Genomic DNA, 72089 nt, shown 5'->3' on the forward strand with positions numbered 1-72089 from the left:
CAGACACCAAACTCAAAACTAAACCCAACAACGCCATACCCAACCACCAAAACCCAACACCGGAACCCACCTAACAAACTCAAAACTCAAAACTAAACCCAACAACGCCATACGTAGCCTCCAAAACCAAACCCATATGGAGAACTTGAGAGTAAGAAGGGATAGTAGTCGTGGGAGAGGAAGAGCAAAAATTGAGAGGGACTGAGGAAGTTGAAGAATCGGGTAAGAGGGGGGACAGCAAATGTAAAACATTTTACCAAAAATTTAAGTGTAAAATATTTTACACAAATTTGCCTTGGTTGATTTAGTTGACCAAAAACATTTTACTTTTGACTAAATATTTAACTACAAAACAAACACGGTAAAATGGGAAAATATTTTCCTGAAAATATATTACATCGAAACAAACAGAGCGTAACATGATAATGAATATAATTAGTGTCATGTCAACAAGGTAATAAATCAATTTCCTAATTATTTTTCTATTTTGTGTTTAAAAATTGATACATCCATTTAATAAAAGTAGTGTATAACCCTGTGCATATGCACATGTACATTTTAAAAAATCACAATTATATATATGATTTAGAATCTAATTGGATCTAGACTCTTTGGTTTTTGTACCAAATAATTCACTTGCTACAAAAATTGAAAAATTAGATGGGACACATGATGTAAAATTGAACTCCAATTAAAATTTAATTTAGAATCTAATTGAATTTAGACTCTTTGATTTTTGCACCTAATAATTCACTTAACACTCAAATTTAAAAATTAAATGGGACACGTGGCGTAAAATTAGACTTCATTATATAAATGTATAGCAACCTACCATCACTATTTAAAATTACATGTTGTTCATGAAATTACAGTCTCATATATGGCCCCTTTTTAGGAGCCAATATCTCATCAAAAATATTATCTCAAAAAAAAAAAAAAAAAAAAAAAAAAAAAAAAGCTAGTATATTGCAATGTATTTGGAATGGTGAGTCCATTGGTATTTGGAATCAATGTTTTTTTTAAGGAAAAAAAAAAACTTAAATTGGACATGTGGCGCAAAATTAAATAATAATTAGAATTTAATTTAGAATCTAATTGGATTTTCTCTCAGTTTTGACTTTAATTATATATACAGACTGGTTATTGGCTCGTGCGTTGCACGCTTTTTTTTGGTATGAATTTTTTTTGGTAAATATTATGATTGGAGAACATTTTTTTGGGAAAAAAACTTCTTTCATTTTTATGTAGCGATTTAAAAAAAATACAATGAAGGGTTTTATGATAAATTTTGTTAATTTTATGAAATACATTTATATAAAATAAAACTCATAAAATGCATAAGATATACGTATAGGTATAATTCATGACTACGCATGAAAGTTATTGTATTTTTTTTTTTTTTTATAAATTTCTATTAGCTAGATCACATTTCTTAAATAAACTGAACAAGCATTTCATCACACTGTTATGCATGTAATGATTGGAATGTTGTTAGTTAGTACATAATTGCTTGATAAAAAATATCGAGTAAAAATTATTTTAATTCTATTTAAGAAATCTTTGTGAAATTTTCATTTTCATGTCCATTTTTTTAATCTAATAGATTTAATTTTTCATGTTAGTTAAATTGAATAGTATTGTTTTTATACTTTTTTTAAACTACAATTGATAAATCACAAAATTGGTAAACAACTTATTGAGTATTGCAAAAGATACAAATATGAACATTAACATGAGCATGAACATGAAGGGAGATTTCTATTCGTTTTCTTGAAGAAAAAATGTAATTACAAAAAATTCCAAACTTTATTAGGTAAAGAAGAATTAAGTTATAGACAGAAAAATCAATAAACCAAAAATTTTAGGAGTCTAAGAGGAGCCATTACTAAGTTGAAACAACCCAAAATACTCAAGGACTAAAAAAAAAAAAAAAAACCATCCACTCCACACTTCCATCGCAACTGCTTTAGCTCAAGGAAAACTCTCTCTCTCTCTCTCTCTCTCTCTCTCTCTATTTAGAAATAATTACAATATGTATGCTAACTCTACAACTTGAACCTCTTCTCCCTGACTCCCACAATTTGAACCTTTTCTCCCTTAAACTCTAGATACTTTGTGTATGGGGAGATGCCAATTCAGTTACATGGCCCTCGACACATATATATCATTCAATAAATATAGAACTTCCTTTCAAATTTTTTTTAAAAAAATGTTTATCATAATTAAGGGAAATCCTAATGGGTACTTCACTTGAGCAAATATGAAAAAGGCATATACATACCACAAATGGTAAAGGAGAAAGAAAAAGTTGCTAATCCCTTTTAATATGGCTAATTTCTTTGCCTCAATTAGTCGCCCAAATAGCATACCGATTATTCATACCACAACCACAAATGACAATGCAACATTGGCCACTGGTAATTGCTAATCTGAAAGTTCAGATTTCTTTAATAGCTCTACCTTCGTTTCCTTTGGCCAATATGTCTTTACTAAATCAAAAGCAAACCAAAAAAATCATATAGAAATCACTAAATTAGAGTTTAAAATTATAAGTAAATTTTTCAAAGAAATCTAGGCACAATTGCACAAAAATTTCATGCAACTAAGTCACACTCAAGAATATTGGACCCTTTTTCCTTTGTATAAATAGGGGGTCCCAATGGGATGAGGGGGCTAACAATTTTCTCTCCAAAACATTTATTGTGAGAACATAAAAGTTTTCCATTTTAGACTTTTTGCATTTAAAGAACATGACTTGCCAACTAATCAAACTAGAAATTTTAGTACCTACAGCAATTTCACAATATCAAGAACAAACCCCATTGTATACAATGTCAAATTCTATAGTCTCCTGTTACATCAAATGAGTGTTTAATTTTTCTCGCAAGGTATTAAATAGTAAAGCTTTTGGGCCATTGTCTCAACTACAACTCTCAATCATGTTGGACTTGGGTGACACCTTTCCACAACGTATTATTATGAGATGTAGAAAAAATTTAGAGTGTACACAACGTTTAGTGTGGATGGGAAGAAATTTCAACATATTCCAATTGGTTAGGTAAGTAAGGGACCCATTCCAATTTAATGATCCTCGAATTTTGTATACAAGTAATAATCAAGGAAACTTCCACCTAAAATAAGTCGGACTTTTGGCAAGAGAGAAAATTGATGTCTAGACAAATGACGCTGCCAACCAAAATAGACCATATTCTTAGTTTCTTATCTCAATTTGTTCCATGTACAAGACTTACAGTCAATGCTTCGCGTATAAAAGTTGAACATCTTATCTAAAGTCCATCCTCTAAAAGCTTGAGAAAAAAATTCATTTAAACCAACACAATATATAAATTATAAAAGAATCAAAGAAAAATTGTTAAAAATAATGAAAATTTAATCTATGCTTAAATTCTTATAAGGATGAACACAATAGCAATATACTTTAAAAAAAAAATTAAGATTAAAAAAATCTATGCTTATTTTGTACGTATGATAAAGTCCTATCATAAAATTTTTGAGACTCATGCTGATTAGTGATTAGCAGTTATAAATGAATAATCATCAATATATATATATATATATAAGCATAAATCTTATGCAAAAGTGCATGAGGTCTTGCGAAGTGATGCTCTAATTTGCATTTAGCATTTTTTTACCTCTTTCATTAAGTTTTATTTACTATTACTCAAAAGTTTACATTAACTTATTTTACTGTTATTTCATTAATCTCTCATTAATTGCCTAAGCTTATATCAAACATTTCTCTCTTTTTCATGTCTTTTAGCATAACCATCATTTTAATATTTTTAAAAAAGCAAAAAAATAATAATTAATAACTAATCAGATAAGACATTGGAAAGAGATAGAGAGACACAAAGATATTGTGAATTGTTAAATAAAACTCATTGTTTCACTACATATTACCAAAATAAAGACCTGAGATTGACAAAACATTTGAAAGAGAAAAAAGAGAAATCTAAGGGACTGCCACCTCCATCATATTAGCCTCCCACCACCATCAAGACCCCGAAACCCCTATGGGTATTTTTTTTCTTTTTAAATTAGGGGATTAAATATGATTTAGGTTTGGGTCATTTGGTTGGATAGTTTTGTTTTGGGTATATAAGTAGAGAGATTACTTGGTACGCAATGTAAAGCCATATTCTACTATGTTTTTAAATCATCTATAAGACACATGCATACACATTTGCCCATAACATGTTTTAATGTCGCACTATCAATGAGTGGAAGAGAGTGAGAGAGTTGGACATACTTTTATTTCATAGTATTAAATATATGAACATAACACAAATTAGTTGATTTTCATGGTCCTGTTACTCTTTTGCATTTATTTTTGGTTTCATGACTTAAAAAAAATAAAAAATAAAAAAATAATCTTACCTTGAAAAGGCTATAAATATGTAGTGAAACTACTAAATTAATTTTTAATATCTCAAAATATATATGTTTCTTTACTCTAATTTAGTTTACTCTTTCTTTTTTCTTTTTATAATATATGTACAACACTTTCCAAAACTATCTTATATAAAATATTACAAACTTAACCATGCATCGCATAGGCAATTTGCTAGTTTTTAAGAATATTTGGGTGCTTATAGCGATGAACATTTTTGTTGCTAAAACAATTGTCTGAAAAATTCAGCTATATTTAGTGACAAAAATTTTCATTGCTGAAAGTGTTTTTTATAAATTTAATTACATTTAGCGACAAAAAATTTCGTCCCTAAATGTAGCTAAATGTGATGGAAAAATTCGTCACTAAAGCTACTTATTTGTTTTCATTTTTTTTCCTGTATGTAACATATCATTACATTATTAACTCCTCACATTTGAATAACACATTTATGTCAACTACACATTTATAAGAAAATGACCCATACATTCCAAATGTAAAATTAAAACAAGTATTCTATTCAATCCATCCATACAAATTGTTTCCAACACATACAATAATACAAGATGTTTTATAACATACAATAACATAAAATACTATGGGCTAAAAGAAGATGTCCTCAAACATCTTCAAGTAGTGCCAAAAGAAAATGCCCTAAAAGCCACCAATAAGAAATCTACACAAATGTAAAAATACTACTACATTAAAATTGTAAAGTAAAAACATTAACTATGTTATAAAAAACATCTCTATTGAATATTTGTATATATATATATGTGTGTGTGTGTGTGTGTGTGTGTTCATCCAAGACACAAACTTCAAACCCAATTTGGCTGTCAACCTCACATTGCATAATTCAATTACCACATATTTGCTAGAACTAAATCATTTACTCTATAATTTAATCAAAGTAAACAACAAAAAGCCAATTTGGGCATTAATGCATAAAGCCATAGACTACAGAGACAAATCGAAAATAGTCCCAATTACCAGATCTAACACAATTCAAGAACTTAATCTAAATTCCCACCTAAACATCAATGCAAAGAAAAATTCAAGCTTTATCACAATGATCCATCGAATCTAAGTCAATCAAAATGACACAAAAGTAACAAATTTCATATTTAAAATAGAATCAATTGCCACCCAAAAAAAAAGTGATCCAAAGGACCATAGCACAACCAAAGCATTTTAATACACTACTGCAAGTGATTAAATCAAACCATTATTAAAATTAGCTAAGTAAAACACATGTTGAGTAAAACGCAGGAATTTACAAGCCAACCCACTCAACTAAGGTTTCAAGTAAATTCCACAAAATCCCAACGTACTCGTCATACTTTCAGATTCACTACATAACAAGTCATCCCTTTTGTAAAAATTGTTTGGTCCAAGAAAAGTTATCTAATTAACTTGAAATTAAATAGGGATAAACTCCTTTATGTGTAGTATGTACCATAAAAAATTCAGCACAAAATAAGTTTTCTCTAATTTATTAAAAATCACGTATTGCAGCTGACTTAAATTTCCCCTTGACAAATTTAAGTTTCCAAAAGAAAATTGTTATAGCTTTAAAACTAGCCCAAATGCTTTGAGACTTTATTCACATTAAAACTACATGTTAAACAATATTAAAAACATGGAATGAAACCCTTTATCTCATATAAACAAATACCACAACAACAAATCAAGAAACCAAAACTCATAAATCATAGAGACAAATAATCAAGGAAAATTACCTTGGAATCATGTTGGGAGAAGGCAAAAGTTTTGTAGGGTAGGTTGATAACCAAATATCCCATTTCAAGAAACCAAAAGGCCAAAAGAAAGAAGAGACACTACAAGGTACTTAAATTTGCATGGTTAACACTTCATTACCCATTTGTTTTAAAACAAATTCATAGCACCCAAACTGTCAAAGTATCACATACTCACCTCTAGAGCAAAAGAATTTAAACAAAATTTCAGATTTCACAAACTTTATATACATATATACATACATACATACATACATATATATATATATATATATCTCTCACATAGTCCAACTTTAAATTAAATAATCAACAACAAACAATTAAACCCAACTTCATAACTCATTAAGGTAATATATCAAACACTTTATGTGCAAAAAGCAAAACCTCAAAGCACTTAAACTTTCATGGTTAACACTTCATTACCCATTTGTTTTAAAACAAGTTCATAGCACCCAAACCATCAAAATATCATATACTCACCTCTTCATACCACCAAGATCTCCAAATGCTTCAAGTATTAAAAAAAAATAATAATCAACAAATATAACTCAATCAAAACCTAAGGTCCTAAAGCCTAACTTTACCGTCCTAAAACGAACACCCCTACCCAAACGAGAACCAAGCAAGCATACAAGAAACTTATAGACTTCAACACAACCAAAACATTTTATTTCCCTACCACAAACAATGTGCATTTACCAACTCAATACAAAGCATGTCATTCCCAAAGCATGTCATTACCAAACCATGATAAAATTAGCAAAAGTAAAACACTTGTCAAAGAAAGCACATATGAACTTATAAGATAGATCACACAACAAAAGCTTGTAGTAAATTCTTTATAGTCTCAACATTCTAATCATACTTTCTAATTAAATTTGCAACAGGTCAGCTCTTTTTAAAAATTCATTTGGTCCACTTAGTTTTATCCAAAAAGTTTGAAATTAAATAGGGAGAAGCCATTATATGTCTAGTATGAACCATCAAACATTCAGTTCAAAATAATTTTTCTATAATTTATTAAAAATCATGTAGTGCATCTGACTCATATCTGTATAAAGTCACAAAAGAAAAATACTATAATTTTAACACTATGCCAAAAGCTTTGAGACTTTATTAAACCTTAAAGCTACATGTGTTAGTACATATAAACAACTAAGATTACAACCAATAACCTCATATAACAATCATCACAACACAAATCAAGAAATTCAATCTCATAACTCATATAGACAATTTATCAAACACTTAACAAGCAAAAGATACATGCTCATATTGCTTACACAAATTTATAGTTAACACCACAATCAAAACCACATATGCCAAAGACATTTCAAAATGCAAGAAAACCATTTTTCTAAAATTAACCCAATCTCCCATATAAATCAAAAACCCAAATGATTTCTCAAGAAATCCAACTCACATGGTTGCCAAACAACAAAATTCATTTCATAACTCATATAGGTAATTTGTCAAACACTTGGTAAGCAAAAGACACATGCTCATATTACTTACACAAATTTATAGTTAACACCACAATCACAACAACATATGCCAAAGACATTTCAAAATGCAAAGAAACCCTTTTACTAAAATTAAACCAATCTCTCATATAAATCAAAATCCCAAATGAATTCTCAAGAAACCCAACTCACATGGTTGCCAAAAAACAAAATCCATTTCATAACTCATATAGGCAATTTGTCTAACACTTGGTAAGCAAAAGACACATGCTCATATTTGTTAGGATATATGCGTTTCACATGTTAGGAACATATGTCACTATTTTATGTAATTGGCTAATCCTTTGACAAAACGCACTTTATTTGTAATTGGGTAGATTTAGGATATGTTTAATGCTTCAAGAAATAAGGTTTCAAGTTCAAGTGTTAAAGTCATACAAGTTTGTCCAAGAATCAAGTGTGAATAGTATTGTTCATTAAAGCTCGACAGCTAGCATCTGTCGAGACTTAGAGCTGTCTGAATCCCGTGGCTCAATAGTAGCTCGGGAGATAAGGTATCTGTCGAGGTTTATGAAACTCAGATTTTCAAGTCTGTTTTTCATCCAATCTGTGATTATATGTTTGGGTTTTCTTTTTTCACAACCCTAGACATATATAAGGATTATTTTTAGGGCCGTCAAAGGTGACACAAGTTGCACAAGTGTTGAGCAAAGTTTTGTTCAAGCAAATTGTGACCTGAGACAGAATTTGCACTAGTTCATTTTTCTTGTGAATAAGCTGCTGTCTTTTGTACACTATAGGGTTTTGTAACCAAGCAACTTCATGATTTTCATCGTGTGATGAACTGAAGAAATTTGTAGCTAACAACCTTCTCTAGTTGGTGATTGAAGTCGCGTACTAGGATCCTCATAATTGGTTAGTCACGTACTAGGAGCCGTGCATTGAAAATGAGAGATTATCACTATAGAACAAGTCCAATTGGGTGTTGAGGTAAGGGTTCAACTGTAGGTTGGTAGAAGGTATTGAGATTCCTTTACTTGTAACTGCTTGTTTTGATAATAGTGGATTTTCGAGAGTGATGTTCTTAAAATCACCCAGTAGGGCTTTTGCCATGCAGGTTTTCCCTATTCAAAAACAAATCACGGTGTCAATTTAATTTCCGCTGCATACTTAGTTTAATTGGTGATTTGTTTGTGCTACCATGCATTTTGCATGTTAATTTTGATTAATTAATAAACTTGGCTAATTAATCAATTAATTCATCACAAGGGGCCAATACATTCTTGGCCTATGATTGGGATTTGAAAGGAAGAAAAAGGGTATCAATCAGCCAAGTCTTCCACCAACCCGTATCCACATCTATCAGATCCAAAACTCTAGTTTCACTACCAAGACCTGAAGGGTTTGATACAATTTTTCCACTTGAGTTTCTTGATAACCAGCAATCTGTGTAAACTCTAATGGACTTTCCATCCCCCTCCCTCCATTTAGCACCCAATAAAACTACCCTTCTCGCCTTCAAAATACTCTTCTAGGGAAAAGAACCTGAGGCTTGTTTTGCATAAAAAATGTTACCAGTTGGAAAAAGTTTGACCTAAAAACACAATAGAATAATGAATCAGTATCATGAATAAGTCCTTATACTTGTTTCACCAATATAGCATCATTAGATCTATTTAATTCCTTAAAACCCATACTACCTTCTCGCTTTGGTTGACATAAAGTCTCCCAATTTTTCTAGTGTATTTTCTGCCTTTCATCACGTTGTTTCCACCAAAATTTTCTAATTAGCATCTCAATGTCCCTACATAATCCCAAAGAAATTTTAAAACATCCCATGGCAAAAGTAGGGATGGCCTGTACAATTGCCTTCAACAGCACTTCCTTTTCAGCTTGAGACAAGCTTTTCCTTCCAACCTTGCAATTTTCCCCACACTCTGTCTTTTATATAATTCTGCCTTGCTCTTCTATTTTTTTCAACCACCGCTGGCAACCCTAGGTACTTTTGATATTGTTTAATCTCTAGCACTCCAAGATGATCCTTGATAGAAATTTTCACTATCTCACTTACAGATTTACTAAAGAAGAGTGTAGTGTTGTCTGTATTTATTTGTTGTTCAGAATCTCTTTCATATACTTGCAGAATACTCTGTATAGTTTGGATGTCTCCCATTTGTGCTTTACATTCTTCTCAAGATGAAATTTACTTTTTCACAATCGGCCAACCAATGTATGTATGTAACATCCCATATTCAATAATTAAATAAAATAAATTAAAAAAATCAACAGCAGAGTAAAACAGTAAACGAAACATTGATATAAAAAATATATATTGATTTCCTTGTAAAATTTTCCAATACATGTAAAGATAATAATAAAAATTAAAAATGAATTCATTAATTATTCGAAATATAAATATAACATAAAAGCTAATTATATATATATATATATATATCTTAAAGCAATGGTTACTAAATATTAAAATAAAAATTCTGAATAGTGAGTGATTAGAGATTACCTCTCAGAGAAGGATTGGAGAAGAGTGAGAACTCTCTTAGTCTCAGTCTCCCTAAAAAATTAAAATGCAAAAAAAAAAGGGTACTTTTTGGAGAGAGAGAGTGTGTGTTTGTGTGATTACTGATTTGTGTTCAATGATTACCTCTAGGTGAAGGATTGAAGAAGAGTGAGAACTTTCTCAGCTCAACCTACCTAAAAAATCAAAATTTTGAAAAAAAAAAAATAGAACTCTACTATACTCATTGTTCGGAGATAAGGAAAGAGAGAGAAAGTAGAGGGAGTTACCGGCAGCAGTTGTGGTAGCAAGTGAGGCGTGAGGCGTCTAAGGGAGTTAGGGTGTTTAGAGAGAAAAGAAATATTCATTCTCCACAAAACCTAGCTCAAAACGACGCCGTTTTGTGTTATGTTTTTTTTTTTTTTTTTTTTTTTTTTTTTTTTTAAACCTCTAAGTAAAACGATGCATTTCCGTTTAAAAAATAAAAACCTAATCTTTTAGACTTGTTGATTGTTGTACTCCTCTTATACATGCAATCTTTTAGACTTGGGAGTTCTCCTGGGTTTGATTTGGTGTTAAACAGTGAAGGGTTTGCAGCTTCAGCATCAGCACTGCACCGGCATCGGAAAGGGCTTTGGCCTTCGCTTGCTGGTATTAGCTTAGTCGGTTGGTGCCAGTATCGAGATAGAACTGTCAGCGCCAGTTGTTTGGGTTGGCACTGGTCGGGATCTGCATAAGCATGGGTGCAGATTTGGGTTCAGGTGTAGTGCGACGACTCGATAATTTTTGAAAAAGTAGGGTGCAGGTGCGGTGAGATACGTTTATTAATAAATTATTAAATATATTTTTATTTATATTATATATATATATATATTGCTAAGCATATTTTTTCATATAATAGTAAATATATACCAATTTGTTAGTTTTTAGACCCCTTAAAACATAATTGAATTAACCTAGGTAATTAGTCAAGTTGTTACTTAGTCCAATTTAACAAATCTAGGTTATCACAATTACAAAGATTATATCATACAAAGCAGCGGAAAAATAAATAACATAATGATATGATAACCTAGGAAAACCAAACCGGTAAAAAATCTAGGGAGGATTTAACCTAACTATCTTCAAGGTAAAAAGCAAATCTACTAGAAAGAATTGAAATTCATACAATAAGACTTACAAGCCCCCACGCTTGACTTCTTATTGCTATCAACCAGTAGAACTTACTGACACGACCACGTGCAAACTCTGAATCCATGGACTCCTTTTTTCTTTGGCCTTTGTAAAACACAAACACCTCCGTCTGTGACTTTGAGATCCCACTCAAAGGTTTAGCAACACAAACTCTCCTATTTGTGACTCCAAGACCACCCTTGAAAGTTTAGATCATCAACACCTTTGATGACAAGAGAAGGCAGCAACTTTTACAATATCGGATCTTGAGATTCTTCAAGGAATAGCACTGATAGAAGACATAAGAGAGCATTTTAGGAACAAAACCCTAAATACAAAAGAGGCACACTATTTTCTCTCTGAAAAGCCACTTAAAAACGTGCTTAGGGTTTTCTTTATATACTGGGAGAAGTAGATTAGAAACCCTAATCCTAAATGGGCTTGAACTACTGTTTGGGTTTAATTAAAATTCTGCAGATACAACTTTCGATCGATCGAGCCTGTCTTTTGATCGATCGAACCAGACAGATTATGAAATCTTCTTCCTGCAGCTTGTATGTTCTTGAATCTTGACTTGAATCACATTGAGCATTGTCTAATAAAACTTATAGACTCTAAGATCTATATCTAGACAAGTTTGTGTTTACGATTTGCCAATTGTTCTAAACATTTAGAACCTAACACAATTTAATAGTAATTAATAAAATAATATTTTTTTCTAATTGCTATTATATAGTGTAAGTGATATAAATTAATAAGTTTAATATAGTGATTTAAAGAGAAAATCATAATAAAGGGAATTAGATTAGATATTTAAAAGAAATTCAAATTTGGGTTACTTTGTAAATAAATAATATGTTGGAATAATTATAAATTATAAGCATGAAGCTTCTTGGAAGCTCCACTCTCCACGGACCCCACCAGTACACACGTGCATTGACTCAAAATATAACATTCCAAAGTGTTTTTTCTCCAATTCTCTCACTCTCACACTCTCACTTTGTCAATTTATCGCTCTGGAAGTTTGGAGTCACAAGCGTTGAATAGGGACTAGAGAGTGAGTTTCCATGGCAGCCAGACTTGAACTTAATTGTTATTCTTAACTTAATTCATGGTTTAAGTTGACTATAAATATATATTTCAAACAAATTAAAAAATAAATAAAAGAAATCACTAAATAATCATTACTATATGAAATTAAAAGATTAATCAAAATATAAGACATACAAATAAATCTTTTAAATATTTAATAGTAATATAAAACAATTATATAATTGGAAGTATTAAATATTAATAGCATGATTATATAAAAGAAAAATTAAAAAAATTCTATGTATGCCTTGATTTAAAAAAAAAAATATATATATATATATATATAACGCTTTTATTTTGTATTAACTTAGAAGACTGTCATTTTAATTGATTGAAAAAACAATCTTAAAAGGTATATAGCGCTATAAAAGATGTTTTTATTTTTATTCTTTAAAGAACCTTTTAAGGGGACTTGCTTGGGTGGGGTTTAAACCACCTCGACCCCAATTCTGCACTTGAATGCTGAGGACCTGAGCAGAGAGAATTTGGACTCGAGCAATGCCAGGGACAATAAAAAAGTTCACAAATTGTCATCACTTGTCATGTGATAAGCTGTGAATAATGGAGGTATGAACCCACCATTTTACTTCTATCACTTTACAGCTTGTTATGTGGTAAGTTGGGGAATTTTTTATATTCCTAACATCTTCCTTTGAACCCACCAAGCACCAACAAAGCAGCTGTCCTTTGGTAGTAAACAAATCAACCTTTCCGCGGCATACGTTAACAAAAGTCCTATAGATAAAAGAGAAAAAAACATCGAAGAGAAAAGACAAAGGAGGAAAAAACATGAGTGGGGTTGGGGGTGGTGACTCAGAAGTTACGTGCCAAAAATAAGCGTGTACAATAACGGGAAAGGAAATTTCTTCCTAGTTTATTGAGTGGAAAAGTCTGAAAGTGAATCAATATTATAATGTAATCTACTCTCCGTAATGTATTCACACTGAACAACTCCGACTTCCGCGTTTATGAAATTGCATTCTCTAAAAAGTGAATTTGACTACAAATAGTATTTTCCACAGATCACAGTAGACTATCATTGCTATTCTTATTATAGATTTTTGCTTTTCAATCACTAAAAACACAATCAAATTACTCCTACTTATCAACCATGAATGATGAAACCCAGCTGCAGGAGTAGAATCCTCTTTTCCTGTTAAAATTCAACTCGCAGTGTTTCATTCCCCACTCCCAATCCCGCACCATCCCTTTTCGAATCTTTAGCCTCCCCTTTCTGAGTCATACGGATTTGTTACAATTCTATGGTTTTCTACTTTTGACTGAGTTGACCGCTTGGACAGGTATAATTCAAATACCAGAACGACTTTAGAGACCAGCGTCTTTTCCAATAAGCAATAACACTTTTTTTTTTGGGTATCAGGGGCAATATTCTGTTATGTTTGTTTACTCTATTTCAGAAAGGGACACTACAAACTTTATTTAAAAGCTCTCTTTACAAAGGTATCACGTTCCCTCTCTTTGTGTGTGTTCATTTCTTAAAAATATATGTATACTTAACCTCTGTTAAATTAGTTACTGAAAACTTTAAAAATGAGGGTAGAACATGAGATTGGTTTAAGCCATTTTGTGAAGAGTGTTTAAATTGTATTGTAAGCTATTTAACCAGTATTGCCTGTATTGTTATCTATTGTTATTATATAAACTAGTGTGTAACTCCTTGCGTAGCACGGGTACAATTAAAACAACATGGTTCAAATTATACATAATATTAGCTTGCACATTTTTTAAATCATATATTTCTAAAATATATAACAGTTTCTCATTATATATATATATATATATATCTATGATTTAGAATTTAATTGGATTTAAACTTTTCAATTTTTGTACTCAATAATTCACTTATCACAAAAATTAAAAAATTAGATAGACAAAATTCAAAAATCAAAATCTAATATAACAATTTTTTTTTCATAACAGATAGCTTCAAAGTCTAGTCATCCAAAAATTATTTTAAAACCACGATACCGCCTAATTAAATTGTTAAAGAAAAAAGAAAAACTAAGAGCTTTGTAGTTCAACTTATTGACACTTTCTGATTTTCCAGTTGAAACATCTAAGGTTTTAATTTCTCTCACCCTCAATTATCGATGTATCAAAAAAAATATTGTTATAAAAAGCCTTAATTTTTATGATGCTCATATGGTTAATGGCATCTATAAAATGACTCATTCAATTAACGTTTTTTCCTTGGTTTTATCTTATTTATCCTTTCTATTGTCTCAAAAGGTCTTAAATTGTTAGTTCAAAGAATTAATAGATACAATTTTTATACATTTTTTTTTCATTTATCCTTTATTTTATCTTAATAGATTCACGTTTACTTTATAAATGCAAAACATAGTGTGAATAAAAAGATATTTCTACCCCCTTGATCTGTCATAAACCCCTACAACAATCCCAGTTAACACGCAACACTAGTTTAATGACTTATAATACGTACTTATTGGGTTTTTTTTTTTTTTTGGGGGGGGGGGGGGGGGGGGGATGACTAGACTTTGAAGCTATCTATTATGAAAAAAAATTGTTATATTAGATTTTCAATATAATTTAATTTGAATTGTAATGTCCAATTGGTTTATGGATTTGGAATATGCATTTAATAATATTTTCTACACAATATGAAAATGATTTTCAAACTCAATTCTACATTTCTAAGTTCTACCTCTCTAGTTATTCATTCTAATTTTGACCATTCATAACTTTTTCAACAATAAATAAAAATTATTTGGGTTGATATTTATTGTTAGTATAATTAGCTTGTATCCTTATATGCATGGATATACTTAAAAAAATATACATTAAAATGCATAATATAATTCCGACATATATAATTTAAATACTATTGATATTTAGTCATTTTTATATTTTGTTAATTCTTTAAAAATCTTGTAAGAATATTATTAGGTAGAAAATGTAAATTGTCCATATTAAATTTTTTTTTATTAATTCTTAATTTTTGATATTGCTTTTTTTTTGTTTTTGTTTGTTTGTTTGTTTTTTTTTTTTTTTTTAGTTCATTAATTTTAGATTATTTGGTTTTTGTACTCAATAACTCATTTGGATAAATATTTATGATGTGGTCCCACATTTGATTCCAAAATTAAGAAATAAAACTCTCTAAAAATATTTCTCAAAAAAAAAAAAAAAAACTCTCTAGAAATAAATAATTTAGCTTCAATTGTAGAATTTAATTAAATTTATTCAAAGCTATATATATATATATATATAAATTGCCTAAGTTCAAGGATCAAAATCAACCAAACAGATTGAACGTATTCTAATTTCCATTTAGTACTTCCATTCCATTTATGATTACCTACTTAAGAGGAGGTGTAATGGCCCCATGTTGTTCTGTACTTATAATGTATATCAGAAAAAGGCCTATGGTTTATTAGCCCAAATGGTTCCATCCACCCAAAAAAATTGGCTGGGGGTGTCTGAAAGTATTGCTTTTCCATTTAAAAAAAGAAAAAAGGAAATGTTGTTAAAGTCTTGGGATTGTTCGGCTTTTAGATGATTTATCTGAATGTCATTGATTGCTGAAGTAACCGAATGCGAGTAAATTGGAGTATTGTATAAGGCAATCATCAAGGATTCACAAGCAGCTGAATACAAAAAAATTGGTGCGTGACAGTACGGATTTTAGACAATTGCCAGTACGTGCGCACTTCGAGTCTTTATGACAAGAGAACCAGCATGATGTCTATCTCTTCTCTCAACTCCATTTTGGAGAAGATGAGAATGATTTCCACGGTATTGGGCTTTATGATGATTATGATTGCCCACACTGCAAATAATTTGGGTCCATAGACTTGTCAGAATTAGGATCTTGGATACGGGAAAAGTATATTGGGCTAATAACATGCCTCAAACGCATAGGGTGAAGGGTGGTCCAATGGAAATAGTACTTCTCTCACATTTCACCTCTTGATTACATTCATAATATTTTAATAACAAATTTGAGGTGGTAAGTTGTTATGAATTTAAATTTTAATTTGAACATATCATTGAAAAACCTTTTTGCCTATTAGTAATAGTCATTAATAACCTGTTATTTAAGCTTTATTGTAAAAGTACTGTGGACAAAACATTTTTCTAAACAAATAATTATAGAAGCAAACATTGGCCACTAGTAACTTGAATCATATGGATCCTCTTACGAGCTATTGTCTTCAATAACTTTTTTAAGTGTTCTATTATTTTTAGGCTAATTGGTCTATATTTCTTCACCCACTAGGGGAATATATTAAGGCTATAAACTAGCTTATAAATTTGTACATATGCATGAGTACAATTTAGGATACAAACACACATTTTTACCCAGTAACATATTGTACATATTTATAGGATTACATAAAAGAGTAATAAATTTGATTTAAGCCTTTTATATTTTCGAGGTTTAGATGAATGGATTTGCATGAAAATATAACTGATACAAAATTAGAGTATAATTGAAGGGACTCTTAACTTGAAATTGAACTTTTAAAACTCAATAAAGAAAGAAGCTAATGAATTTATTTATTATGTTGTTAACATGTCACCAATCACGTTTATTACCATTTGAGTTTGAAATTTATTTTATAATAAAATTGGTAGTAATTTTAATATTCTTTCTTTTATATCAGAAATCACAATTGTCAAAATCTGTACTTAAATTCTGTACTTTCAAAAAAAAAAAAATTTAAAAATCAATAGTAATGATCATACCTTGTGAAAGAAATTTGAATAAATTTTTTGGATGAAAATACCATTATATAGAAAATAAAATTACAAAGAGGAACACGTTGTATACATTTCCGAGTTTTCTTCAACCAGTTGGAAAAAATTATCACCCATAATATTCTATGTACCAATTGCTTTCAACATTTTTTCTTTCCTTAAACTAACTCGGTCCTTAGTCCTTACCATTAGACTATTAGTATTGTTGTAGATTTCAATAATTATTATTATTTTTATAATACATGTCAGATCACTATTGTCAACGTTGTCCATGGATATACAGGTACTAGCACCACCCAAAAAATAAACAAGTGAATAAATAAAAATATAAAAAAAGAAAGAAAGAAAGGGGAAACTAAATTGAATTTCTAAGAGTGAACAACTAAATGCAGGTTATGAGAGGCTATATCTATTTGTTAAATATTTATAAAATTTTAAATGATAAGTTGTTATTAGCTGTTATTGGTGGAAAAAAAAAAAAAAAAAAAAAAAAAAAAAACCAATTTCAATGGTAAGTATAATAACAACTTATGGCCTGTTTGGATAGAGGGGGGAAGAAGGGAAAGTGGAGGGGAGTAGAGTAGTGTTAGCTAAAAATAAGCTAATTTTGTGCTAAATCTACTTTACTCTACTCTACTCCCCCTCCCTCCCCCCTCAATCCAAACGGACCTTTACTACTTATAATTTTTTATGAAAGTATTATGAATGCAACACTTTTATATATATAACCCTTTAATATAAAAATTAATTAGAGTAATAACTAGTTTATTGATATATATATATATATATATATATTTGGAGAAATAGAGTTTATTGAGGTGATCTTATTTATGTAAGTAAGTATTATTATTGTGGTCCCCTTTTGACACCAAAATTAAGAATATTTTAGAACACATGACACAAAATTACATTTGAAATTTAATTTAGAATCTAATAAGATTTTCTTTTGGCTTTGACTTTGTATATAAAAAATATGTGTGGTTAATTATAGACAACGGTTGTCCTTCATCAACACAAGCTAAAATTACTGCTGCGATGTTGGGCCAATGGCCCAATACTAGACCAAGATTTCGGCAAAAATGGCCCATTACCATCAATTTTCAAAATAATTTGCCCAGAAACACTGTTTCCAAACTATATAGCAATATACCACTTTTTTAGGTACTCGAGCTTGGCAAGCTCGAGTACCATGTTTTTTTAATCCACTATCGCCCCATATTCAAGGAGCCCTATAGTGGCGTTTTTAAGCCCTATAGTGACGTTTTCGGGCCAAAAAACGCCACTATAGGGCCCCTTGAACCTGTTATGGGGCCTCATAAAAAAATTTTGCAGGAAAACGCCGCTATAGGACCCAAAAACGTCACTATAGGGCTTAAAAACGCCACTATAGGGCCCCTTGAACCTGTTATGGGGACTTATAAAAAATATTTTGCAGGAAAACGCCGCTATAGGGCCCGAAAACGTCACTATAGGGCCCCTTAACCTGGTATGGGGGCTTAAAAACGCCGCTATAGGGCCCGAAAACGTCACTATAGGGCTTAAAAACGCCACTATAGGGCTCCTTGAATATGGGGCGACAGTGGATTAAAAAAACATGGTACTCGAGCTTGGCAAGCTCGAGTACCTAAAAAAGTGGTATTTACCTATATAGTTTGGAAACAGTGTTTCTGGGCAAATTATTTTGAAAATTGATGGTAATGGGCCATTTTTGCCCCAAGATTTCAGGGAAAAACAGTGAAGGCATACAATTGGGGCCCTGTAGGCTAGTCTTTGTTGAACACATCAACTAGCTTCACGAATTCAGTTCTTTCACCGCTGCACTATTTGTTATAACTTTTAAGGTGACTTGTTGATTCTTTTTCTTCCAATCATTTCATTTAACAAACAGAAAAAAAATGTTAATAAATGTTTTAAGGGTATTGATTTAAAAACTATTTTTAAAAATATTTTATTAAAAAAGATAAAGTAATTAATTTTTTTTTTTATAACTATTTATAAAAGTGGTATTAGAATTTTTTCAATTTGGTTTATTAATAATTGACACGAAAAATAAATTGGAACACACACGGTACCTTATCTAAAACTGTGAGGATGAAAAAAGGCCTTCAAAATATCCATTGTCACATCTGCCACCCTGTCTAAGTTTCTGGCACCCTTGTTTTTAGTCACACAGTAAAAATGTATCGCATTCGCATTGACTAATTGATACTAATGCTTGACTCTATAGATTATAGGTGTATATGTGCAGTGGGTTACCTCCACAATCAAAGCTTCTGAAAGCGAAAAAGAGGAAACCAAAATCTAAAGAATAAGAATCACAATGAATCCTCAACTCTATCATGCTGCTAGCTCTGGCGATTTAAGTTTCTTTGAGACATTGACAAATTCTGATACCCTTCTCGATGTGACAACCGAGAAGAGCACTGTTCTTCATGTTGCAGTGCAATGCAATCGTCCCCAGGTTGCAAAAAAGATGGTTGAATTACGTCCAAGCCTTCTGTATCAAACAAACTCCAAAGGCAATACTCCGCTACATGTTGCTGCAAGGGTAGGAAGTCATTCAATGGTAAAGCTCCTTATAGAATATACCAAAAGTTTGGATGTTGAAATTGGTGGCCGGAAGATTCTGAGCATGGTGAATCTGGTGAAGGATACCGCCCTGCACGTCGCAGTGCAATATGGTAAATCTGAGGTTGTGGAAGAACTAATTAAGGAGGACCCAGAACTGGGTACGTTTATAAATATCGCTGGGGAATCCGCTCTGTTCCTTGCCGTGGATAGAAAATTCTACAAGATTGCTTCTTGTATCCTAAGTGCTGCTCCAGAATGTTCCTTTGCTGGTAGGGACGGCATGAATGTCTTGCATGCAATGGCCATTCGCTCAAGTCGTAAGTCTTTTTATTTTCTGATAAAAAGTTAGAAAACTCAAGTAGTAAGTCTATTCTCTAAAAGAAATTCAATAACAAGTGACAACATTGGCCAATCTTCGATATATCAATAGTTAAAAAGAAAAATTCCTAAAATATTGCTATAGACAGAAAAGTACACAAATTTCGATTCTCCCATTAGTCACTAAACAATAATGTCAAATCCATTCTTTTCGCGCACCTCCTCAACAACAACTCAAATGTGCTACTCCTCAAAATCTAAAACAGAGAAAGAAGGGGTGAAGTCAATAGCTTTGTAAGAAAACCGAAATCTCAATTAGCTAGATCATAGATGAAGCATATATACAAGTAAAATAAATAAACTATTCAAAGGATAAAATTCATAGGCGTAGCAATTTCATCTTAGTTCAATGAATTTCAAAACATCAAAAATTTCATTGGACTTGAAATGAAATTTACACATGTTTGATCCAAATTTTTAGGAGATATAAATTTTCTAAATAATCAACTGAATAAAATAAATATATAATATTTCAATAAGTTTAATTTTCTAGTTATTTTCTTTAAATCAACTCAGCTAAAATAATTAAATAAAATTTTTTAAGGGACAACAAAGGAATATTTAGTAAATCAAACATTGTATTTTAAGAAAAATATGACTAGCCAAGAATCAGATTAGTTACTTCATTCAATGCTTACTAAAAGAAAAAATTTTGCAACTCTTCGAGATCACTCCAACATAACCTAAATCCATCATAATCAATTCAATTACTAAGAATGTTAAAAAAAGAAACTAAAATAATTTATCCTACGGTCTAAGTACAACATAGCAAAAATAAATTTCTAGGATATTTACCTCAAGAATCTTCAAGCCTCCACTTCTTGGAATCCTTACGTTAGGTAGTCTTCTCTCTTTGGGTTATCTAAGTTAGAAACAACTAATCAGTCTATGGGTTTTCTTTTAGCCTTATTTTCTCTTTCCCTAGATCGCACGGGTGTTACTGAAATGTTTATCATTTTAGTAGTTATTTATTTTTAAAATTAAAAAGAGAATTTTCACACTCAGAACTCATGTTAAGAGGCAAGTAGTTGTTTTGTTTGTTGTTACTTGTTGTTATTAGGAGAATGTTTGAATGGTCTAATACTTTTGTATTTGCCGTGAACTTAAATTTGGGGCATAAATTCTATAAGATACGGTACCAGGTTTTATTAGTATGAATTTATTAGAGTTAGCCCCGCAGATTTTTATTTTAGTTCAAAGGTTTTTAAAATAAATTTTATAGTACGTTCTTGCGTGTAATTGATTTATTTTTGAATTAGTTTGAAATTACTTGATAACTTTGATTTAAATTATATCTTAGAATTTCTTATTTGATAGTTTGACAATAAAACATGGCTCTGGCTATCCATGAATTTTTTTGAATATAGAGATGTTACTTTATTACACACAGTGTGTGTAACATGTGAAAATCTGACATGCATAAGATGCATGTGTGATGTGTCCAACGTCTCATATATAGGATCCCCACCTCACATATTGTCCTTTGGAAGTTAGTTTTCTAGTATGATGATTGCTAAAGCTGCTGGCTTTTGATCTACCTGATGCAGATGTTGAAATTACTATAGGAGATACGTTCGTTTCAAAAGGAGGAGGAGTTCGCTTCCTGCGTAAGCTTTTGGTCGCTCTTAACGTATATCTACCCCCTGCTTGGGTGGTCTTGGTGAGTGAAGTACGCCCGAATCATGATCAGTTAAAATCTGAAACCATTCCAGAAGGTAAATAAAATGCAACTCAAGAATTCATTTTTTCCTTTACATTTTTTTTTTTCCATTAAATCATAAAATCATATTAAATTAGTATATAATCATTAATCAAACAGAGGACTCCTCATCTTTCTTAAATTGATTAGATTATTAATTGTTGTTGATGGGTATAGTGACAGCAAAATCTTGAATGCCAGTGTATTGTGAGAACACGTAAAATAATAAATGACAAGAAACACTACACATTAAATGTAACGTAATTGAGAAAAATCTATATCTATAATCACAGGAAACGCCAAGTCACCAACACAAGAAAAAAAAATTATCAATAATTAATATTACAATCATACTCACAAGGTATTACATACTTCACAAACAAAAACAAAATCAACTCTATAATACATCCAAAAGTGTTCTCATACAAATACACTAAACAAAGCTTAGTCTCTAACTCTTTTTTTTTTTGGAAAAATTTGCCTTTTAATTCTCACATCTATTAAAAATGTTACTCTAACACTCTATATATAGGGACTACCATATGTCTCTAATTCTTTTCTTATTAATATGAGACTGACCATTGTCAAAAAAATATGAGACTGACACCCGAAATTGGAATTCTTACACTTGCTTATTATTCTTTTCTAACTGATATATGATTTCAAAACCGGCCAATTAGTAAATCTTTAATAAATTTCCACCTTCCGCCCATGAGATCTCTTTACTATTACTTCATTGGGTATTCCTCTTATATTCCCTTTGTGGGTTAGGTGTTGATACCAGATTTTGTACAGAACTTACCGGCCTTGAACTAAGTGTTTGTAATGTCTCCTATCCTAATTTAGGCAATAAAATGTCAAAGAACCGTCCAACTATGTTCGGTGATTAATTTATGTGCTCAAAAGGTGTTAGGAACCCTGAAATATCTACCTAATAACGATTACCCTATTACTATCATTTTCAGCATTTTAAAAGATTTTTTATATGAAAAACTAGAAAACTAGGGTTTTGTATTCAAAAATGATTTTTGATGTGGAAAACCATAAAACAATAATTTTTCTACATGGAAATCCTAGGAATCAGAGTTTCATATTTGAAAAGGTTTTTGATCTAGAAAACCATAAAATAAGGATTTTGTATTTGAAAGATTTTTGACATGGAAAGCTATATAATAACCAATTTGGCATTTGAAATTTTTTTTTTGGGTGGGCATAAAGTGTTAGATTAATATTTTTTTTATTTTTTTATTTTTTATTTTAGAAACAAATACACACATGCAAGGGAGAGAGAAATGACTTTTAACACAAAGGTACACCACACTTTACTCAAAAACCATGGTAACTTTTAAGAGAGAGTGGAGCAACTTATATTACACACAACATACTCTTCTAAGTTATTAGGACATATGTGGAACATGTTAAGAACATTTGTCATATAGAATTGGCTAATCCTTTGACAAAACCCACTTTACTTGTAATTGGGTAGATTTAGGATGTGTTTAATACTTTAAGAAACAAGATTTCAAGTCCAAGTATTGAAACCATACAAATCTATCCAAGAATTAAGTGAAGAAGTGTTGTTCATTAAAACTCGACAGATATTTCGACAGATGTATCTATCGAGATTTAATATTTGAAGCTCGACAGCTGTATCTATCGAGAATTACAAAATTCAGATTTTTAGATTTGAGTTTATGCATATCTATGTGTATTTGTGTAGGGTTTCTTTTCTCACAACTTTAAACATATATAAGGATCATTTTAAAGGCCATCTAAGGTGATGCAACTGAATGCAAAAGTTGTGGCACTTGTTGTTACATGTATATTGTGACCGGAGACAATTTGCCCTAGTTCATCTTTCTCTTGAAAAAGTTGCTGCGTTTGTACGCCATAGGATTTTGTAATTAAGGAGCTTCTTAATCTTCATCGTCTGAATGAATTGAAGAACTTTACAGCCAACATCCTTCTCAAGTTGGTGTGTTAGTCACGTACTGGGATTTGTGCATTGATTGGTTAGTCACGTACTTGGAGTTGTGCATTCAAAGGAGAGATTGTCACTACATTACAAGTCCAATTGTGTATTGGGGTAAGGGTTCAACTGTAGGTTGGTATAGGGTATTAGGATTCCTTTACTTATAATCGCTTGTTTTGATAATAGTGGATTCTCGAGAGTGATAACCTTAAATTCACCCGGTGGGGTTTTGCCTCGGTGGTTTTCCTCATTCGTAAATAAATCATCCATGTCAAATTTAATTTTCGCTACATTTAGTTATTTGATGATTTGTTTGTGCTACCATGCGTATTGCATGTTAAATTGATTTAATTAATTCAATTGACTAATTAATTGGTTAATTTACCTAAGAGTTCAATACATTCTTGGCCTATCATAAACAATTTGAGACAATTACCCATTTTTTAATTGAATGTTTAAATTCATAATTTTATATTAACTTAAATTTTTGAGATAATCGATAACTTATCATTCCTTTGACCCTTCATTATAGTCTATTGGTAGGCTTTCTTCTGCTACCGTTGACTTTGTTAAAGGTCAACCACCGCCACCGCCACCGCCACCGTCAACCAAGATTGGATCACTGAAGGTTTTTCCCGTCATGATCCCAGTTCGACCATGCGTCAACCTAAGCAAACACATGCACGGGTCCATAGTTCAAAGATTTGCAAACACATTCCCCCTAGAATCAGCCTGAAAAACTACTGCGAGCACTCGTACGCACCAAACGTAGTCTTAGAGTTCCTTCACATGCGCCTATGCACCCGTACGCACCCACAAGCGCTCATACACGCTAATATACCTTAGCACATACGCCATGTGTTGTGGCACAACAAACCTACATCCACGTCAGCTCCTAGTGTAATGTCAGCAGACGGAATCGTCAACTTGGAACTGAAACATTAACTTGACTCGTGTATTGACTAGACCTTTTACTAGCGTTTACTTTGACCATTGCCTTTTTGCTAGGATTGATTTGTGTGTAGGTGCTTTGTAGTTAATTTTCGCGTCCTGATTTCGTTTTGTAGTTTGTTTTTGCATTTGAGCTCTCTTTATGGAGCAACAAGAGATTTATTTCCAATTCAAGTTGTCCTTTGACGGCGACAACTACTCTTACTAGGCCCAAGCCATGTGTAGCTTTTATAAAGGTTGCAAGTTATGCCTAGGTGACTGGTCAACACAAGGATCTTGAATGCGAAGAGGGTGAAACTGATGAATATGCTGTGTCTCAAACATTGGGATGGCTGTAACCATCAAATTATCACTTGACTTGCAACACCTCCACTCTTACTGTTCACATGGAATTTGGGGGATAGAACACATCCAAATAAGTTTGGGATATGCACTGTTCCCGGTATTCTGGATCTGATGGCGCTAGAGAGCATAAACTCTCATGGTTACCCTCTATCAACTTTGATAGGAACTTGGCAAACACAATACTATCTTTCATAGCTGAATGCCTTTCCTCTGGGATCAATTAGCAGCATCTGAACCTATTATCAAGACTCTATCTGAGGCCAAAATTATCAATTCACATCATGAAAGAGTGCACTTGCATAAGTTCTTAATTGGTATAAATATGAATGAGCTAGTTCGTGAAGATATTCGTTTACAATCTCTTCACTTCTCCCAAATTCCTCTACGAATAGTTCTTGTTATTCTAGCCTCTATCACTATTGTTGTTACAGCCCTTGTAGTATTACCTGGCCCTACTTGGTCCAAGATAATGATAACAAGAGATCCAATAAGAATTGTCGATGACTTGTGGTGGTTTGACCACCCATCTTGGCGATGCTCACGTGAAGAACCCTTGTAAAGGCTCGGGTGCTTACGGGTGTTATGAGGGAAGGATAGTGCCTCCTTGGTGTGTGTCAGAAATATGGGTCACTTTTAAGGGAACTACCAAGGGTAAGTGAAGCCGCTACCAATCATTGGGTTTTTTTAAGGTGTGATTGGTCACCTAACTCTATTTGATTTTATTACTGATCCTAGGTTAAGAAAAATGACATTTTTTCTAATCTAATGTGGATGGATAAAAAATCATGATTCTTGAGTTCAGAAGTTTGGTTACGTGTGGAGAAGGTGTTAGGCACCCCATAACACTTATCCGTGAACAGTCCTTTGTTTTGGTAAAACCTTAACTTTCGAACATTGGCAATAAAAAGCAAGCTATTGGCATTAGCTTACGGGGCTTTGGGCTTTGAGGTTTAGTTTTGGAAAGGGTGTGGTCCCAATCAATGCTTTCCTAGTGCATTTGGAATTCATGCCAAATTTCCACAGCAAAAATCGCCTTATTTTCGCGGTGGAAATCCAGCAATGCTTCGCCACAGGTGCGTCAATACACACAAAATGCCATTCTCACCAAGCTTTTGCTATGAGAATACGACAACAGGGTGCCCCATTTTCACAGTGAAAATCCGGCAGAGTTTTGTGTTTGGTACGCTATGGTTCTGGTGGGTTTCGCGCTGGTGTATACAGCGCGTGTCGACATACTCATGATCAAAGCATCAAGCATATTGATGCACGTCGCATACATAGGGAAACTAATGTCACTTGGTGACATGGATCGGGACAATCATACTGTGGTGACTATGCACACAGTATGGCATGAATATGCGCCTACAGTAAATGCTTTGAGTGCATACTCACACCACAAGGTCAAGAGCTCTTATGACTAAAGGTCGCTCACATAGCCACGAGAGTCCGTCATACAAAGTCACAATCACCCACACACGCGTAGGCATAAATATATATATATATATATATATACACACACATACACACATACATACATATATACATACATCATGTACAATGCTATCACATAGAGTAGGAAAGTAAAACAGATATTGCCAACGTCCCAAGGGTATGATCTAGCAAAGTACATGAAATGTAAAGCAGACATTGCCATACCTAGGGAACATGGCCCAAGCAAAGTATAGGAAAGATAATGCGTATAAGGAAAGGGGGAATCCTAATACATGCTTAGAGAAGAGGATCAAAAGAAAGGGAGAAAGATGTAACCACCTAGGCCTCCTAATCTACTTATCATTGCCCTATTTTGCCTGTGCCTCTAGGTTGTGCCCCCGCTCCAAGCGTCCTCGCTCCATGCGCGTACATGAGACAAACAAGGAAAAGAAGCTAGCAGACAAGCAAAAGAGATAACAAAGGAGACAAAGAGAGCATGTAAAGAAACATAAACAAAGAGAGCCAAACGAGGGCAAACAAACATGCTAGGCATATGAAAGGGCAAACAAGCATGTTATCAAGCAAAAGGTGGTGTCCTAGGAGGACAAATATAGGTTTAGATCAAGTGTCCATAGTTCCATTGGATTGGAGTACGGACGACACAAGTAAACAAGGACTCATGCATGAACATGTAGGCAAGTGTGCAAAAATGCAAAAAATCAAAGAAAGCCAAACGAGTGGCACAAAGCAAGCATGGCAAGCATATCATCACGCAGAGTGGAGATAAGGTATGCATTGAGCAAACCAGCATCATCGGGATAGATTCTCACAAGTGTTTCTACCCAGACAAACCACAAGAGGGGCGAATGTAACCACACAAGAAAAAGCCTAAAAGAAGAGGGGGAGGGGGGGGGGGGGGCGACAAAGCATGGCAAAGCCTAGATCTAGAGAGGCAAGCATAGACATAAAGCATAGAAGCAAGCAAGCATACACATCCATATAGGAAATGATCCAAACCCTTTGATATGGGCCTAGGTGTATGGATGTAGGCCTAGACCACAAGATCTAGATCTATACCCTACCAAAATGGACAAAACACAAGACAAAGATATAACAAGAGACAAAAAGGTTGTAGAACCACATGGCATAGCAACCAACATGTAGATCTAGACACATAACATGGCATAGAGCACATAAACACATAGATCTAAGCAAAAACATGGCAATGAGCACATAAAGATATAGATCTAAACAAAAGCATGGCAAAGAATACATAGGCATGTAGATCTAAGCAAAAGCATGGCAAGGAGCACATAAAGATATAGATCTAAATAAAAGCATGGTATAGAACATATAGGCATGTAGATCTAAGCATAAATATGGCAAAGAACACATAGGCATGTAAATCTAAGTAAAAACATGGCAAGGAGCACATAAAGATTTAGATCTAAAAAAAAGCATGGCATAAAACCCATGACCATGTAGATCTAAACAAAAGCATGACAAAGAACACACAGTCATGTAGATCTAAGCATAAACATGACAAAAAGCAAGGAGACATGCTAGGAAAGCTATAAACGTGTTGGGAAAACTATAAAACATGCTAGGAAGCAAAATAAAGCAAGAACTTGCTAGGAAAATAAATGGGTGTGGATGGTAGCTAAAAAGCTATATCCACACCTCTAAACCTCAAATCCAAGGTATTGAACTAAGGAGAGGAAGATTGGGAGCAAAAACACTACCTCTTGATTGTTATGAGAAAAGAAAGAATCAAAACTTTTTTCATGTGTTTAGGAGAGAATTTAAAGAGGAAAAGAGAGAAAGGATCTGCCCAGAAAATGCCTAAAAACTGCCCAAAATCTTTTCTTTTTTCTTTTATATATCTGGGGGGGGGGGGGTATTTATAGGCCAAAAGTGACCCTTTAATTGCTGGCGGCCCTTGTACGGCTACCAGCCAGCTCTGGCGGCCTTACAAGGTGTGTCGGGTTGACATAAGCTATTTCATCTTTTTTTCTTTTCGGTTCTGACTTTGATCACATACTTGAAGGCCTTTCTGAGCTTTGATTGAGCTGATCTTGGTGTCCTTGAAAATCTCTAGATGTCTAGTTTTCAAAACACTAAAGAAATTGAAATTGCAATGGTCGGATCTAAGTTATGGTCTCAGGAAGCATGTTGACGTGCTTTTCACGGTTTTTAGGATATCTTAAATGATTTAACTCCGATTTTGACCCATGAATAGTTGTTCGGAAGGGAATTTGATAATCTTCACAATGGTGCTAGTCCCAATCCGTTTTGACGTACGGATAAAAATTAGGGTTTTTAGTGCCCCCAAAAGTCAACCTTGGCTCAAACTTGACAAAAATCTCTACGTAGCTCGGATTTGATCTAGCAAGGTACACGAAATGTAAAGCAGACATTGCCATACCTAGGAAACGCGGCCCAAGCAAAGTGCAGGAAAGATAATACGTATAAGGAGAGGGGGAATCCTAATACATGCTCTAGAGAAGAGGCTCAAAAGAAAGGGAGAAAGATGTAACCACCTAGGCCTCCTAATTTACTTATCATTGCCCTTTTTTGCTCATGCCTTTAGGTTGTGCCCCCGTTCCAAGCGTCCTTGCTCCATGCACGTACTTGAGACAAATAGGGAAAAGAAGCTAGCAGACAAGCAAAAGAGATAACAAAGGAGACAAAGAGAGCATGTAAAAAATCATAAACAAAGAGAGCCAAACGAGGGCAAGCAAACATGCTAGGCATATGAAAGGGCAAACAAGCATATTCTCAAGCAAAAGGTGGTGTCCTAGGGGGACAAATGTAGGTTTAGATCAAGTATCTATAGTTCCATTGGATTGGATTATGGACGACACAAGCAAGCAAGGACTCATGCATGAACATGTGGGCAGGTGTGCAAAAATGCAAAAAAGCAAAGAAAGCCAAACGAGTGGCACAAAGCAAGCATGGCAAGCATATCATCACGCAGAGTGGAGATAGGGTATGCATTGAGCAAACCAGCATCATCAGGATGCATTCTTACAAGTGTTTCCACCTAGACAAACCACAAGAGGGGCGGATGTAACCACATAAGAACAAGCCCAGAAGGGGGGGCGGGGCAACAAAGCACGGCAAAGCCTAGATCTAGAGAGGCAAGCATAGACATAAAGTATAGAAGCAAGCAAGCATACACATCCATATAGGAAATGATCCAAACCCTTTGATATGGGCCTAGGTGTATGGATGTAGGCCTAGACCACAAGATCTAGATCTACACCCTACCAAAATGGCCAAAACACAAGACAAAGATATAACAAGAGACAAAAAGGTTGTAGAACCACATGGCATAGCAACCAACATGTAGATCTAGACACATAACATGGCATAGAGCACATAAACACATAGATCTAAGCAAAAACATGGCAATGAGCACATAAAGATATAGATCTAAACAAAAGCATGGCAAAGAACACATAGGCATGTAGATCTAAGCAAAAGCATGGCAAGGAGCACATAAAGATATAGATCTAAATAAAAGCATGGCATAGAACACATAGGCATGTAGATCTAAGGATAAATATGGCAAAGAACACATAGGCATGTAGATTTAAGGATAAATATGGCAAAGAACACATAGGCATGTAAATCTAAGTAAAGGCATGGCAAGGAGCACATAAAGATTTAGATCTAAAGAAAAGCATGGCATAGAACACATGAGCATGTAGATCTAAACAAAAGCATGACAAAGAACACATAGTCCTGTAGATCTAAGCATAAACATGACAAAAAGCAAGGAGATATGCTAGGAAAGCTATAAACGTGTTGGGAAAACTATAAAACATGCTAGGAAGCAAAACAAAGCAAGAACTTGCTAGGAAAATAAATGGGTGTGGATTGTATCTAAAAAGTTATATCCACACCTCTAAACCTCAAATCCAAGGTATTGAACTAAGGAGAGGAAGATTGGGAGCAAAAACACTACCTCTTGATTATTCTGAGAAAAGGAAGAATCAAAGCTTTTTTCATGTGTTTAGGAGAGAATTTAAAGAGGAAAAGAGAAAAAGGATCTACCCAAAAAATGCCTAAAAACTGCCCAAAATCCTTAGTTTTTTTTAATCGCGTGGGGGGGGGGGGGTCTGGGGGTATTTATAGGCCAAAAGTGACCCTTTAATTGCTTGTGGCCCTTATACGACTACCAGCCAGCTCTAGCAGACTTACAAGGTGTGCCAGGTTAACATCAGCTATTTCCTCTTTTTTTGCTTTTCGGTTCTGACTTTGATCACATAGCCTTTCCGAGCTCCGATTGAGCTAATCTTGGTGTCCTTGGAAATCTCTAGATGTCTAGTTTCCAAAACACTAAAGAAATTGAAATTCCAACGGTCAGATCTAAGTTATGGTCTTAGGAAGCGTGTTGACGTGCTTTTCACGGTTTTCAGGATATCTCAAACGTTTTAACTTCGATTTTGACCCATGAATAGTTTTTCGAAAGGGAATTTGATAATCTTCGCAATGGTGCTAGTCCCAACCTGTTTTGATGTACGGATAAAAATTAGGGTTTTTAATGCCCCCAAAAGTCAACCTTGGGTTAAACTTGACAAAAATCTCTACGTAGCTCGGATTTGATGTAAAAGCGTCAAAAAGGTTGTTTTGGGATAATCTTGACCCAATTTGACTTTCGGTAAACCCAAGGTTGACTAGGGGCATTTTGTTCATTTTGTCCGAAAAAGGCACTTTGAGTGCTCCAATGCCAGAACGGGTTGTGCCACGTCATACGGTATTTACAAGAATTATGTCATCTGTAAATTCTATAAGGTTAAGGGACACACCATGGAACATTTTCATACTCATGCTTGTATACTTCAAAATATGACCGCCTTGGCTGACTTCAAGTTTGCTACACCATTGGTTGTCTTATTATTCATCCTTGTCAAGAATGGATCTTCGACTACTCCAACCTTCTCTATGGTAGATGTGCAAGCTCTCATCACCCAAGTTCTATCTAAGTCTTCTAGTGCATCCAATTGTAGTTTGGCCATGTTCAGAAGAATGTGATTAATATTGCACCAATATGAAAGAGTGAGTTAATTTAAGTTGAGGGAACCACAAAAGATAGAGGAATACCAAAACTAACATTAGCATAAGTAATAAAATTAGACATGACAATTAGGGAATTAACAAAAAGATCGTGACTTTAGGTATAATAGAATGGAGGAAAATAATACATGTGATAAGAGTAATAGTTGTATATGTATTTTGAAAGCTCACTAGTATAAATATTAGAGTGATTTTAAACCCCACATTATGGCTAGATTGCTCTTAATCTACTCTAAACAATGCGAAATAAGACTAATAGATGTGGAATCAACTAGGACTACTAACTAGTGCATGGGTGAACATAAAGATGCAATGCTAAAATGTAAAGGGCAATAGGGAAAAGAATAGAAAACCCAAGATAACACGTGATGTGTTATCGAAGAAGAAAACTGAAGGACTTGGCATAAAAACCTCTTTGCAGCCCTCCAAGCCAAAATGATGCTCCAGCTATCAACAGACTTCTCAGAGTCTTGTCTTCACTAGCTTCCCGGATCTCGCAATATAGCCCGATTGCACCACCCCTTACCAACTTAATTTGGCAAAGGCCCGATACTTCCCAAGCTCCAAAACACTCTCTACACTCTGAATGGGTGTGAGTTATGTTGGGGTAAAATCTCCTCTCAAGGTATGACAATGGGAGAAGGGAGGAGAAGAGACTACAAAGGAATTCTCACTTAAGGATGAGTAGTTCTCTCTAAAAGGTGGGTATTGTGAAAACCTCTCTCAAGGGTTTTCTCTTCTAACAGCCTCCTTAAAATTTTGTGGGTAATGAGGGTATATATAGTGTGGGTGAAGGATAGAAGAGTTACATGAAAATATCCAACTGTCTGAGAGCTCTAGCATGAAGCTTTAATGATCTATTCAATCAAGTCATACACAAATGACACTAAGTCAAAACCTATAGCATGTATAGAAATGAATGTATATGACCCCTCATGAAAAGAGTTTACATTGATTAAAGCTTTTCATTTGGCTTACTTTTTCATACTTTGAACAATATTTCTCAAACTTTTTGAGTAAAGATTGTTAGGTTCTAAATATGTTGTATTGGCAAACCAAGAACAAAAACTTGTTTAGGATTAGATCTTAGGGTCTTTGAAGTAATTTAGAAATTACTTAAGCTGATAAAAGTCAAGATTCAAGAACATACAAGCTACAAAAAAGAGAATTCACAAACTGAAGAGCTTGATCAATTGAGAGAGAGCTTTGACCAATCGAACTGCGATTTTGCAGATTTTCAAATAAGGCCCAACAACCTACAAAATGTTTAGGGTTTGAGTCCAACATTGCTAGGTATAAAAGGAAACCCTAATACGCATTATTCCAAGTCTTGAGAGTTACTAATGTGAGATCTGTGAGGTTTTGTAACCTTATAACTCTACAAGCACCTATTTGAGATCAATTCATTTTGCTAGTACTGGTGGAGTAAAGTTGCAGCCAAGCTTTCAACTATCAAGTGTACTGAAGATTAAGGCATGAATAGGTGGTTCATGTGAAATCAAATCCAAATCAAGGAAGCTTGTGGAGTTCAGAGCCCAATTAGGTAACTATGTCAGATTCACTAGGAATTGGTATTCTTGACTATAAATCTCAACTTGATATAGTGGATTGTTCTCTTGAGATAGTTTCCCCTAGGGTCATCACATCTTGGGTCATCATATCTTGTGTCATTTACTTTTCCACTGTGTTTATTTCATGTGATGAATATTTAACCTAGATCTAAATAATTAACTTAAGTAACAACTTGATCAATAAATTAGGTTAAACAAACTATGTTTTCTAGGGGTCTAAAACTTAACAAAGATGCCTTGAAATTTTTTATATTTCTTTGAAGAACAAACCTTTGGCTTTGGCATCATTATTTTTTAACACAATTTGCTCAACCTTTCCTAGTTTAACTAGTTTTAGCAGAAAGACTTTTGCAACTCTTTCTCTTTTAGAAATTAACGTTTGAAGAGCTTTTGAGGGAAAAAAATATATATAAGAACAAGTCTACAAATATGTCAAGATTAATCAAGACTATTGGTCAAACACGCATGAAAAGCTTGAAGATCTATTTACAACAATCAAACATAGATTTCTAGATTTCACTCACATTCAATATATGTGCAGGCATAACAAGACTAAGCTCATAAATATACTACGCCATTAGTATGAAGGTACTAGGCCAAACTTTACATGATATGTGCTTAAACAAACATGATCAAACTTTTTGGTTTTTTCACTTTTTATGTGTTTTTAGAGTTTTTACTCACACAAATAAAATGCATAAATGTAAGAATGCATTATGCACAAATGCATGAGAATAAAGCATCTAATGCATGAAAATTCCTACAAAGATCGAAAAAGCTTTAGATCAAGGACCAAAAGAGCATAAGCTCAATCATAGGAACCCTTTCTCATCCAAACGGAATGGATGTTTGGAGTGAATGTCTCGTGAGAAGTGAGATGAGAGTTGGAAGAATGACAACCAGAGATACACAAAGTCAATGAAGTGATAGCATTAAAAACTTGTTTCAACAACATACCATTTTCACCTAAATTTGGTTTTGCTTTCTTAGCACAACTTCTAAGAAGCTCAAGTTTTTATTTTCTTTTGATTTTTTAAGAGCATGAAACTTAGAGCAATGAGGTCTTCTATGACCAAAAGCACCACAATGGTGACAAATAATGTGTTTGGATCCATTAAGCTTTTTAGGGAGAGATCTAGCAACATGGTTTTTTTCTCTTTTCAAAAAGGAACATTGAGGTCTAATATGATCAATCACACCACAATGGTAGTAAGTAAAAACAAAGTTAGATCTGTCCAAATCCCTAAGGTGAGGTCTAAACCAAGGTTTTGGCTTAAGAGCCTTTCTCTCCATGTTATGATTCCTTTTGTGTGGAGGTATGTGCAACCATTTCTCATTAGAGATAGAACTCACAATAGGAACAAAATCGGGTTTTACAACAAGATTGCAACAAAGAACTTCTTCATTTTTAGTAGGTTCCTAATCAAACAATTGGCATGCATATTAAGAGATTCATTTTCACATTTAAAATCATCAACAAGTTTGTTAGTCAAAAAAGTTTAGCATCCAAGTCTTTTTTCAAACATTCAAACTCTTTCAACTTTATCAAAGAATTTTTTGCAAGTTTCTTATACTTCTCAACCAACTTGTTAGATTTATCAAGTTTAGCAGTTAAGGCATCCTTTTCACAAACAAACTTACTAAATTTTCCTTGACAATTTTTAGCATTTTTCTTCAAGAGTTTGGCATTTACAATTTGGTGTAAATGCAATTTTAGTCCCTACATTTTTTACTTTTTTTCCATTTTAGTCCCTACATTTTATTTTTACCACTTTTAGTCCCTAAACCAATTAATGCGCAACATTTAAGTCCTTGAAGCACCATTCCGTCAGCCAACTAACAGGAAAGCTGACGTGGACATTAAAATAATAATAAAATTTTTAACCTTTTTTTTTTTTTTAAAGAAAAGATTTTCAATTAATTTTGTTTCTCTTTTTTTGGGAAGAACATGAAGAATCTAGAACATGTGCTCTTCCCGTCAATCATGTTCTCCATTTTCTTCCCAGCAAACATTGCCCAGAAATTTAAAAAATCAATATTTTTTTTTCTCTTTTCTTGTATTTCCTTAGCAACGAAACCCATAAAATCAGTCAGATTTACAAACACAAAGAGATCGGGTTGAGAAGAAAGAGGGGATGGGGTGGGTGGGGTCGTTTTTCATGGGTCTTAATCTTTCTTTTTAGTGGCAGATTTCAATTGTTTCTATTCTTTTTCTTGGGTTTGATCTTCATGTTCTTTGATTCGGTGGTGGTTTTTTTTTTTTTTTTTTTTTTTTTTTTGTGTGTGTTTGTTGCCAAGAAAATTTATGGGTTTGAAGGCTAAGGTTTGCTTTATTGAGGATATGGGTTTGGGGTTTGGTTAGGATCTGGGTTTAGGGTTTGTTTTTTGCTGGAGATTGATTATAGGGAAGAACACAATCAACATGAACATGTTCTTCTGGAAAAAATAATGAAAAAAAAAAAAAGAGAGAGACAAGAAAGACATTTAATTAATTTATTTTGTTTTGATGTGTTTGGCTACAAAGAAAGTATAAGAAAGGAAAAGAAAATGATAAGAAAATAAGGATTAATTTGGTAAGAATATGAATCATATATGGGGAAGAACATAAAGAACATGAATATGTTATTCTGAAAAGAAAAAATAAAGAAAATAAAAAAAAAATTCATTTTAATTAAAAGAAAGTAAAATTTTTGTTTGAAAGAAAATAATTTTTTTGTTTGTTTTCTTTATTTTTTTAATTAAAATTGAGTACTTAATTTTTTTTTTTTTAATTTTGGCATTTAAAAAATGTTAAATAATTTTTTTAATAATATTTTAATGCCTACGTCAGTTTCTCCGTTAATTGGCTGATGGAATGGTGCTTCAAGGACTTAAATGTCCCGCATTAATTGGTTTAGGGACTAAAAGTAGTAAAAATAAAATGTAGGGATTAAAATGGAAAAAAGTCAAAATTTAGAGACTAAAAGTGCATTTACGCCTTACAATTTTAGAAACATCGAAAGAGTCATGTAACATGGCATCACAATCATGAGGATTAACACTTATAGAGGCATTTTCAGAAACACGTGGCCTGTTACATTTAACATCATCAACAACATGCAAAGAAGCACATAGAGCATTATCCATGGCAACTCAGGATCACACTTATGTAACTAAACCAAAACTAGTATACCCAATCTAATACTAATTGAAAGCTCACTAGTATAAGTACTAGAGTGATTTTAGACCTAAAATTTTAAATTATGACTAGATTGCTTTTAATCTACTCTAAACAATGCGGAATAAAAGTAATATATGTGTAGTCAATCGGGACTACTAACTAGTGCATGGATGGATGTAAAGATGCAATGCTAAAATGTAAAAGGCAGTAGGGAAAAGAATAGCAAACCTAAGATCACGTGATGTGTTATCAAAGAGGAAAATTGAAGAGCTCGGTGTAAAACCCTCTCTGTAGCCCTTCAAGCTGAAATGATCCACTAGTGAATAAGTTGGAGTACAATGATAACAAAAGAGACCATTCAAGCCTAATTGATTCAAAATACTTGAGCCCTCTATGCTCTAGCTACCAACGACCTTCTTGAAGTCTTATCTTCACTAGCTTCCTGGATCTTGCAATACCACCCCAAGCCTTATCGGCTTTATTTGGCAAAGATCTGATGCTTCCCTAACTCCAAAAAACTATCTACACTTTGAATGGGTGTAAGTTGTGTTTGAATAAAATATCCTTTCAAGGTATGACAATGGGAGAGGGGAGGAGAAGAGACTACAAAGGATTTCTTACTTAAGGATGAATAGCTCTCTCTAAAATGTGGGTACTGTGAAAACCTCTCTCTAGGGTTTTTCTTTTAATAACCTCCTTATAATTTTGTGGGTAATAAGGGTATATATAGTGTGAGTGAAGGATAGAAGAGTCACACAAAAATATCCAGAGCATTTTGGGAGTCAATTCGCGTGCTACTTGTGAAATGACTCTAACACTTGAGTCATTTGAACTTCCAATATGTGCTCCTCATGTGGCCCTTTTCGGGTTGCACAAATTGTGAGCTAGTCGTGAAATACCCTATTCTTTGTAGTTCTTCACCAAATTGAACACTAACCCCATTACATTTAATCCCACAAAATACAAGGAAATAAATTGATGAAATTACAACATATTTGTCATGGAATAAAGCCAACAAAAAAATTATGTAAAATACATAACTTTACATGTTTAGTTAGTGAGAGAAGTGTTAATGTGGCAGTGTTGGTTTTTAAAGTTAGTTACTGTACTAATATGGCTATGATAGTTGTCAAGTTAGTTACTAGTAGTTAAAAATTGTGTAACAGATTTTGGGAATGTATTGGTAGTTGGTTAGGTACCTTTAAAGGATGTGAAGCACATATGTAAATGGATCGTTGAATGTATACATAAATCATCTTCTTTCATGTCTTCTCTCTCAATCTCTCTTCTTTTTCTCTCTCTCTTTTCTTGTATTCTAGAAATACTATTCCTTCTTAATTCAATCCATAAGAACTTTATCATTTGGTATCAGAGCCAATTTTGTCAACATGGTAGAAACTCAATCTTTATCTTCTCTTAATGAGAAAATCAACACTTTGTCATTAGCAATAGATCATCATGATTAGGAATTACACATTATTCATCAAAAGTTACATGCTGTCACTAGTTGTAGAGACCTTATTTTGTATCTGTTAATAGCTTTTGGTTTCTGGTCCCAATGATGAGACTGACATCTATCAACTAAGGGTAATTAAAGTGCTCACATTAGTTTGGAAGTAATCATAACTCAAAAGTGCTCAAATTGCTTTGAAAAAGATGTTGGAAAATGACATTTTCTCACATTGTTGACCATAATTTTTGATCCATAAAGCAAGTTTGAGTGAGGTTTGTTTTATTGGAAATCATACATCTTAGGCTTCAATTTGAACATAAATTTTTTTGCATGATTTGGATTTATAGTGAGTGAGTAATCGCCGTTTAAAGTTGGGCTAATGGCGTTAAGGATGGCAATTTTGCTCCGCCCCTCTCCACTTCATCCCACGCGGTTTTTTCCCTTCCTACAAAGGTGGTTGGGTAGAGATGGAGCAAGATTTTAGCCCCACACCACGGGGTGGGGTGGGGATGGGTTTAGATTTTTAGACCCAACCCGCCCCATCTCCGCCCCACCTTGCATTGATAAGGGTTAGATTGTAAAATTTTCACACCCTAAAACCCTACTATTTAAACAAACATATCATCAGCTTGTTTTATTTTATCCAATAAGGCTTTTTGCCTCTTTTTTTTTTTTCTCTCTCTCTAGAAAGGTTGGAAATAAGGTCTTTATTATAAACAAATTTATATACTACTGAATCATTGATTTTATATTATGAGATTTTTGTTTTTGTTGTGATATTGTCATGTTAAACACTTTAATAATATTATTCAATTTTTGCTAAAAATTATATTGATTTGATGGGATAAATTTATTTGTAATTTCAAGTATATTTTTATTAATGAAATAGGTTTTATTAAAAACAATTGTAATAGTTGTGGGAAAATTAATAAGAAATTTTCTTAAAGCCCCAAAGGGTGGGGATGGGGCAAGATAATTTTCTTTGTCATGCGGGACAGGGACAAAGACCCATCCTTCTAACCCACCCCACCCCATTGCCATCCTTAAATGGCATAGTAAAAAATTGGGGTTTTGGGAAGCATGCATACACATACCCCAAACCTGTGTACACAAGCTCAATCCCAGACCTCAAGAACTTGAGTTTTGGGCCCCTAAAACATCATTCTTTGATAGGGGTTGGCACTTAGACCCTTGGGAACGTCCAAAGGTCTCTAAAAAGCCCCAAAAACCCTAGTTTTAACCTATAAATACTCAGCTTATGTCTCCAATCAAAAGCCTAACTAGAGAGAGTTTATTTTTTTCCTCCAAATTTTGTAAAACCCTCATTCCTTTTTTATAAACTTAGACACAACACCTTTACACTTTTTTTTTACAGATTCAAAATCCTTCTTTAGTAGTTATCTAGGGCGGAGACTAATTTTCTATAACTTTTTCAATTAAATTTTGTTCATGAGTTGTGATTCCTTAGTTCTATTGTGTTCTTTAATTCCCTTATTTCCTCAATCTAATCATTGTGTTGTATGTACTAAGGGGTTAGTTAAACAAACTCTAAACTCATAATTGTAAGTAAGGTGAGTGTTATATTTAATTTCTTTGTGGATTTCAACTCTTTTGATATGTAGTAATATGGTTTTGGGCTAATTATAATTTGTTCCTATTGTGTTTGCGCCTTTATTTCATTCTTGTTATATCTCCATGTGTCTCTGAATGTAGTTTATTGTTTATTTTTGTTTAAATTGTATAATTGCCATGTTCCTTTTTCTTGTCATGTTATTCTAATTTTGAGTAGTTGATCATATTTATGTTTAGGGTTTTTCTTGTGTTTCTTAGGTTTTATGTTTGGTTGATTCAATAAACATGTGATTTTTCAGATCTATGCTAAAGGATGCGTGTGCATCAACGAGTATGTGTACACATGGTTTCGACTATTTGTACGCATAGTTAAGTATATGTACACACCCTGAACCTAGATTTGGGCAGGATCTTTTTATTTATTTATTTGTTTAATTAATCATTTTCCATGTGTTCTTTGCTTTTGTTTGACTTTTTTTTTAGATTAATTAATTATTTTCATTTGTTTGTCATTTTTATTTTAGTTAATCTTGTCATAATATGTTTTGAATGATATTTTCCTTGTGTGTTTATTTTATTTGTCTTTTTCCTTTTTAGTATATGTTTGATTGTGGTTTCAATGTATTTCCTTTTTAATTATTGTGTGATCTTTAACATGTTGTGTGTGTCCTTTTAATTAAGTGCATGATGGATGTTTAGGTTAAGGATTAGGGCTCTCTTAATAAACTATTTAAAAAAAATATGGCCTAGCAACACATAATGGAGGCCAGCCCACAAGCTGAGCTATCTTGGTTGCCTAACACCTTCCCAATTCGTACCTAAACTTTGGATCCATAATCTGTATGTAGACTTATACATATAAGTAAGTGTCCTAAAAGGCCAAATTTGTTTCTTGTACTTAAACCAAGTGGTGACTCCCAAACCCTCAGACTTTGGTCCATTCAGCTGAGGCTTACTTCCCAAAGGGGGATGAACCACACATATGTGAGTCAATGTGCGAGACAATGTACTCACATTAGTGTATTACAAACTCTATAAAAAACTAGGTAAGGACTCATTGAAGCTGGGAATCGATGGTAGCAAATAATTGCATCCCTACCAAGAACTTCATGTCCAATTGCAACAGCTCATCAAGATTTAACCTTAACAGTAATTCTCAAGGCTGTGAGATTAAAGTTTCCTTGATTCAAGGGTGAGAATCCATCAGGTTGGGTCTACAAGGCTTATCAATTCTTTCAATTGTACAATGCCTCGGTGAATTAGAAGATACTCTTAGGTTTGTATCATATGGAGGATAAGGCTTTGATTTGGTTCCAAGATGTGCAGAGGAGGCTGGCCAATTCACTAGTTGGGAGGCTTTTGTCGAACCTTTACATGTGAGATTTGGATCCTTCGCTTATAATGATCCTATGGAAACTTTAATAAGATTGAAGCAAGTAGGCGCTATGTCTACTTACAAAGGGGAGTTTGATTGCCAATTAGTATGTTGAATCCCTAGAATCTGAATTCTGCCTTTGGTCTTACCGAGATATAAAAGGAGTATCTTTTTGCTTGTAAGAAGAATGCGAAACCATGGGGTAAAGTGTCCAAATGTTCAATTTTTGGCCTTCCACTAGTCAAGAATGGGATTAGAACCACCAAGCTTCATGTTCATAAGCTTAATCCTATTCTGGTTGAAGAAAGGAAGAAGAAAGGGACTATGCTTTCACTGTGAAGAAAAATAGCATGTTGGACATCAATGTAAGACACCAAAGATCTTTCTTCCATTACAACAAAGCATTCCTAGTTGTGGTCAAGAAGTGGTCTTGAAAGAGGAACAAGTAGAGGAAGATGCTCAAGTAGAGTTGCAGTAGCAATGAGAGTATTAGGTCGAATTAATTATCAAGAAGTGATCATCTTGATTGACAGTGGGAGTACTCATAATTTCTTAGATGCTTCCTTGTGGTTGTCCTTGAAATTATCATTGTTTAATCAGGATAGTTTCAGTGAAAGTTGCTAATGGGGATATGCTTAAAACACAAGGAGCTTGCCATGATGTTAACCTCAAAATTCAAGATCAAGATTTTCAAGTAGATTTGAATGTTTATCCTTGGGTGACTATGATGTGGTCCTTGGTACGCAATGGTTGTATACTTTAGGACTTATATAGTGGGATTTCATGAAACCAACTATGGTGTTTATTCAAGAAGGAAGGAAGATTTTTCTCACAAGTTTACAACCTTCAAGTCTTACTCTTGAAGATACTGACTAATTCCTTAAACCAGCTATCAAGAAAGGCGTATTGTTACAAATTATATCCTACCCTTCTCCAACAGCATTAGTGCAGCAACATAAAGTTCTTACTAATTTATTATAGGAATTCAACATTGTCTTTGAAGTTCCCACTAATCTACTTCCCCTTCATGGCCATTATTATCAAATTGTCTTGAAGGGAGCTACTGAACCTATTTATGAAAGGCCTTACATGTATCCCTTCTATCAAAAGGTTGAAATTCAGAAAATTGTGGATGATTTATTGAGGTAGGCTCTATTAGAATTAGTCAAAGTCCTTTTTCATCACATGTTTAGTGGTAAGGAAAGCTGATGGAAGTTGGAGAATGTGTATTGATTATAGGTCTTTGAATAAAGTCACTGTTAAAGATAAATACCATATTCCTGTTGTTGATGAGCTACTTGATGAATTATGTGGTGCCATTATTTTTACTAAGCTAGATCTCTGATCAGACTATCATTAAATTAGAATGAAGGAATGTGATATACATAAGACTACATTTAGAACACATGAAGGGCATAATGAGTTCTTAGTGATGCCATTTGGATTAACCAATGCACTTTCTACATTTTAGTTTCTAATGAATAAGGTCTTTAAACCATATTTGAAGATATTTGTTTTGGTCTTTTTATATGACATATTGGTGTTTAGTAAGTCTTCGGAGGATCATGTTTCTTATTTGAGGCTGGTGTTAACAATGTTACTTGATAATTAGTTGTATGCCAAACAAAGTAAATGTGTGTTTAGCTACGGGGAAGTGGAGTATTTAGGACATCTCATTTCAGGCCAGGGGTTAGAACTGACCCTGAGAAAGTAGAAGCTATTTAAAACTATCTTATTCCTACTCAGGGAAGCCTTGAGAGGGTTTTTGGGATTAATTGGGTATTATAGGAAGTTTATAAAGGATTATAGTCTTATTGCAGCCCCTTGACTACATTATTAAAAAAAGAAGCCTTTAAGTGCTTTTTTAAAGCAAGATAACAGACCTTTGGCATTTCATATTGAAGTCCTTAAGGGTAGAAGTCTACATTTATCTACCTATGAGAAGGAATTATGGCCATAGTAAAGGCAGTCAAGAAATGGAGACCTTATCTAGTAGGAAAGCCATTTATCATCAACCAAAGCCTTAAGTTATTTCTTGAGCAGAGGGTTGGCACACATACACAACAAAAGTGGATAACTAACTTGTTGAAATATTCTTTTTTGGTTGAGTATAAATAGGGGAGGGAGCATAAGGCTGCTGATGACATTGATAGAAGATTGGAAGACTCAGATTCTTTAACTACAGATTCTGGTGCCTCATTTTTTTGATGTCATTTCCTTTCCCTTTTTTGGCTAGATGAAGGACAATTACAAACAAGCGAATGAGTATCAAAAGTTGTTTGATTATATTGTAGTTAGTAGTTCTACACCAACTGGTTTTTCTTTGCATAATAGGGTTCTTTTCTATAAGGGTTGATTCTTCCTTAGCAACAACTACTCTTAAAAAGCCTTGGTGTTACATCATATCCATAATTCCCCTCTTAGAGGTCACTCTGGTTATTTAAAGACTTTGCACAAGATAAAAAGATGTGTTTTTGGAAAGGAATGAATAAGGACGTCCAATGTCACATCCTGTGTTGTGAAGTATGTCAAAGGATCAAGGTGGACACTACCAAAGCTGCTGGTCTATTGCAGCCTTTCCCTATTCCTGACAAGCCTTGGTTTCATATCAATATGGGCTTTATTGAAGGCTTACTTAAGTCTCACGTCTTTGAAGTTATATTGATGGTGGTTGATAGGCTAACTAAGTTTGTCCATTTCATTCCTTTATCTCATCCCTACACAGCTGCCAAGGTAGCTACATAGCTACATTTTTCATGAAGGAAGTGTTCAAGCTTCATGGCTTGCCTAAGTCCATTGTTAGTGAAGGGATGCTATTTTTACAGCTCATTTCTAGCAAGAGCTATACAAGTTAAAAGGCACTAAGTTAGTCATGTCTTTAGCCTACCATCCTCAGTCTAATGGCCAAATTGAGTGGTCAATAGAAGTTTAGAGCAATATCTCAGAGCCTTTATTGGTGACAGACCTCATGCTTGGGCAGATTGGCTTCACTTAGCTGAGTATTAGTTTAACATCAATTACCATACCTCAACTAATCTGACTCCCTTTGAAGCTTTATACGGTACTTCTCCTCCTAATTTTTTGGATTATACTCTTTATACAACCTAAGTGGCTACAGTTGATCAGATGCTGCAAACCAGACAAGATCTTATTTCTCTTTTGAAACAGAATTTGGTTTTTGCTCAAGCTAGAATGAAAGCTCATCATGATCAACACAGAACTGACAAATGTTTTGTTATTGGTGATTGGGTTTATCTTAAGCTTCAACCCCATAGACAGCACTAGGCTTAAGGGCTATAACAAACTCTCTCCTAAGTATTTTGGACCTTCTCAAATTCTACAAAAGGTGGGACATGTGACTTATAATCTACCTTTGCCTGATGGTTGTCTGATTCATCCAAATGTTTCATGTTTCTTGTTTGTAACTTAAAATATGGTTCTTATCCCTATTCTTTCACCTATTGACTTTGCTAGTGTCCTTAACCCAAAGCCTCCTGTAGTACTTCAGCATAGGTCTATCATTGAAGTCTCAGTTCAATGGTAAGGCCAGTCCAAAGAAGATGCTACTTGGGAGTCCCTCTACAACCTCTAGCACCAGTTTCCTTACCCTGTATATGTGTTTAGTTAGTTAGAGACGTGTTGATGTCGCTGTGTTGGTTATCAAGTTAGTTACAATGTTGATATGGCTATGATAATTGTCAAGTTAGTTATTGGTAGTTAAGAATTGTAAAACAAATTGTGGGAATGTATTGCTAGTTGGTTAGTCACCTTTAAAGGATATGAAACATAATGTAAAGGGATTTTATTGTAATGTATACAAAATTCTTTTTCATTCATGTCTTATCTCTCAGTTTCTCTTCTTTCTCTCTACCTCTCTATTCTTGTATTCTAGAACTTTTGTTCCTTCTTTATTTAATCCATAAGAACTTGCAAGTTCTTATTAGTAATCCATTATGATCGAAAAAATTGAAATAAATGATTGACTATTATCATTTTAGTATCTATTTTAAATTCACAACTGTGTATCCTTGGCACAATAGTTACTCCACAAGTATAAGTGTTTGTGGGTTGTGGAGAGCAAAGGTCGGGTTTCAAGTCTCCAAGAGGGAGTTTTCATATATATATACACTTAGATTATGTTAAAGTAGAATTTCTATCTTGTATAAAAAAAAAGTTTCTATTTTAAATTCTTTAAGATGTATCAAAATCAATTCACTCATTTTAAATTGGATGTAAATTCCATGGTCATGCTCTTAATATTTGGCAAGATAAAATAAGAAGATTTTCTTCCCATTTATATTCCAAGCAATCAGCATCATCTTAATATATTTCAAAATCAAATTGAAAATTACTATTTTAGGAGAAATTCATCATACTTGTATACATGCGTAGAAGTGATAACCTAAGCAATATCCTGTTCTTAGGTTTTGTGAGAAAGGTGATGGAAAAATGTCCTTCTGTGATTGCACAAGGCGAGAACTTTGGATGCACTCCTCTGCACATTGCCGCAGGTATGGGTAACATGAAATTGGTCAAGCTGTTTTTAGAAAATGATACTTCGCCTGCATATGTAAAGGACAGAGAAGGTTTGTCTGCTTTTCACATTGCGGCCAAGGAAGGCAATGTTCTTGTAATGAAAGAACTCATCACAGCGTGTCCAGATATCTATGAGTTGTTGGACAACAGGGGTCGGACTGCTCTCCATGTTGCTGCAGAAAGTGGAAGGTGGGAAGCTGTCAATTTTTTTCTGGAGAGACCAGATCTTGAGGGTCTTATCAACGAGCAAGATGAAGAAGGAAATACACCTATGCATCTTGCAGCTGTCGAAGGATATTACAAAATTCTCATAAAATTGGCAGGTTGTAGAAATGTTGACACTAATGCGACAAACAAGGAGGGCTTGACAATAATGGACAAAAATCGTTCAAGTGCAGCATTAAGAATCAGACTACAGGTATGACACCTCTGTCCTGCGGAATGCAGTATCAATGCACCGTAGGAAATTAGGAATTTTGAACGAAGAAACACTCCAAAATTTTGCTTTTAATGGAGTATTAAAAAGACGGTTGATTTGGTGGGGGAAATTTTATTTTAAAAAGGGAAGTTTTTAATATCTATTTACCACATGGTTAAAGGTTAATACTAAACTACAAAAGAAGGGCACCTAAAATATAATTTATTTATTTTTTTGCTTGGTGTAGATTTTTTTTTTTGGCAAGTCATCAGGGTGTGCATATCACTTGTATGTGCGCCATCGCCGCTCTTTCTATCTCTCTTTCAGTCCTTCACTTCCCCCGGTCCCTCCTCTTCCCTCTCTCTTCCATAGATGGCTTCATCTCCCCCAAAACATTGCTTCCACTAGTGACGAGACTCAGCTTTGCACGATGAATATTTTCTTGGAGATAAATTTTTTAGGGTATGGTCAAGTTTAAATTTTCAATCATGCTTTTTAGATGTGAACTAGTGAGTTTAAGGTTTTGCCGTCCATGTTGATTGGCGTTGAGATTATTTTCGTGGAATTATGGTCTCCCTATTTCCTAGTTCAACCCTGTAGGTGTATTTTTGTGCTCTTAGGCTAAGGCTTTTGCAGAGGGCAAGGGAGTTGGGCTTGACTATCTCCGTAAGATCCCCTGGAATGGGGCGGAGATAGTCAATTTTAAATTGCCCCCTGGCTCCCTCAAAACTTCCGTAGCTAGTTATGTTATGATAAAACTTTGCTTGACTGTAAACAAACAGAACAACACCTCACTGTAAAAACCTTATAAAACTTTACACCATATTTCAATTTGATCTTTAACATTTCAATTGTGTCATTTTTGGTCATAACCTTTCAGTATAGTGTCAATTTAGTCCCTACTATTATCTCTTGAATGAAAATTACTGACGTCGCAAACAACCAAAATAGAGAATTAGTTTATTGCCACATCTACGGAAACTAGTTTTTTATTTTGGCCGTTAGTCACGTCAACAATTTCCATTCAACAAATTACGGTAGGGATTAAATCGACACGGTACTAAAAGGTTAGGGACCAAATTGACACAATTGAAAAATTAGGGACCAGATTAAAATATGGTGTAAAAAATAGAGACCAAATACTTACTTTTCTTTCTTTCTTTCTTTTTTTTTTCTTTTTTTGTCTCAACATTTTTAGTAGTGGCTCATTGGCTCCCATATTTACACAAAATAATAATTAAAAATAAATGTTGGGCTTTGGCTAAAATCCAAAATTGATGCATATTTTATTTTGAAAGTATATTACCATATTCTTAAAAGTTAAAACTTTTATATTATTACTACGCACCCTTGGTACGATGGTTACTCTACAAATATTAAGTGCTTGTGAGGTATGGGGGGCAAGGGCTAGGATTCAAGTTTCCAAAAGGGGGCTTTACACACATATATACTTAGATTTTGTTAGTATAATTTCTATCTTGTATTAAAAAAAAAAAAGTTTTTAGATTGATTTAGTTTCCCAATTTATTTTAAGGAACAAATGAGATGTTTAAATTTTATATATTTAGATTAATTTCTTCCTTTGATTGTTAGTAACTATTAAATTGTGTTTGTTTCTTTGTTTTGATTATATAAAATAGAGACTTGTACATTTTACATGAGAATTATATAAGTGTACATTTTTTTTGTTATTAATATCAATTAATATTTTCTGACATTAATTTTACTTTTAATCTTGCCATTTTAAACTGAAATCTTGGCTTTGCCCTTGCCTTTGGAACCAATCTGTGCATAAAACAAAACACTCCAAACAGGAATGATAGTCTGACAATGTCAGCAACAACAATAAATAATAACGAAAGCAGACATAATGATGAGAGTAAAAGAATTCTCTGCAGGATATAGACAAAAAAGAGCCAAACTCCAACTTACGTAGCCTTATTTTCTTACAAGGTTATAAAGTTATGTAGATTGAAGAGTAGGTCAAAATATCTACCCTCTTAAATGAGATTATAGAAGATTTGGTTTCCTATGTGAGGGAGGGAAAAAGTGGACTAGTTTTTTTTTTGGAAAAAGTGGACTGGTGATGTATGTTAATTCGGTATGTTAATTCTGCCGTATCTACTCTCTTTCTAAACTCCTTTTTCCCCCTTAGGTTTCACTTTCTTTTCCCCTTTCTCTCTTCTTTCACTCTCAATTTACTATTTCAATTGCCTTGGTTACCGTGTTGTTGTTGTTTCCCTATTCATGGGTACAGTTCTTATTTATACCCGAGATCAAGCTTACATGACTTCCCATTTTTACCCTTATTCTCACTTACCATTTTTGTCTGCTACAGACAATCATCATGTTAAAGTACTATCCACTACCTTCTAGCTGCTAGCAGTGGGCTCAATCTCGTTACTTGGATTAGAGAAAAACCTCCTTTCCTCCTTTTGGGCAAAATCCAATTAGCCATGACACTCTTACCTCTCTCTCTTTCCCAAAGCGATAAAGCCTCATTGATTCCTTTTGTCCTCACTTCCTAATATACATCAGATAGTTCCCATCAATTTCCTACTCATTTTGGCAAATATGCTCTCCTAACAGAGCATCTCCCAAAAGGGGTCTTGCTAGTAAACCAAAATTAGGCATTTTTCCCTTTCCACAAAACCATCCCCTCAGATTCTCATCAGCTGTGGGCCTTGCCTCCCTTGCGCATTAGCTGGGTTATAGGTCGACAAAGCCGCTCCACTTCGTCTTTCTCTCTTTTTTTTTTTTTTTTGGTAAAAAAGGAGACTTCATTCACAACTAAAAAGAGAGCCCAGGATCAAAACAGAGCCTGCTGCTGTACACGCCTTGGCTATCAGCTTCCAGGCAAGAAAATAAGTCCACAGGAGGACTGGAATACAATATGAAATCAACATCTAAAGTAATGCCTAATTTTGCTAACCTATCAGCACTCCGATTGGCTTCCCTGAAAACATGTCTTATTGTTGTTTGGGGAATCATAGCAATCAAGTGTCTACAATCCTCTATAATAGAGGACAACACAGAGTTCGACTTACCTTGGAGGTTAATGGCATCAACTAAAGCTTTTGCATCCAGCTCTATGTTGACCGCCTGCACCTTCAGCTGATTACACAATATAAGGCCATCACAGAGAGCCCATAATTCAGCGGTAAAACTATTAGTACTGCCTATTCTTCTAGCAAAACCCCCAAGCCAATTACCTTCCTCATCTCTTAACAAGCCACCACCTCCAGCCTTGCCTGTGTTCACCAAAGAAGCTCCATCTACATTAAGTTTTCTCCAACCATTAACAGGTTTTTCCCACTTTATTTGCTTCATGATCTTGTGCTTTGACATCAACAACTTACTAGCACAGTGGATGTACTCTACTGCCCTATAGACAATATCACCATCAATTTTCGGATTCAGCCTTTTGTTTTCAAAAACTAGTTTATTTCTACCTTGCCAAATCAGCCAAACAGCAAAAATGAAGACCTAGTTCCATGGCGCTTGACCTGCCACACGGATACTCTTTGAGGAGCAATTACTCACTAACCACTCCTGAAGGTTGGAAGAGAAAAAGATGTTGTCCAAATGTTGCACACCCAATCGATGCCATATTTTTTTAACCACATGGCAGTCCCGCAAGGCATGCAAAATGGATTCAGAATTGCTGAGACAGTGAGGACAAGCCGTGTCTATTAACATCCCCCTAGCTTGCAAACACTCCTTTACACCTATGCTCTGATGCATACACTTCCATAAAAACATTTGAATCCTAGGTAAGGTGTCTAGCTTCCATATCCACTTACCTTGGAAACCTGGGTCAGGCAAAGGATCAATGGCAAGTAAATAAGCACTATTTAGCTCGAAGGATCCTCTCGGAGAGTGCTTCCATGCCAATCTATCTTCATTCCTCCTCACAAACGGAATAGGGGTAGCTTGAATATCTCTTTTAACTTCCTCAGGGAGAACTATATGGAGCCGGTCCCATTTCCATCCTCCCATATCAGCAACATCCTTAACTCTAAGCTTAGAGGATTCAAAAGTGAGAGGGCCTTGGATGATGTTTCTAAGAATGCCCATGTTAGACCAACTATCATTCCAAAAGCTAAGGTTACTTTCATACCCAGGAGTCTATTTGATGCCTTTTCTGAAAATTTCTTCTCCTTTCTTCATGCTCTTCCAAGTACGAGAACCAGGAAGTTTGGCTTCATTTCTTTCTCTCGTGCTTTGTTTCTTTTCTTCCTCATGTGCTTTCTACTGCTGTTACCTTGTGTTGCTTTACCATATTTATCTTTTCAAAATTGGAGTTCATCCTTATCCCTTGTAGGACATTACGGGCTTCTTGGGTTTGTCACGTTTTGCAGTATTGGGTTGGGCCAGCTTGCCCTCTTGGTTTCTTTTTTATTCTTTCATTTAATTCAACTGGACACCACTTGTTGGGCTTTATTTTACTTCTCAACTTATGGGCTTTTCTAAGGCTCATTTTACTCTTCAAAAATGATCATTTTATCATAGCTACCTCCTATGCTTTACTCTTATTCCAAAGAGGGCCTGGGCCAAATTTGGTCTTTATTCTCTATTCTGAAAAATACTTTTCCTATTTGGGCCATTACTTGAGCCTTGTTTATGCATTTTTTTTTTTCTTCGGACCTTTGGAATACAGCCTAATTGCTATTTCTTAGCTTATGTCTTAACTCATCTCTTGGGTTTTCTTGAGCTTTTCTCCTTACCGGGCTTTTGGGCATGAATTGCAAAAAACGGGCATCAACAAGCCCAGACATGTGGGCTATGCTTGCGGAGTTTGTGGGCTTCGGAGTTCGGACCTGTGTTTATTTGTTATCGAAAATTGCTTGTATATAACACTACTTTAAATCGTAATATGTGTTAGAAAAACAAAATCATATAATTGTAAATTTACAGATATATACGGGGAACCACTTAAATGCGAAAGGCGGTCGACGAAGTCTAAGAGAACTCTTAAAGATGGGCACTTGGCTATTGAATCCCGAGAGGCAAGACAAAGAACAAATCCAAAAAGAAACGGCGACAGAATCTGCAGATGGAGGTGCAGGAAATGCTACAGCCATAGAAAAGAAAGCTCAACAAGGGCAGACTGCAAAGGAAAATGAGGTAAAGAATGCTGTCTCTGAAAGCAAAGAAGAAATGGCAGGAATCAGCAAGTCCAAATTGGAAAATTTAAGGTCTGCGGGTGAGACCAATTTGTTGGTAGCCACGATCATCGCATCTGTCACCTTCACGGCAGCTTTCACCGCGCCCGGTGGTTATGAAAGCGGAGGTATCAATCAGGGATTGGCAGTATTAAGCAAACAAGCTGCTTTCAAAGCATTTGTAATAGCTAATGCTTTAGCTTTTGGTTTTTCCACTGCCTCAATATTAGTTTACTTGTTTTCGGCTAATATTAGAAGGGTGCTATCATACTCAGACAGAAGTGCAAAAACAAGACGCGCCCTTGAATTGGCAGAACACTCTATTAGAGCATTGCTGATAGCATTTATATCAGGAACGTACGCGGTTGTGCCACACTCTTTGGGGATTGCTGAAGCCATCATTATATGTTTTTGCTCCTATACTGGCATGTGGGTTTTCGTTCGGTAATTAATTGATCGAATGGGTGATACTGCTATGTCGAATTAATGGGTGTTTATGTATTATTTTTTAGGATTTTACTAATGTGTGCCCTAAGGGCACACATTAATTTCTACTTTTGGAAAAAAATTTCTCGAGAATTGAAAAAGTAATGATAGCTTTTTCAATTTTCAAAAAAATGTTTTCAAAAACAGAAAGCTTAATGTGTGCCCCTAAGGGCACACATTAACCGGACCCTATTTTTTAATTGCCTCTTGTGGAATAACCTCGGTCATGTTCATGATTGCTATTATTAAACACGATCTATATCTATTTATTATGAAGCTTGGATCATTAATTTACAAATGCACTTACAATATTTTAAATTATGGCACATCATCGATAGGTGACTTTCATTCCTCAAGAATGAATTTATTAGACTTTCTGCTGAATTATAATATCATCTCATAATATTTCACATAATATTCATACTTGCATACTGGCTATTCACATTTTACACATGATGTGGTAGACATTATTTGAATGTGGACATTATTAATCAGATATAAAACAATTAAAGCATTACAATTAAAGAAGAAAAGAATGGACTCTCTTTCTCATAACATTCTTCTTAATTGGAACTCTAACTAACTAAATAAACTAAGTATATTAATCAATCAAATTAAATATATTTATCTATATTTAATTAATTAAATTCATTAAGAATATAATATTATCCACATGGAATTATTGTATGATCACATGACTATCATAGTTAAACAACACCAACCAATAAGATTTTTTTTTTAATTAAAATTAATATTTTTACGGATCAATTAAAATTAATCATGATTTATCCTATGCATGCATGTTTAGGGTAAGATTTGTTGTAAAAGTAGAAGACCAAATACCAAGATTGATTTTAAAAATATTATGAATTTGAGAGAAAGATTTAGCAAATAATAGGAATGAAAAAAACCTGAAAAATAAACACACACAAAAAAGAACACCAAAGAATTACATAGTTCGATGATTGCTTACATTTTTGGACAAAAAAAAAAAAAAAAAACTTCACCAACAAATATAGAGGTACAAATATGGTTTAGAGGCAATCTCACAAATATCAAAATCCATAAAACCAAAGAGCTACATTACACGAATACAAAGATTAGTGAAAATTTTCTTTATACCGCACAACATCCTTAAAGACATATCTCTCTTTATTAAACGCAACAAACCAATGCATATACAAATTACAGCAGAGCACAGACCAAGTCCTACCAAACAACTTGTGGCACTCTTGCCACGACTAAGCCACAATGCAAAACAAAACAAACAATAAAGCCACAACGCTAACAAATGAGCTCTTTCAAACTAAATCAATTGCGGTATTGTCTATATATAAAACTTTAATACTTATTCTTTAGTGGATAAGGAATACCTTTCTTGGTAGATAAAGAAATACTTTTTTTGATGGACAATGAATACAATTCTTTACAGACAATGAGTACTATTATTTGTTTAATAAGGTATATATTTTTCTTCCAAACCAAATAAAGCCAAATCAATTCAAATTAGAAATTTGAGGCAAGATTCCTTGGTGAATTTTCTCTATTTAGGCATAAGGAGAAGTTTTCATTGGCTTGGTTTGAATTGGAGTATGATGACATTCTCTTTAGAAAATATTACTTAAGAATATCTTCTATAGGTAACTTCAGATTTAGTGGAAATCACACTTCTAGCAAAGCTTGGATTTTGATTTTAGGCAATTTCGCTTTGCTTGAGCGTCTAGCATTATTTCAAAATTTATAGCATGTCTGAGTTTTACTTGACCGAAGCTGTTGTTCTTTTGAATTTTCAATGAAAACATGACATAGACTTCTCACCTAACTCAAATACACCAATTTCAAACTTTTTTCCCTTCGTGTTTGTCGCCTAGAATTATTATACATTTAAAATTTAAAAGTATTCCCATCAAGTTATGCAAATTTTTTTTTTAAATTATCTATTTTAGTATAAAAATTTATTTTTTCTATTTTACATATTTACTTTTCAGAACACCTCATATTAGATTATCAATTTTATACTATATTTCATTCAAATATTATTTTTTCTTGGTTTTCTTAATTGTTTTTCTCTCTTTTTACACATAACAACTATCATTCACTCTCATCCTTTATCGTTAAAATACGTAAAGAAAAAATAAAAAACATAATGCAAAATAAATAGTGTCAGTGTAAATTTACTCGGTTAATGTTGTAACCTTGTATTTTTACACAACTTTGCATAATTTGATGTTGGTGAATTTTGGACTTAGTTGGCTAAAATGTGGTATTTTTTCTATTATACAAGCTATAATATGAGAGCACTAACAAATCGAAATATGCATCTAATGACTAAGTCTAATTGGCCAATTGGAAAATATTGAATTGAGTGGATAAATAACAGTCAATGTGCAATGGTTGAAGAAAAATATTTTGCTTAAAACATGGATAATGCTATTCATTATTTATTCAACTATTAAGATATATTAAGAGTAATTGGGACCATATGTGTGGTCATGATCGGCTTTGAGAGATTTGACGTAGTCAAACATGATGTTGAAATAGCTCCACTTTGTCAAAGTTATGGAATTGTCAGTGATGCAAATGATAGCACCTAAAATAAACACTACAAAATTTGTTGGTCTATAAATAAGGCTATTTGGGGCCATTTGACACATATATTTAAAAACTGAAAATTATTTAAAAATATTTGTGAAAATACGTGTGGATGAAAAAGTGTGTGAAAATATGTATAATGTTGTTTAAAAACTAAAAATGGTTGTTTGAAAATACAAACCAAACACCCCTTTGAAGTTTGAACTCTCTAAATTCGATAAATAACCATTTTCAAAAAAAAATTTGGGGGGAAAAACTCATTGCAACCTAAGCACTATTTACTCAAATTTTCTCTCCTTTTTTTCTTTTTGTCAATATTAAAAATTCTGTGATTTTTATTGAAGAGTTAATTTTTTTGTTTCAAATCTAAAACGGCCTAGCCATATCATAGAAAACATTAGAGGGAACAAAACCTTACACAGAAAATCCTAAATAATTTGAGAGGCACGGTATCCAAAAAAAATAAAATAAAAAATACAAGGGCAAGACATAATACAACTATACATTGACGCTCGATCAAGCCTGCACACATGCTCTCAGAACACAGTCGTAGGTCATCGATGGCAGGCAATAATGGCAAATTCCTTAGCAGTCAAATCATTGTTTACAGCCCAAAGTTCAGTAAACTCAGGCTCCCCAATCCAAACACCAATTATACATATGGGCTTTAAACACACTAAACTCACCCTAGCCCAAAAACTACGAAATAAGAACAAATGGTCCCTACAAATAAAACTAGGACACACTTATATATGCGGCCCAACTATTAAAATCACGCTACTTCCATTTATCAAAGCCAACACACTCACTAGTTACAAGCCATCCTCACACGTGCATCAAGAAAGATTGAGCCGAGGATAAGCTTACTCTCGTGTGTGCCGTTACTTAGTGTACAAGCCTATTGGGCTCTAGGCCCACCGTAGTTTACCTGCTCATCACCCACCACACATATATATATCTTGTACTGCAGCATATGCCTACCAATATAAAGGCAGTCTCTCATACAATACAATTTTATTTATCGAATAAAATATGAAGTTGCTCTTCAAGGAGAAATTTTAGTTTTTAACAAAACAATTGTTTACCTAAGAAATTTTAATTCTTTACGAAGATATTATTAAATATATTATTTTTGAAATAAAAATTTATCAATTTTGAAAATTAGTAATTTTTAAAGTAAATGTGAATCTATTAAGATAGATGAAGGATAAATAAACAAAAATGTATAAAAATTATATCTATTAACTCTTTGAAGTAAGTAACAATTTAAGACATTTTCAGATAATTAATACAATGGATAAATAAGATAAAACCAAGGAAACAATGTTAATTGAGTCAGTCATTTCATAGTCGCCATTAACTAGATGAACATTAGAAAAACTAAGCCTTTTTATTAATTTATTTTATACATCAATAGTTGGAGGTGGGGGAGATTTAAAACTTGGATGTCTTAGTTGGAAAACTAGAAACTGCCAATAAATTGAACTACAAAGCTCATGGTTTTTCTTTAACATATTAATTAGGCAGTATTTTAGTTTTTAAATAATTTTTTGGATGACTAGACTTTGAAGCTATCTATTATGAAAAAAAAAAAAATTGTTATATTAGATTTTCAATTATTCTAATTTGAAATGGTGTCCAATTAGTTTATGGATTTGGAATATGCATTTAAAAATATTTTCTACACCATATGAAAGGAATTTTCAAACTCAATTCTACCTTTCTCCGTGGTACTTCTCTATTTATTTATTCCAATTTTGACAGGCCAAAACTTTTTCAATAGTTAATGAAAAATATTTGGGATGATATTTATTGTTAGCATAATTGCCTTAGTTCAAGGAATGGACTGAAGTGAATCAAAATGAGCTGAAGTTGACCAATTAGACTTAAGTGAACCAAAATAGACTAAATCCACCAAATTGAACCAAAATCATGTGTGGGACTACTACTATGCCTCTCCGCCATCACTCACACTCTCTCTGCCTCTCCGCCTCTCCTCATCATCTCTCCTCACTGCTTCGTGTTGTGGGAAGGTTCTGTCTCTCACATATACACACATTTATTTGTTTTGGCATTGATTTTGCGCTTGATTCTTGCTCCTTGTTCATTGTCTCTGGTCTTTCTACCACTCTCTTTCCTCAGGTAAATGACATTCTTTTTCCCTCTTTTGCTAGTTTGGTTCTGTGTTCTTTGCTTGTTGTTTACTTGTGTTGTCTTGTTGAATTTATTGTCTGGGTGTGTGTTAGATTTTGGTTTTAGAGTTTGAATTCAGCTAGGCATGTGTCGAATTTGGTTTTTGATTGAATTTTATCAACTGGGTATGTGTTAGATTTGGTTTTTGATTGCATTAAGGTGTTTAGTTCTATATGGGGATATGTCTATTTATAGAGAGGAGTGAATTTGTCTAAGTTTTTTCACAAACAGAGCATGTAAGACTTGGTAATTCTTCAAGCATTCTCAATTTCTTGTTTAATGGTTGAACCTTTCTTTAAAAACTAATAGTCTGTACTCTGTACACATTTGAAATGTAGTACAATTTTGATGTTGAGTGTTGACAAATTTATTTGACAATTGTGAATACGTTTTTTATATTGACAAATTTCTGTAAAATCTGTACTAGGCATTTCACAAGGCAGCACTAACTTAATTTGCTTAATCTCATTCAGAAAACAATTTTCTGAGTTTCCTTGAATTGCATGCATTATTTAGGATTGTTCCACAATATTAATGTGAATTGTTTGCCCCATGCATTTTTCTTTTACACAAAACTAGATATATTGCTTAATTGAATATTTATATGTAGAAGGTTTCAATCCATTCTGTGAATATAATGTTGATTTGTCTTTGCTAAATGGAGAATATTTTATTTTGGAGCTCGATATGATTTAACAATTTAATGAAACAATTTTTTGTACTCAATCTTATTGACCTCATCTTATATGTCTTGCTTTCTCTCTTTCTCTCACTCTCATTGCAGTTGCCTACATGTCTACCACATCCTCTACCTCAACCCCAGCCCCAAGGCCCCCAACTAGCACGACATCAGAATCACAATCGTTGTTTGGAGAGGAAGTTGAGTCCATTCCGGTTGAGAATCCACAACAACAAGGCACTAAAAGAAGAACAATTTCAGACGTATGGAATCATTTAAGAAGAAGAATATTGATGGGAAAGTTAAGGCCCAATGCAACTACTGTGGAAGACTTATGGCTAGAGCAAGTACACCAGGGACGACTCATTTAAAACTGCACATAGCAAAAAGTTGTCCAAGTGCTCCAAAGGAAGCAAATCCTTCGAGGGAAGGAACAGATATTAGGAAGCAAGTTCTTGTCAAACAACACAATAGGGCAAGAAGTAAAGGGATCTCAAGCCCTAGTGTTTTTAATGAAGAGGATCAGAAGGCTTGGAGGAGGGACCTTGCCCGAATGGTCATTTTGCATGAGTACCCTCTTGCAATTGTTGATCATGTTGGGTTTCATGATTTTGTTGGTGGTCTTCGGCCAAATTTTAAGATAGTAGGAAGAAACACATTGAAGCGAGATATCAAAAAAAATTATAATGAAAAGAAGGAGAAGACTATGGTAGAAATTGACAAGAATGCAAGTAAAGTTGCAATCACAACGGACTTGTGGACTGCAAACAATAGTAAGAGATCATTCATGGTAATCACAACGCATTACATAAGTGACTTTTGGACTTTGGAAAGCTGAGTTATAAGGTATTTTTTTACTTTGAATCATTCTGTTGTACTAGTTTTTAGATTATTAGGCAAGCTTATTAACTTTCTGCCTTCTTTAGTTAATCAAATTTATGTTTATTTTTTTTAGGTTTATTCGTATGCCATCTCCACATGATAAGTATTCTCTTTCTAAAATCCTTTTGGAGTGTCTTTCTGATTGGAACATTGATTTGAAGTTATTTGCCACATGCTCTGTTTGTGAATTACCAAGTCTTGAGAATGCTTGAAGAATTACCAAGTCTTACATGCTCTATTTGTGAAAAAACTTAGACAAATTCTCTCCTCTCTATAAATAAACATATCCCCATATAGAACCAAACACCTTAATACAATCAAAAACCAAATCTAACACATACCTAGTTGATAAAATTCAATCAAAAACCAAATTCAACACATGCCCAGCTGAATTCAAACTCTAAAACCAAAATCTAACACACACCCAGACGATAAATTCAACAAGACAACACAAGTAAACAACAAGCAAAGAACACAAAACCAAACTAGCAAAAGAGGGAAAAAGAATGTCATTTACCTAAGGAAAGAGAGTGGTAGAAAGACCAGAGACGATGAACGAGGATCAAGAATCAAGCACAAAATCAATGCCAAAACAAATAAATGTGTGTATATGTGAGAGACAGAACCTTCCCACAACACGAAGCGGTAAGGAGAGACGATGAGGAGAGGCGGAGAGGCAAAGAGAGTGTGAGTGATGGTGAGAGATTGAAATGAATAAATGAATAAATCACCTATTAATTATAAATTTATAAATCAATAAATCATAGCTAATATCATAAATCAATAAATAACCTATTAATTATAAATCAATAAATCATAACTAAGATTATAAATCAATAAATCACCTAGCTAAGATAACCATTTAATCATAATCTAATAAATCATAGCTAAAATCACCTGCTAAACATAAAAATAAAATAAATCCAACATGTCCAAGAAATAAGTATCACAAGTCCAAGAAAATAAAAAGCTACAAAACAAATCCCACAAGTTTAGAATAATTACAAACCAACAAATTAATCCAACAAGTCTAAGAAATTAAAAAGGCTACTAAATCAATACAAAAAGTCTAATCCTCCATAGTTGTGACACAACTCCCATCTGTTAGGTTCTAAAGTTTAGGATTTTATGTATTTAGAACTCTAATATGTATTGTTGGCAAACCATGATCAAAAAAATGTGTTTAGAAGTGTTTAAAGCTAGCTCAAAGTTGTATGTCAATGTAAAGTTGGAATCGAGTTTAAAGCAAGAAGCACTGTGGCTTTCGGCCTGGCTCGATCGATCGAAGCTTAGGCTCGACTGATCGAAGCTCGGGCAGATTGCTTTTCTGCAGATTCGTCCAACTCAGCCCTATTTGTTTTAAAACGTTTTTAGGGTTTCTTATTGGTCCTAAGTATAAAAGGCAAACCCTAGCCACGTTTTAGTGTTGCTCATATTTACAGTTTGTGTAAATCTCTTGTGAGATCTAGAGGAGCTTTCCTTTACACAAACTTAGGGTTTTCAAGGAGGAGATATTTTCTACACCTTGATGATCAATTCAGTTGCTGCCATTAAAGCTTAAAGAATACACAAGCGGGTGTGCTTGTAGCTGGTGGGAATCCAAGAAAGAAGGAGTCCGTGGATTCGGAGCTTGCACGTGATCGTGTCAGTAAGTTCTACTGGTTGGTAGCAATAAGAAGTCGAGCGTGGGGGCTTGTAAGTCTTATTGTATGAATTTCGATTCTTTCAAGATAGTGGATTCAAGTTTACTTTGAGAATAGCTAGGTTAAATCCTCCCCAGGTTTTTACCGGTTTGGTTTCCTGGGTGATCATATCTTGTGTTATTTATTTTCCGCTGCTTTGCATGATTTGATCTTTATTATTGTGATAACCTAGACTTGTTTAATTGGACTAAGTAACAACTTGGCTAATTACCTAGGTTTAATCAATTGTTTAAGGGGTCTAAAAACTGACACCATCCTCTTTTTTAGGCTCCCCATCTTCAAGATTTGATTGAAGTGTACAATCTCCAGACATAGTTGAAGAACCTACAAAAATGAATTAAAAAATGTAATAAACTTCATCAAATTATAAGTAGCAAATATAAAATTTCCAAAACAATTCATTCATCAAAATCAACATACCACTGGTGTTATCTCTAGGACCTATAAATACGGTTTCAAATTACATCAAAAATAGGGGAAAAAAAAAACACAATTAAAATAGCAATCAAATCCCTCTAGAACCTCAAAATAAAATAACAATCAAATGAATTAAAATTACATAGTTTGAACCAAATCAATCAGCATTAATCTGATGTCCACAACAAGTTTAGACATAATAAATTTTACACAACAAGAAGACAAGCCCTTTAATGATTGAAACTGGAATGTTAATGGTAATGGCAAACTGCAAACTACAAACTACAAACTGGTGGCAGTTGATTATATTGCTCAATTTCATCTAAATTGGTGGTAGACAATAGTTTCAATAAAAAAGAGAAGATGAAAGAGAACTCACTCTTGATGAAAGAAATAAGAAACAACAACTATCATCTCTGATACCCCATCATTATCAATGTCTGCTATGACCTGACAGGATAAAAAGAATTTTTTTTTGGATAAGTTTACCTAAACCTACCAACAAGGCTCATCAGTAAAATTTAAAACAATAATAATCAAATTTTCAATTTTAGACTCACTGGGGTGCACAAGATGTGTGAGTCAATATGCACATAATCCACTGTCTCATGTACCCTTTCAGTCCATTCCTCCTCTCCCCAGAAATGAAACTAAATCCAACCACATTTTCTTTGTTTTTGCTTTAGCAAACTAAACTAAAAGCTATGTTATCAAAACCAAATTATAGAATGCAAGAGAAAGAAAGAAAAGAGTGGAGCTGAACAGAAAATACTCTTTTTCTCTCTCTCTCTGCAATTGCAAGAAATCTAAAATCCCAAGGAATTCAAAATCCTAATTAACAATAACAGTAATAATAACAGTTGTCTCTTTCATTCTCTCTTCTCTCATCACCAACTCAACCTTTTCCTTTTCCTTTTCCTTATAACAGTAGTAATAACAGTTGTTTCTTTGTTCTCAATATCGACCCATTCAAAACTACTTGATAATAATCATTTTATAAGACTTTATAAGATTTCATTTTGACCCTATCTACATATTGATCATTTCAATGTCATTAGATTCTTAAAAACATAAGCATAGAAACTTAAAATATATATATATATATTTATATTGTAACTAAATCATAACCACATTTTCTCATTTTGGTTGCATTAGCAAATGCATTATGATATTCAAATCCGCTCTACTCTGTTTCCAAACATTTTAACATTAACCCCTAAAAATTCAAAGACATAACCATTAGATCATAGCAAAAAAAACATAGTCAAGAGATTTAAATGAGAGAGAGAGAGAGAGAGAGAGAAAACGAACCTAATTGGAGGTGTAAGTGATGGCCGGCGGTGACAGATCAGAGGTTGGGGGTGAGTGAGAGGGAGTGACTGAGTGAGAGTGGGAGAGGAGAAAGTGAGTGGGGGCAGTTGGGCTGAGTGATTGTGTTGTGTGAAATGGGATTAGAGTTTTTTATTTTTTATTTTTTATAACTTATATATATATATATATGGGGGTATTTTAGTATTTTTAACACACACACATATATATATATAAACAGGTTGGGTTGGGTTCGGGTTCGAGCCGGGTTTTTGCAAAAACTCGGACCTGACCAGGACCTGTTTGGGGTTTTTTTTTTTTTTAAGACCCATACCCGACCCTATAATTTATCGGGCCGGATAAAATCCGACCCATTAGGGTTAGGCCGGGCTGGGTATCTGTGGGTTGGATATAAATTGCCATCCCTAAAAAAATTACATATTTGAAAAATTGGAAAAAAATACATGGCTTTGGGTCCTAATTACAATCTACCAAAATACATGGCTTTTTGTCCTAGTTACATTCTACCCAAAATAAAAGTAAAGACAAGGCTTAGATCTACTTATCCAAAGACCAAAATTTGGAGGCTAGGTTATGGAATGGGAAGGTGTTAGGCATTCTTTTCGCCCAGACAGAGTCTGGTCTTCTACATTCTTGTGACCTATGTACCTTTTCTATGCATGCTATGAATGATATGTTGAACATGTAAAACAAAAATGAATCACACAAATTTATTTATGAATGAATCCTCTTCTTTGTTTTAAAAAATTTAGATATGTTTTAGTGATTTAAAAAACAAAATTGATTTTATTCGTTAAAAATACCAGATCTGTTTTGTAATAAAAAAGAGTGGTCTTTGGTGGGAGAAATTCAAATCTGTTTTGGTGATTAAAAAAATTGATTTTAGTTTGAAAAAAAAAAATTAGACCTGTTTTTGAGAATTAAAAAAAAAGAAAAAAAGGTTTTTGATGACAAAAAGTCAGATATGTCTTTTTATCTGTTCAAAAAATATGGAAAAGGTTTTTTTATGAAGAGAATTTCACTCATAATATAAATTTATGCTACATGAATAACATAAAACAAACAACCATAAACACTACCATGTATAATATTTTTCTTTACTTCAAAATCTGCATATGTTAAGAAAAAAATCAGGTTTGTATCTAAGAAAGATACAAATCAGTTTTTGATTTGAGAAAAATTCAGTTCTGCATCTAATAAAGATGCATATTTTTTATTTTATTTTAAGAAAACTTCAGATCTACATCCAAGAAAGATGAAAATCCGTTTCTATTTTAAGAAAAATTCAGATCTACATCTAGAAAGATGCAGATCTGTTTTTAATTGAGGAAAAATTCAGATCTACATCCAAGAAAGACGTAGATCTGTTTTTATTTTAAGAAAAATTCAGATCTACATCTAATAAAGATGCAGACCCGTTTTTGTTTAAGAAAAATTCATATCTACATCTAAGAAAGATGCAGATCTATTTTTGTTTAAGAAAAATCCAGATCTACATCTAAGAAAGATGAAGATCTATTTTTTTTTTTTATTTTTTTTTTATTTTAAGAAAAAGCATTGATCATATGCAGATTATTGGAATTAAGAAAGAGATCATGACAATTACATAAACAAAATCAAGATCATGCTTTAACAATACAATGATTAACAACTCATGTTATGGATAAAGGAAAACATGCATCATCATAAACATGAAACATAAAAGAGAATAGGGTGATTGAAAACAACCTCTTGCATGAGCACTCCTTGTTCTTGAGAGGATGTTTTAGGGTTTAAAGAAACTTATTTAGTTATCTTTGAAACCTAAAACCCCTATTTATCAGTGAGGATCAACACATATTAGCAATTTGAGAGCCTCAAAATGTGTGCCTCTCAGAGCATAGAAAAAAAGGTGCTGAATTATGAGACCCAGCCTTTATTTATAAAGGCTAGAAAACTCCAAAAAATAATGTGAATTGGGACTCATCCTTTTGCGAAAAGATCGAAAAGGGTGTGCCTTATCGTCACCTGAAGAGCGTTGGGCCAAAGCCCAAAAGAGGCCAATTCGGCACTTCAAAAGTGCCGAATGGTACTCTTGGATGCTGAACGGTCTTTCGTGTTCGGGTGCCATTTGGATTCTCCTTCTAGGATTTTTTGATTTGGTCCTTGCACCTAGATGTGTTTTCATCCTCTGTTTATGATTTTTTAATCTCTTTTCTAAATAATTCAGGCTTTTTAAGAACAATTATCTTGTAGATAAATACCCTAAAATAAATCTTGATAAAGTTCATATTATTCACAATTTTATTGTTATCCAATCATTCCTTTTATTCCTATGCATACATCCCTATTTTATACACTAATTATCAACCAATCACAAAATTATTTAATTAATTTTAATTGTTTAACCAATCAGAATTAAATTAAATGGATCATGTGTGGTTGACCTACCTAGACATAATACATGTTGACCATGCAAACTTGATCATGTGATATCTTTCGATATGGTGGTTCAATTTAGAAACCGGACACACCATTGCGACCGTTAGAACCTTAAGATCATTTTTATGATATGTAATGAATGATATAACGCATGTAATGCAGTCATGATTTTTAGGGTACATGGATGGTCATTCAAGTCATTCTCCTTGATTAAATCATGTGTGCAAAATTGAGTGTCTACAAACATTTTTTTTTTTTATGTTGTTGTCCAATTTCTCCATTTTGGAACTTCAAATTTCATGTTTAGTTTGCCTAAAGAAACTGCCCTTAAACATTTCACATGATGAGCAAAGATCAAAGAGCCCTGTGGTTTAAACACAATTGAGCTAAAACCAATGATGAGAAAAAGCTTAAATCTAGTGAACATGGGGCAAATCTGAGACCAAAATAGTGAAGAAAAATAAGAGGAGGGAAAAAGAGGAGGAGAGTGTTTTCTGAAAGAAAGGGGTGGGCAGAGTGTTCTAGAAGAATATTTTTTTATTAAATTGTATTAAAATAAAATATTATAAGGGGTTTTGTATAATGAAAATTCACTAACTCAAAAGATACTGATTTCTATGTAATTGATAAGAAAATTAACTTCTAGGAAGTGAAGGCATTTTAAATTTCACCATTTTGTTTTTGTTTTTGTTTTTTCTCAGCTGCCCGTATAATTTGTAAACTTGTCACATTAAATTTAAATGATCCTTATATAATTCAATTAATTTGACCAAGATATAAAGCCATAATATGTGATATTATAGGATTTATTGATTTGATGATTGCCATATATTTACAAACTACAAGGTTATCTTTAGGAGCAAGGTTTAAGATTCAAGAAGAAACTCGTAGCAATTGATGCCGGACTATTCAATGCTGCAATTTCTGGGAATGAAAGTTTGTTTGAAGAAGAAGATTTAAATCTCGAGCAGGTGACACGGAGGGGGAACTCTGTCCTTCAGGTGGCCTTAAAATCTGGGAAGGTGGAGATCATGAAAAATGTGCTCAATTTGCAGCCATCACTTTTGTAGATGGAAAATTGCAAAGGCAACACTGCACTACATATTGCAGCAAGTTTAGGACACTTTGACATGACAATGTGTCTAATAACTTGTGCAAAAGACCAAGAAGCCGTAATGAAGGACTTGCTACTAAGAATGAAAAATCTGGAGAAGAATACAGCACCGCATGAGGCTATAAGAAATGATCATTATGACATTGTGGAGTTACTAATTAGGGAAGACCCAGAGTTAGCTTCATTTACAAATAATTTTGGTGAATCCCCTCTCTTTTTAGCAGTGGATCGAGGATTTTACAAAATTCCTCTTCACATTATAGAAACCGTTACAGAATGCTCCTATGGCGGAAGGAACAACATGAATGTCTTGCATGTAGCCGTCATTTGTGCACAAAGTAGTAAGTACCCCCAACAATATCTTGAGTTTTTTTTTTTTGTTATTAAATTACCGATTATATAAAAAACTTAAGCCATTAGGAAATAATAAATTTAATCATTTAATCTAACACTCCCCATTTTACGTGTGTGTTGTCTGAGCTACCATAATAAATTACCAATTGTCCAAAATATTTAAGTTATTAGAAACTGGTGTATTTAATCATCTATATCTATATATATCTAAAAGTTGAAACGTAGCATTTATTGTTGCTACGCTCCAGTTGAGTCACATCAACGTCCACGTCATTACCCTATTTCTTTATAATTTTTTATAATTCTTTTTAACATTTACTCATTTTTTAAATATTTACACTTTCTCCCTCCCATACCTTTCCATTTCCCCACTACCCTCTACTTCAATATCACTCTTCATTTTTCCCTTATTTTGTCTTTTCTTATTCACACCATTTTACTATAACTTTGCCATTCTCTCTTCAATTCTTTGCATATTTTTCCATCACGAAAACAAAGGTTCTCTCTCTCTCTCTCTCTCTCTCTCTCTCTCTCTCTCTCTTTTGGTTTTTATTTATTTTTTATTTTTTAATTTTTCTTGCATCTCTACTTTAGGTTGATAAATTTTTGTATTTTTTAGAACTCTACTTTTGGTTGATGTGATTTAATTCTGTATTTTAAGTTTTGTTTTTTGGTTCTCATTGAATGTTGATCTATTCTAATCGATTATTTTTTTTAAAAAAATAATCCTAATACATTAGTTTCTTCTATCATGAAAGAAATGTGGAAAATACTCGAATTGAAGGAAATACCACTTGAAAAAAGATTAAAAAAATAGAAGGAAAATCAAGCAAATAATATCCTTGGAATGGGAGTCAGATGATCAAGTACTCTAATTTTTTTTTCAATAACGTTACACCAATAATATATTTAGTTTTCAATAAACTTAACAAAAAAGTAATTTTTTTTTTCTTTTATATTGTAGGAAACTGTATTCACATACAACAAAAAAATATTGAAACAAACTTTGGATGGTACCATATCGGATGCTCAAAGTGTAACAAAAAAGTTAAATCTTAAAATGAGGTTTGGTGCAACCATTGCAAAAGTAACTCTGATTTTCCAATTCCAAGGTAAAATATAAATTATCAATTTTACAATCATACAATCTATATATATCTAAAAGTTGAAACGTAGCATTTATTGTTGCTACGCTCTAGTTGAGCCACATCAGCGTCCACGTCGTTACCCTATTTCTTTATAATTTTTTATAATTCTTTTTAACATTTACTCATTTTTTAAATATTTACACTTTCTCCCTCCCACACCTTTCCATCTCCCCACTATCCTCTACTCTAATATCACTCTTCATTTTTCCCTTATTTTGTCTCTTCTTATTCACACCATTTTACTATAAATTTTACATTCTCTCTTCAATTCTTTACATATTTTTCCATCACAAAAACAAAGGTTCTCTCTCTCTCTCTCTCTCTCTCTCTCTCTCTCTCTTTTGGTTTTTATTTATTTTTATTTTTTAATTTTTCTTGCATCTATACTTTAGGTTGATAAATTTTTGTATTTTTTAGAACTCTACTTTTGGTTGATGTGATTTAATTTTGTATTTTAAGTTTTTTTTTTTTTTGGTTCTCATTGATTGTTGATCTACTCTAATCGATTATTTTTTTTTTTAAATAATCCTAATACATTAATTTCTTCTATCATGAAAGAAATGTGGAAAATACTCGAATTGAAGGAAATACCACTTGAAAAAAGATTAAAAAAATAGAAGGAAAATTAAGCAAATAATATCCTTGGAATGGGAGTCAGATGATCAGGTACTCTAATTTTTTTTTTTTCAATAACGTTACACCAATAATATATTTAGTTTCCAATAAACTTAACAAAAAAGTAAATTTTTTTTCTTTTATATTGTAGGAAACTGTATTCACATACAACAAAAAATATTGAAACAAACTTTGGATGGTACCATATCGGATGCTCAAAGTGTAACAAAAAAGTTAAATCTTAAAATGAGGTTTGGTGCAACCATTGCAAAAGTAACTCTGATTTTCCAATTCCAAGGTAAAATATAAATTATCAATTTTACAATCATACAATATATATATATATATAATAGATATTATAAAAATAAGTTACATCTTGATGTAAAAAAATTAATAGAAAAAATAATTACATGGAGAATAAGCTCATTTCATTTTTTTTTCCCCTTTATTTGTTTCCCCATGTAGGATACAACCATTTAGTCTACCCATTATATATATATATATATATTTTTTTTTTTTTTCTTCTATTAGTCTTACTCTTTAATGCCTTCTACTCCATAACCAAAATAAATAAAAGTTCTCTTTAATGCCTCTACAATTTTCACCTTACCTTACGTGGTAACACCTCCAACTCTCTCACCCTCTCTCTCTCATAGAGATCAACAGTCAACACTTTCACATATATGTGAAATAAATATATTAAATTTTATAAAAGTAATGGGATGCAATCAACTGTCAACACTTTCACATGAATGCGAAATTAGGGATGACAATTTCTGCTCGATCCACGAGTACCTAGCCTGGCCCGACCCTAACGAGCTAGGTTTTACCCAGCCCGATAAGGAATAGGGTCGAGTATGGGTTTTTTTAAAAAAACTTGAAGCAGGTCCAGGTTGGGTCTGGGTTTATCAAAAATCCGGCTCGAACCCGGACCCAGACTCGACCCATTTATTCTGAAATTACCAAAAACCCCTTATATATATAAACAAACCCTAACCCTCATTTCAGCTCACACCTCATCCTCACAGAAGCACACTCAGTCATAGCGCCTCACCCTCCTAGAAGCACACTCATAGTCACAGCATAGCATAGCCAGCCTCACTCACTTAGTCTCACACCTCACACAGTCACACGGCTCTGACTCACTCACTTTCAATCTCTCTCACTCTCAAGCACCGCCGGCCCAAGCTCTTTGCCTCTCACCGTCGGTCCAAGCATTCACCATAGGTCCAAGGTCTCACCGCCATCCCCAATTGTCACCACCGTCCCCAGCTGTCACTGCCGGTCTGTTCTCTACTTCTCTTAATTTTTTTTTTCTTAACCCACACTCTGGCGATGGTGCCAGTCCCGAGTTCGTATCTTTCTCTCTCTTGATTTGCTGTTTAGTTTCCAAGAAAATCGATGGGAAAAATAGAAGCTTGATGCCAAATTTTGGATCTTTTTATGATTTCCTATTTGGGTTTTGATCTGTTTTTTGTGGGGTTTCTCCAACTTTTTGTGATATTTGTTTGTTTTTTTGTGAAACGCAGGAAGATCTTCATTGGAGGATTGCACAAAGAGACAAGCTTTGGTAAGCCTAAGTCTTTAATGGATTTATTTGTTTTTAGGGAAAAATTTCTATTGTAAAGTAGGAATGCTTTGGAGTGAAAAACTATGCTCAAAACAAGGGAGAATGAGCTTCTGCCACGCGTTGTGCATATGTGGGGATGGGCCTGCATACGCAACTTTGACCTTGCGTACGCAGGGTTGACCTTATGTATGTAAGCCGTGAATCAGAAGAAACTCTAACCATCCTACTTAAGTATAAAAGTAGCGTTTGAGTCCAAAACCTTCACCAACATATTTTCAACTCAGAAAGCCCTTTTTTGAGGTCCTGCAATGGTAGAAAACTCTCATATTGATGTCTTAGCTTGGATTAGGAGGCTTGGTCCCAATTTCAAGGATTCCATCATCCCTTATGGTCTTTCTTGTGTCTTTCCCTACTATCAAATTAGGGTGGATGAGCCTTTTCTTTGTCAGGTATAATCACTATCTTTTGCCTAGGTTCTTAACCTAGTGGGATTCCTATAATCTTGCATGGGTTGCCTTTCAGTTTTCAAACCATCGAGGCACCATATATCGTCTTTCATCATTATTTTTATTTTTTCTCATTGATGCTCTCTATTTTTTTTTCTTTCTTTTTCTTCTCTTCTTCTCCTTCTCTTTCTCTTTTTTTCTCCCTCTCTCTCTCTCTCTCTCTCTCTCTCTCTCTCTCTCTCTTTAGATATGGCTACAAGAGAGACTTCGGTTGCTTCAACCTCCTAAGGCACCTTAGGGACTGCCGGCTTCATCAAAATGAAATGAGCTTTGAGGCGTACATGGAGCTTATGGGTCATATCAAGGAGACTGACATTCAATGGGTCGTGGAGTGCTGGCACATCTCAAGCATGGTCTATAGTTGTTGACAGGATTGTTGTGTGCTTTTGGTTAGACTTCGTTACTGCTCATACTACTCCACTTGTCGTATCTCAAGGCAATTTGGAGAACATCAAGGAGCTCCTAATGATGAAGGTGCCTTCCACACTGAGGTGTTCACTAATAGGATCTTGGATAGGATTAGTGAGGCTTGGCCACGTCGTAGTGTGACGAGAGACATTGTTCCACCTCGATACATCTTTCCCATTGCGAGGTACAAGCAATGGTTGGAGGATGACATGAAGTGGATTCTGAGGGATGCAAAAGCTTACATGAGGACTAGCAAGAAAGTAAGGAAGACTGAGTGACCACCCTATTATGCCCCATATTTTACTTTTCTGCACTTTTACGATTCTTATGTTTTTGTTTTTGAATTTAGTAAAGGAGTGAAATGTTCCAAATCCCCTATGAAAACAATCTTATTATCTTTTAATTTGAGCAATGAGGGAATCACTTTTTCATTATATTTGCTTATTGTCATCTTATTTATTTTTTCTTTTCTTTTCTTTTTCCTTTGCCATGTTACTTTTGCCTATGACATCCCTTCTGGGAATTTTCGCCACGCCCATGTTCTTTTCTCCTAACTTTTGCCTAGACTGCCTGTCAACACCTGGGCCTCGAACGGTTGGAAAACCACTGTTCGGCCTTTGTTCAACCACCTGCCATGGCGACGCTCCCACGCGTGCGGGGCTTGTTGGAGGCCCCTCTCGATAGTTGGTGTGGTTCGCGCGATGCTTCGGGTGCTCTCTCTCTCTCTCTGGTGGAGGAGGATATTTGTCTACCTTTGGAGGTATGGCAGGAATCTTGGCCAAATTTTAGGTGATTACCAAAGGTAAGTGAAGTTGCTACCAATCATTGGGTTTTTCTAAGGTGTGGTTGGTCACCTATTTCTAGTTAATTTTATTACCAATCCTAGACTAAGAAAAATGGCATTTTTCCTAATCTAATGTGGATTGCAAAAAATCTTGATTCTTGAGTCCAGAAGTTTGGTTACATGTGGGGAAGGTGTTAGGCACCTGACAACGTCTGTCCAAAGATAGTCCTTTGTTTTGATAAAACCTTAATTTTCGTAGATTGGTAGTAAAAAACATGCTTTTGGCATTGGCTTCTGAGACTTTGCATGCATGGGGGGATTTAAGGTTTGGCTTTTGAATGTGTGTGGTCCCAATCTATGCTTTTCTAAGGCATTCAGGCAAACTACCAGATTTCCACAGTGAAAATCCAGCGACATGTCACCTTACTTTCGTGATGGAAATAAGGCATCGCTTTACCTTAGGTTACATGGACTATGACAATCACACTGGAAGGGGTGAGCAGGTATACATGCACACACACATACATCATTCACAATGCAAGCACACAGAGCAAGAAAGTAAATGCCTACATCCTTAGAGCATGGCCCAAAATATAGGTGCAGGAAAGTAAACATGGGTCGCCATACTCTAGAGATGAGGACAAATGGTACATGGAATGATATACCTAATAGAACCTATCAAAAAGAGAAAGGTGGGAGGAAGGAAAAGGTCTTAAAAGAGCACATAACCAAATGGGAGAGGCTAGACCCCTAAATCTATTGAACATAGCCGCTTGGCTCATATCAATGCATAACCATAGACATAGACATGATATCAAGCATGTGATATCAATCATGTGAGTATGTAGACCCAAACACCAACACATAAGAAAGAAGGATCTAAACATAGAAAACATGGCACAAAGCATAAAACATATAAGAAAAAGGTAACTAACATGTAAACAAACATGGAAGCACATAGAAATAAACCAAGAACATGCTAGAAGCAAGGTAAAGCAAGAAACATGCTAGATAAAGCAATAAATCATGTTACTAAGGCAAAAAGAGCAAGATAAATGCTAGAAAAAGATTTACAAAATTAGGGGTGTGGATAGTAGCTAAAAAGCTACATCCACACCCCTAAACGCCAAATCCAAAGCGTAGAACCAAGGAGAAGAAGATTGGGTTTAAGAACAATACCTTATATTTTTGGTGAAGAAGGAAGAATCAAGGGGCTTGGATGTGCACGCTCTACAAGGTAGTGGCCCTTGTAGGGCCACCACCTTCAAATGGTCTCGGATCGAGTTGATCTTGACACCCCTGGAAACATCTTGACTTCCTGTTTCTAAAAAGGTATGGAACTTGAAAATCCAATGGTTGGATCAAAAGTTATGGCTCCCGGAAGTTAGCGGTGCATCAATCGATGCGTTGGCCCGATTTTCATGATATCTCGACCGTTCTAACTCTGATTTCGACATGTGGATAGTCATTGGACTAAGAATTGTGGCCCTACAAGGGCCGCCACCATCAAATGGTCTGAGATCAGGTTGATCTTGACACCCCTGGAAAGATCTTGACTTTTTGTTTCTAAAAAGGTATGGAACTTGAAAATCCAATGGTCGGATCAAAAGTTATGGCTCCTAGAACTTATTGGTGCATCGATCAGTGCATTAGCCCGGTTTCATGATATCTCGACCGTTCTAACTCTGATTTTGACCCATGAATAGTTGTTGGACTGATAATTTGATAATCTTTGCAATGCCATTGGTTTCAACCCGTTCTGACTGCTAGATCAAAATTAGGGTTTCTAGGGCCCGCCGAGAGTCAACTCCAAGTCAAACTTGGTCAAAGTTACCAAAAATCTCTGAAAAGCTCTTATTTGATTTAAAACTATGAAAGGTTCTGTTTTGAGGGGATTTTGACTTTGTTTGACTTTCGGTCAACCTAGGGTTGACTAGGGGCATTTTGGTCATTTTAATTGAAAAAGGAACTTTGGGTGTTGTAGTGTCCAAACGGGTTGTGCCACATCATTCTAGACGTTCTTGTGGCCCCATGGAGAGAAAATAATATTTTTGGATT

At 33.9% G+C, this 72089-nt stretch overlaps 1 protein-coding gene across 1 annotated transcript; it reads left to right on the forward strand.

Annotated features, from left to right (window-relative positions):
• The first annotated feature begins 19382 nt into the window (after positions 1 to 19382).
• On the forward strand, positions 19383 to 45686 carry LOC126717483 (ankyrin repeat-containing protein At5g02620-like). The gene is made up of 3 exons (XM_050419225.1): positions 19383 to 20039; positions 21648 to 21815; positions 45136 to 45686. Exons 1-3 carry the CDS (start codon positions 19472 to 19474, stop codon positions 45669 to 45671), a joined length of 1272 nt encoding a protein of 423 aa, XP_050275182.1. The 5' UTR covers positions 19383 to 19471; the 3' UTR covers positions 45672 to 45686.
• Positions 45687 to 72089: the final 26403 nt, after the last annotated feature.

Source organism: Quercus robur, chromosome 3 (genome assembly GCF_932294415.1).
Source record: "Quercus robur chromosome 3, dhQueRobu3.1, whole genome shotgun sequence".
Lineage (NCBI taxonomy): Eukaryota > Viridiplantae > Streptophyta > Magnoliopsida > Fagales > Fagaceae > Quercus > Quercus robur.

Bases quoted from the DNA above. Each gene is read 5' to 3' on its own strand.
- LOC126717483 (XM_050419225.1), top strand. From the start codon at position 19,472: ATGAATCCTCAACTCTATCATGCTGCTAGCTCTGGCGATTTAAGTTTC. The intron at 20,040-21,647 runs GTAAGTCTTTTT...TACCTGATGCAG, and splicing joins AATGGCCATTCGCTCAAGTC to ATGTTGAAATTACTATAGGA. The intron at 21,816-45,135 runs GTAAATAAAATG...TCCTGTTCTTAG, and splicing joins ATCTGAAACCATTCCAGAAG to GTTTTGTGAGAAAGGTGATG.